The sequence below is a fragment of the Varanus komodoensis genome, unplaced genomic scaffold, assembly GCF_004798865.1.
Source record: "Varanus komodoensis strain SLA01 unplaced genomic scaffold, ASM479886v1 scaffold8, whole genome shotgun sequence".
NCBI lineage: Eukaryota > Metazoa > Chordata > Lepidosauria > Squamata > Varanidae > Varanus > Varanus komodoensis.
Genome location: NW_025336481.1, coordinates 2,804,006 through 2,874,858, shown reverse-complemented (window position 1 = coordinate 2,874,858; position 70,853 = coordinate 2,804,006). Strand labels below are relative to the sequence as shown.

Sequence of the window (70,853 nt, the reverse complement as noted above, 5' to 3'; positions counted from 1 at the left end):
CTCAGGGCTGAGCATGCCCAGTTCCCTCAGTCTCTCCTCACAGGGCAGTGTTTCCAAACCCTGGTTCATTTTTGTCGCCCTCCACTGGACCCTTTCTAACTTACCTGCATCTTTCTTAAATATTGGTGCCCAGGATTGGGCACAGCATTCCAGGTGAGGTCTGACTAGTGAGGAGTATAGAAGAATTACTACTTCTCATGATTTGAAAGTTATCCTTCTGTTGATGCATCCCAAAATAGCATTTGCTATCTTGTTGCTAGGAACAGGCTGCCTGATCCTACACAAAGTGGGCCCAAACTTGCTGAAAACAGTGGGTTTGAGAGCACTTGACTGTAAGCAGAAGTGAGCTGTAAGAGAAAACCCCTTTTATTGTACTTTAAATTTCAGAGAAGGGTTCTGACGAGTTGGGGTTGGCAGGAAAAGAGGCAGAGGGCTCTGAACTATGCTTATGTTCTCAGCAGGGGAGAAGGCAGGGTGGGGAAGCTCTCTCATTGATAAAGATAAGCAGATACTGATCCCTGGATTGGATTCAGGAGTTTTCAGATCTCTGACCTCTGACTGCTTTGTGCGTGACCCCGTTTCCGTGCAAGACTCGCTGTTCGAGCCCAAGTCGCAGTGCACGCTTTTTTCCACAAGAGGACAGCAAGGGAGCCTTCTTCCCTTTCTGAAGCTGCTTCTACCTAAAGTCTTTTCTGGGTATAGGAACTGACGGGAGCCTTCGGGCTTTTGTGGCTTGAGCGCCACCAGAACGGAAGCAGGGACTGGAACAAACGCTCTGCATAATGTTGATATCCAGGGCAATTTCAAAATGATTGTTTTTCCTCGCATCAGTCATTTATGCTCTCGACCTTTCTCACTCATATGTAATGTCAGGGCCCATTTGGACGCATCTCTTGCGTGAAAGTAATAAAAGATGACTCTCTGTGGCATTGCTGCAGGTGGGCATTCATAGCACCTTATGGGGATTGCCATGTGCTTCATTATGGTCGAGTCTCTCTGCCAGTGCTTTGTTGAACACATGGCTGGGACAGGAGGACCTTCCACATGGTCAGGCCAGTAGCAAGGGGCATCATCCACGAGGAGTAACGTACCCCTAAATCAAAGCTTAGCCGGCCACAGAATATCCTGCTATATTTCATAAGATATGCCACAAACACATCACAAAGAGTTGGTACAGTCCATCCCTCATGAGAGAAATACTGGAAAACATTGCATTCCACCCAGCTTGACGGTTGCTTTCGTTGCTGAATACTCTGACATGGGCTTTAAACCTGTCTGGAGAAAATGGCCACTGTGGATTCTGGCCCTGGCCAGCCTCTGCCTAAGACCCAGCAGAAAGGTATCCTGGTAAAGTCTATTTTAAAAAGAATTGCAGTGACTTTTACACAACCTGATCTCTTTTTACTGAAGGAGCACAAACTTACATAGGCAATCACCATCTCCATTGCATCTTATGGAACGGTAAGAGGATCAGAAGACTCAGGCATTTCTCCATTGACAATTGCTCCCACTAAATCATTCCTGCCTCACACTAAAAGAGATATAGACATGGGCTCAATTTTCACTAGGCGTTTGCTGTGAGCTCATCACTGCTGATGGAAAAAGCTGTAATGGATGTTTTAGTAGGCTTTCTTTTATTGCTGTGAACTGCCCAGAGAGCTTCAGCTACTGGGTAGTGTAGAAGTTTGATAAATGAAGTGAAATGAAGAATCCCTTCCGCATTCATCTTCTCTTATAGATTGCGGCCTGAGTGGCTGAATTGTGTAATGGAATCCTGGAATAACAGCCTGTAGTTCCAGTTTCAGCTGAAAGTTTATACTCTTGTTTTTTCAGTCTTTGGAGGGGAAAGTTAACATTAGTTCCATCACTTTTAATGTTGGAACGTTCATGTTACGAAATCGGAAGTGCTCCTCTTTGCTTTTATCTTGTGAAAAGAAACCTTAAAGCAGAATGCTATGCATTTTAGCCAGAAAGAACTCTAGCTAGCTCTACTGGAAGTTCCAGGCACGAAATTTCCCCTCATGCTCTTAATCTCTGCTTTGGTCCAGATCGTCACGATTCTTAATGACTTTGCTATCCATACAAACTTACTAATTCCATACTAGATTATGATCAGGGAACCCTGAAAACGGCACTCTTCCACATCAAACTACCTGTGCTTTGTAATCCTCTTTGGAAGTCCTTTTTACCAGCCTCCTTCCCCTCCAGAGTTGGGAGAGTCTGTTTGATAGCATTTTTGGAACTATCTCTATAAGAAGGTGTACAGAGTAGTAACCTACATCATTTAGGCACCAAGTAAACCCAATTTTTATTGTCCAGGCCTTTTAGATGTACATTCCATTCTGATTTTTATGCTGAGTTGGGTGCTCTGCTATGCAACTGTATTTTTATTGTTTTGTGATGGTTGATTATTTTAAGACCATATAAATGCTCAAACCTTTATGGGATTGGAGAACAGCATAGCAAATAAAAGATTTAAAGAAATAATAAATGCATCGGGACGTATTATCTTAAGGGTATCTGCACCAATGCAACCTCGGCCATCCTTGTGTATCAGTTTTGTAGCCATTCCCTCTTTTCCACAAATAGAGCCCAGTCTGCCCTGTGGAGACTTCTAATGCGAAGTAGCATGTTTAAACAATTTGTCAAAATGCAGGTGTCAGTGTAATGAATGGCACGGGAGGTCCTTCCTTTAAAACACATTGCTGGGGTTAATTAGTGTGCTGGATCAGACTAAGCGTCAATCACGTCTATCGGGTCCATCAAGTCTAGCTGCCTTGGGGAAACCTACAAATAGTACATGAATACATGAATGAACCATCCATATTCCTCAAAACCTGGTGCATTAGGTATACCACCTCAGTTACTGGAGGTAGTATATAACCATCACGGCTGGTAACTGATAGCCTTATTCTCCATGGAATGGTCCCAACCCCTTTTAAAGCCACCCAAACCAGTGACTACCATCGCTGCATCTCATGGATAACCATAGCTCATTGCTTAACCATAGCTATTTGAAGAAGTGTGTTTTTTTTTCCTGTCCTGAAGCTTCCATTAGTTTACCATATGGGGTGACCCCTGCTCCTGCCCTAGTGGGTTCAATTGGCACTCAGGTCCTGGGTCTTGGCGTGATTCTCTGAGAAAATTTTGATGCTGGTAAGTACTTGTTTAACTTAACAGGGTTGTCTGTATCCTGGTATAGTTCTACCGTGCACTGACCCTGTCAGTGATGGGCACCCAAAATGATGTCTTCTAGAGGACTGGCGCTTCCACTTTCCTGTTGGCAACACCCCCGGTTTACTTTGAATGGTTTACTTTGCGTTCGTGCCATTCTGGATGTCTTCTGCAGGCCCACTTGCTCCGGCTTTTTGCTCCCAAAGCACCTGGGAGATACTTTCTTTTCTCTTTCTGAGCCACCCACCCACGGTGTTTCTTTTAATTTTTAATGCATGTTAGTCAGTTTAAAAGCTCTCACTCAATGCCCTTCACCTTCAGCCCACAGCTTTGACACAATGCACTTAGGATATAACTCAATCTATCTCCAATCCGCCCCCTCGATAGCAAATGAAATGCAGCACATCTCCTGTGAGTTTTGCTGTGTGCATGTATGGATTTGGAAGCTTTGAAATGCCAGTGAGAAGCAGCTGGTTTTGGGGACCGTGTGTGGGGGAGACAGAAGATGAGATCACTCAGACGATGCTTGATGAAGGGCACTCCAACAAGCGGCATAATGTTGTAGTGAAGAGAGTGATCTGTCAGTCAGAAGGCCCTGCTCAGTTCTCACTTCTGCTGTGACTTTCCCCAGTCTGACCACAGTTCCTAGCCAGCATGGCCAGTGGGTAATTGGAACTGTAGTCCATCACAGCTGGAGAGAGCCACAATAGGGAAGATTCTCTTGGGAAGTCTTGGATAAGCTGTTCCCCATCTACACAATGAGCATTTCCTACATCGCAGGTTGTTAAACAGGTGTAAGAAATAACATTTATTTGATTTCTGCACCACCCAATAGCCAACCTCTCTGGTCAGTTCACAGCAATTGCTTTGAACAATAGAAAGGGATCTCGGGGTGGTGGTGAGCTGTTCACAGAAAATGTCAACGCACCATGTGCCTGTGGAGAAAAAGGCAAACTCTGTTAGGCGTGAACAGGAAAGGCACTGAAAACAGAACAGTCAGTGCTGTCGTGTCCTGATGCAGTGCTATGGAATGACTGCACTAACAACAGTGTGTACAGTTCTGATTGCCACACATAAAAACAGGATATTGTAGAACTGGGGAAAGTGCAGAAAAGGGCAACTAAAATAATCAAGGGGTTGGAAAGGTTAAAATAGCTAAGATGGTTTAGGTTAGGAAAAAAATGTGAATAATGGGAGACATGATCGAGGTGCACAGAATTATGTGTGGTGTGCAAAAAGTGGATAGAGGGGCATTTTTCTTACCGCCGCATCAAAATCTTAGACTTGGTACATTGAGAAACATGAAAGGAGGAGGATGTCCCTTCCTGGCATTTGCTTGCCAAGATGGATGTGAAACAGAGGAATTTGGAAGGATACTGTGAAATGGGAGTTTTGGAAGATTTTACTGGTGTCCCTTTTTGTTCGACACTATGACAGTGTATTCATTGCATGACAATGAAATTGCTGTTGGCTGTGTCCAGAGTTACAGTGTAATTGTGTGTGCTCAAAGTAACTCCAGCATAGAGGTGTGTCATGGGAATTCATGGGAGACATTGAGGTAGCTTAAGAAGCCATTTAAATCAGCAAAGAATGATCTAACCAGCATGACTGCCCATTTTGATGGAATCCAGGAGTAGTGATTTTTCTGAGATGCTGCAGATGCCAGAGACTGGGGAAAACAAGGATTGTCCTCTGCAGCTCTGCTTGTTTCTGTGTGGATGCACAGGAGATCTTCCGAGAGGATTAAAACCCACAGCTCAGAGCCATGTGACTCTTACAGGTGGCACCCAGAAGCTTCAACCCCGCCTTGGCTGTCTGAAGGACCATGCTAATGGAGCTTCATTTATCTGGTGTTTGATTTCTAAGTCTGGAGATGGCATGGATTCTGCTCTGCTGGGGAATCACATCCCACTTCCCAGAACCCTTCTCTGGATCCAAAATGTGTATGAGCTGGTTGTGTTGGCTTGCTAGTGTATCTGTTTGGTGAAGGCTCCTTTATATGCATCTGTCCATGTGCTGGGAACATCTGGAGCCCTGCTGTTGGAGTCCCTACTTCCATGAGTGCTTTCGGGGGTGGCCGAGGTGGAATGCCCTTTCTGTCGGAGTTTCCCAGTAATGTACTAGTCCCCCAAGTGGGTGGCAGCTTTACTTCTAAATGTCAGGCTATGCTTTTTAATTAACCAGCGAGTCAATTTCGTAGCAGCTTCGGAAGATTTTGTATTCCTGGACTTTTGCTGCTTTTGCTGTTTCGTCATTGCATTGTAGTGATTCATCGATTTATTGGTTTTTATTTTGTATTTTGTGATCTCTCTTTCTGCAAACCACCTTGTGAATTTAATATATATTTTGAAACATGGCATAGAAATACTCAAAACAATGAACGCTATTCCTTCCTGTACTGCAGACCTAAGGCTTCTGCTTCCTCAGCTTCATCTTGATGAGTGCTGGATATGGAAAGATTAAGCCCTGTACACACTGCAGACGGACTTCAACATGCCGCAGCGAACAGAAATGAGGACTGAGAGCAGAAGCCTGCTTCATTAGCCATTTGGGAAGAGTAAACATCTATTGGAGAAACCACAAATATTACATTTGTGCCACAGATGTTGTTGTTATCTTTAAAGCTGACAGTTTTGAAACATGGATTGGATGTTGCTGGAATGTGGGAACATTCTTCAAAAGCAACACATTCCCTTAATGTTTAGACTTTGTCAGTGAGCCTTGAACTGCATCCCAGGGCCAAAAGAGACATCAATGTGCATCTGTGCCTAGCACCACCATCTCCCTCTCCTCATTTGTTTTACCATCCAGGTGCAGGGCTAGTTTTCTGGACTGGGAACCTAGCATGTGACAGCCTAGCACTGGGAACCATCTAGTCTGGAGCCAGGGGTCAGACTAGATGGCCCGGGAGACCCCTTCTGAGTCACTCTGTTTCTATGTGGATTGGGAACCTAGCATTTCAAGATTGAGACTGGACCTCTGAGCATACTCTAGATTAAAAATAATAAAGTGACATAGCTGCTAGACACAGGTTTAAAGTAAGGTCTGTTTTGACCACCACTCCCCTCTTACTTAGGGAACTTATTTCACTAGGTTTGTTGGATGGATACTCCACTGTGGCACTTGATGAATACAAACATTCTACCAACAGTCAGTTAAGGTCCTACTGAAAAAGCTGTAAGGTGTTAAAACTCCTGGCCATTTTGCCTGCTAAACTTAGCCACTGAAAAGCCTGAGAATTCCTCAGAAACAGAGAAACTTCCGTCTTACAGCCAGTTTGTTTTGTAGTGTCATTAGCAGTGACAGCTAAAATTGGAGTTTACACCTGTTCCTGTGAGGTTTGTGCTCTAGCTGAGCTTGAGATTCTGTAGCTTCCTCACGTCACTGTTTATTTCAGGAGAACAAAGGCAAGTGACTGATGGACAGAAATGGAGAAGAGCACAATATCAATCGCCTTAGGTTCCTTGTAAGAAGGAGAAAAGGTGAGATACAAATGGAATAATAATAGTAATAATGAAGCAGCAGCAGCAGCAGCAGCAAGCAAGGAGAGGTGAGGAGGGTATTAGTGCAGAACGTGGGAGAACAGCTTGACCCTCTAAGACTTCAGGGAAAAATCGATGGGCAGAATTGAAGGTGCTGCCAGTCTTGTATGGCCAGTATTGTCCATTCCGACTGGCAGCGGCTTTCCAGAATCACATAGGTTGGGACTTTACAATCATCTGCTGGTATCTGGTGTTTCCAGCAGGAGATGCCAGAGACTGGCATTTAAATATCTGGAACTGTTCAGCTCAGCATATGGGTAGCGGGAGAAGAGGTAGGAATAGTGGAAGACATTGGCCCATCCAGACTCGTAGGCTTCACAATCGCTCACAACAAGCCAGAGGATTTTCCAGGTCTGCTTGGAGATGCCGGGACTGAACCAGGGACCTTCTTTATGCAAAGCATGTCTTCTATGGCAGGGTAAAAGTGGGCAGGGAAACATTTTTCACCCTCTCTGTAAATACTAGACCCATGAAGCTGAACATTGTAGGTGAGTTTGTGGGTGGGGCAGTTAGAAGACGCCTCTGTAGGAAATGTTCGTGGAAATCCATGCAGCGTGGTTGATTTGGTGGGTCTGGAGAGAAGGTTTAATATGATGGAGCCGATATTGTGCATGAGGCAGCAAAACGTTAATGGTCTTGCACCTGAGAGCTTTTTGGCCCACGTGAATGTACAAGGCTATGACTCTCTGGGAATTAATGCAAATATAAATTTATAAGAAGACATCCAGCTCCATACTGTCCTTTATCAGCGAGATCTCCTTGCCAGCCAGTTGCTGCTTGTTGTCTGGGGTATTAATCACTCTGACCTTTTGCAATCAGAATTAAGTGTGTGTCATCATTCCTGTCTTTGGGATCAAAATATAAAGGAGCCAATTGATTTCCCTCCTCCTCCTCCTCCTCCTTTCCTTTTGCTCTGATCTGACACTTAATAAAATGTTATATTTCCACATGCCAGGAGTAAGCAAAACGCCCGGGTGCCACCTGCCAGATGGGCCCAGACTGCTGTGATTCATCTTCATAGGAAATCAATGGCTTGGGGCTGAGGAACCAGCCAAACCCAAATTAAAAGTCTCTTGCAATCTCTGCCCCCATAGTTCATGTCAACTGAGTTATGGGTCAGCCAGGAAGGGTGCTAAATAAAATGGCGAGAGAAGAAAGAACGAGGCGGAGTTATTTTGCAAAGTGTGCTTATGCCTTCGCCATCTTTGGGGCGTGTTGTGGCTAGGGGGTCTCAGTGTCAGACCGCTGGGGAGCGGAGGCAGGACATGGTGCCTGCTCTCACATGGTGCTTGAGAGAGCGGATGGCGCATGCCTACCTAGCACTGCTTGCTGACTGAGACTCCAGGGACCGGCTTACGTAGTGAAGGGGCCGTTTGCCCAGGAAGGCGCCTCCTACGCTGTCCGTTCCATCTAGCCAGGTCTCTCGACATTGGGCAGTAGCCGTTCTCCAGAGTTTCATGGGGTGCGGGGGCTATGCTGGATCAGACCAGGGGTCCGTCCCATCCTGCATCCTGCTCGCACGTGTCTGATCAGCCGCCCACAGGAAGCCCACAAACAGTGCATGGGTGCACCAGCATCCTGCCCACCAAATTCCCCAGGAAATGAATTCCCTGGATTTGTCCAATCTCCTTTTAAAGTGGTGGCCATCAGCACATCTGCAGAAAGAGTCCTTTCTTTTATCTCTCTTGAACTCCCACCCATCCTCTTTGTGGCAGGATCCCGGTTCCAGTATTATGAGATGGAGAAAAGAAATCTCCTTTCCCACTTCCATGTGCATAATCGTACTCACAGCTATGATTTCTCCCCTAACTTGCCTTTTCCCTTCCACTAAGCTGAAACAATCCCAGACATCATAACCTTTCTTCAGAAGGGAGTTTCTCTAGCCCCTTCTTCATTATTTTTATTTTATTTTGTTTGTTTGAGTTGCCCTTTTCTGCACTTCTTCTAATCCAAGAAGTCCTTTTTAAATTCTGATGATCAAAACTGCAGGCAATATTCCAGTGTGCTTGCATCACAGGTTTGTATAAGGGGCGTATGATATTGGTAGATTTATTTTCTCTCCGATTCCTAATTGTACCCAATGTGGAGTTTTCCCTTGTCTCCCAGCCACCACGTTTTCATTAAGCTGATCGCCACAAATCAACAGTCTCTTTCTTGAGCAGTCGCTACTAGCTCAGATCCGTCAGTTTGTGTTTGATTGCTTATATCGAACCACATTTGCCATGTTGATATCCATTCTTCAGTCGGGAGAGATCCTTTTGGAATTCCTTACAACCCCTTTTGGCTTTAACCACCAATGAGCGCCAAAGAATTGAGGCCTTTGAATTGTGGTGCTGGAGGAGACTCCTGCGAGTCCCTTGGACTGCAAGGCGATCAAACTGGTCAGTCCTGGAGGAGATCAACCCTCACTGCTCTTTAGAAGGCCACATCCTGAAGATGAAACTCAAATGCTTTGGCCACCTCATGAGAAGGAAGGACTCCCTGGAGAAGAGCCTGATGCTGGGAACGATTGAGGGCAAAAGAAGGAGGGGACGGCAGAGGATGAGGGGGCTGGGTGGAGTCACTGAAGCAGTCAGCGTGAGCTTTGGTGGACTCCGGGGGATGGTGGAGGACAGGAAGGCCTGGAGGAGTGTTGTCCATGGGGTCTCGATGGGTCAGACGCGACTTTGCAACTAACAACAACTTGTCCACTTCACTGCTTATTCCTAATTCCAGATCATTTATGAATACACTGAAGAGCCAATACAGATCCTGGTGGGACCCCAGTGTTTGCATCCACCCATGGGGAGAATTTACTATTCATTCCTACTCTCTGCTCTCTGTTCTTAAACCAGTTAATGATCCATAAGAGGACCTCTCACTCAATGATTACCCTGTTTACTTAGGACTCCTTGGAGAGGAACTTTGTTAAAAACCTTTTGGAAGTTCAAGTAAACAGTGTCTACTGGATCGCTCCATCTCCACTGTCAAAGAACTCTACAGTGCCTGTGAGAGAAAGCTTCTCTTTGCAGAAGCTGTGTTGATTCTTTCTCAGAAGGGCTTGGCCTCTTACATGACTACCACTTTTATTTTCAATAATATTTTATCCAATTTACCCAGAACAGATGGAAAACTAAACAGCCTGTGATTCCCTAAATCCCCACAGAACCCTTTTAAAAAATTGGTGTTACATTGGACAGTCTCTAGCTCTCGGTTAAATGTTCTCTAGCTCTCATAGGTACATGTTTAATCTTTTTGTTAGAAGATCACCAGTTTCCTGTTCAAATGCCTTAAGAACTCTAGACTGGAGACCATTTGAGTCCAGTAGCTTATTGACTTTCAGTTTGTCAATAAGGTTGAGAGCTTAACTTCTTGTCACAACTGTTCACTTCAGTTTCTCAGACTTCTTTCCTGAGAATGTCTGTTCGGGTACTAGCATCTCTCTTGTACATTCTGCAGTGAAGACCAATGAAAATAATTAATTCAGTTTCTCTGCAATCCCCGTATCTTCCTTGAATACTTCTTCAACTTCATTGCATCCAGTCCAACTGCCTCTCTCGCTGGTTTCCTGCTTCTCATAAATTTATGAGATAAATAAATTTCTTTATTGTTGGTCTTGATGTTGTTAGCGATATATTCTTTAAAATACTGTTGTTTCTCTCTCAGTGTTGTTTATATCTCCTTTGTGCAAGCTTCTATATGTTTTCCCAACTTGGGTAAGTTCTCCATTTTCTGAAGGAAGCCTATTCTCTATTAGCTTCTTTGACCTGACTCAGTAACTATGCTGGTGAGTGCATAAAACTCTGCATGGCTTGGGATCACAATACCTGACCACAATACGCCTGTCCCAGGCACAGTCTAACTGGACACTATGAACGAGATCCGCGGCCTGCCCCTGATCACCACCGCTGAGGGACCCTTGGCTGGAGGCAACACGGAGAAGGGCCTTTTCAAGGGTGGCCCCTTAGCTCTGGAACAGGCTCCAAACTGAGGCCTGACCGACTTTTTGACACTAAGTTAAGACTGTTTTCTATCACAGGATATTTAATTATATTGGACTTACAGTAGCTGCTTAAGCAGTTCTTATTACTTCATTTGTAGTAAGTTGTTATAGCTTTTTACATTAACTTTCAGTTACATTTACTTTCTATTCCATGGGAGGAGGCTGAGGCCCCACCGGTGAGGGTGTTCAAGGATAGGCTAGGCTTGCACACAGTGGGCATGTCATGAGTGGAGCCAGCTGGAGCCTGGGGGTCAGACTAGATGGCCCAGGAGGCCCCTTCTGACTCGCTCTGTTTCTGTGTTTCTACATTTGTTTTGAATTTGGCTGTTATGATTTGCTCGTAATTTTTATGATGATTTATTTTATTGTCTGCTTTTTATGTTGTATTTTATGTGTTGTTACAAACTGCTCAGACAGCTTTGGCTAGTGATAGGTACAGAAATAACATTAATAGTAATAATATTAACAGACGGAGCCTTTGTTTTATCCAGTATGGCATGTCGTATGTTTAAGATGTCATTTGGCCTACCCAGAGGGTGGAAGGGAAGTGTATGATGCTAGGCAGCGGTTTGGAAAGCTAATACATTCTAGGCTTTGGTGGATGGTGAGTAACCAAACATGCTTCCATCTTGAAAATCTCAAAATCAGTTGAGGCAGCTTTAATGTTCCGCGGTGCCCTGCTCTGAGCCAATTCCCAGAATAGGGCTGAAGTTTTCTTGATTTACAGCACTCTCTGCAGTACTGACTTCTTGTTTTTTGCTCTCATCATCTAAGCTGAGGCTTGAATTTACAGCCTCAAATCTTTTGAACAAGCAGAATAAATCATCCCCAAAGTTCTGCTTTGGGAGAGTGTGGGAGAGGAGGGAGAGGGTGGTGGCAAGAGAGAGGCAGGCCTGGTCGTCTGGCAGGGGCAGGGGAGGCAATAGCTGGATGTGGGAAGAGCATTTCAAATAGCCCGACATGCGAAGCGATGTGCTGTAATGCTGATTTTAAAAGGATGTTTAGTATTTTTAATCCCCTGGTTTGTCTTTAATATAAAGATAAAGATAATACATGCTACACTTCAAACAACTAAAATTTGGATCTGCTTGATTTGTAACATAAAACATTTTATTTGTGTGTGTGTCCTATTCTAAAATATAAGTTCTTTTTGATTCCTAATGCCAGTTCAAATGCCCAATAAGAAGATTAAGAAGAAGAGACTTTGCCCCCCTCTCCCATAATACTTGAACCCGGGGTCATCCTGTGAAGCTGAAGGGTGGCAGGTTGAGGAGAGGCAAAAGGAAGGAGCATATTGTTAAACGGTGGGATTCACGGCCACCGCAAGTGGAGATGGCCACCAATCTGGATGGCTTTGGAAGGGGATTGGGGAGATTTATGAGGGAAGAGGCTCTCAGTGGCCACTGGCTTTGCTGGCCCTGTGCTACCTCCATCCACGGGTTGCTGAGGAGCCTGGGCAGGGGGAGGCCGTGCCCCCATCCTGCTGGAGGGATCCCGGGGGCAGCTGGCTTCCCGCTGTGTGCACGGAGTCCTGAGCCAGATGGACCCCGGCTCTGATCCAGCAGGGCTGTTCTTAAGACCTTATGCTGTGACGTTCTGATAGCAGGAACCATAATCAGATGAATGCTTGTGACTCGATGTAGGATCATCACACTGTTGCCCAGGCAGCAAGAGCTGAAGGACGTACAACGAAGCCGTCTGTCATGCTGTTCGGTACGCCAGAGCTGGAAGCAATGGCCGTGGGGCCTTCAAGCGGCCTGATGAGAGGCCTCTTGTTGGACACCTTCTTCACCTTTCTAGTGATCCGGCGTAGAAGGTGGTGTCTGGCGGAAGGGTGAGTCCTCCTCCTCTTAGGGCACGGGCCAGCTTTAAGCTCTGCCTCAGCTAGGCATGGGCAAGTCTGTCGGTTTCCGGTCTGCATCAGTTGTACACTTCTGTCCCATTTCTCAGCCTTGAAAGCTCTTCCACAGCAGAGCAGGTTCCCTCTGGACCTGCTTAGGTGGCCACGTCCGTGGCAGGCCCACTGTCCTCACAGCCTGACTCTGAGGTCCCTTCCAACTTGGTAGTTCTGTTCTGAATGATTATGCAGCTTCCAAAAGAAACCTCTGAGTAGGCATTCAAGTAGGCATTTTGGCATGGATTTAAATGCGTATTCATTCTCAAAATAGTACTGATGTATGTTTTCGCTCTCCAGAATGTGCGTAAATGAACATTTGGATATATTTGAGCTGATGGATCTGCATTGCAGTGCTCAGAAAAAATGCCAGATCTGTTAGACAGATGTGCACACAATGCCAGGTGGTACGGATCAGGCTGTCCGTGCAGGCATGCAAGTTCAGCGCCATCTCCGGATCGGGGCCTCGTTGGAGAGCCACAGTCAGCTCCACAGACCTGTGGCAGCAGGAGGCAGCTTCGTTACTTCAGCCTGACTGATCAGTTCAGACTAACGAATGTAAGATCATGCATCTGCTGGCATGATCACAAATATGCCAAAATATATTTGTTTGTGCCACAAGATGCTGTTATTTTTACCAGAGTCGATGCACCAGTGAAGGGTCTTGTGGTCTAGTGAAGCTGATAGGCCCCGTCTCTGACGAAGGCCTCCCTGGGCCCAGTCTGAGGGGGACTGAGTGATGTCTTTATTTCATGGAATCCTAGAGTAGGGCAGGAGCTTGGTGACGATTCAGTGCAGCAACTTCTGGCTTTCCGGAGACTTGGCCGGCAGTTCCCATGATCCTTCCCTGGTTGGAGCTGATGTGGACCGGAGGCCGAAAGATCTTGCCCGCCCATGATTTAGCCTGGTCCTCTGCCCAGTGCAGGAAGCAGCTGCAGCATCCCCAACAGGTGGCCACACAAGTGAAGGGGTGTCCTTAAAAGCCAAGTGAAGGACTGTCCACAGCCTCCTGGGGCAGTGACCATGCTGCTGCTGAACGGTCCTCATGGTTTGGATGCCTCTTGTAAGGCGGAGCTGAAATGTACTTCCTCGCATCTGCAATCCTTGGTTCAAACCCTGACCCAGAGCACAACTGAGAACAACTCCTCTGATGGCACTTCTGTTTCCAGCCTGGAGAGGTGGAAGACATCCAAACAGTAGCCCATGTTCTCGAAGGCAGACCTTTTCCTAGCTGTCAACAAGCAGAGTCTTGCGGCTCGGGAAGGCGGTGTGGAACTTGCTTAAAGCTTCTGCTTCTCTGTCAGGGGAATGAGGTTTTAATAGTCTTGTTGGCTGTAGGCTTCAGAATTCTCTTCACAGATGCTTAATTCTCAGCACCCAGGCAAAGCAAGGAGGCAGGTCATTAATCCTGGTTAGAGAAAAACAGCTCTGATGAGGAACAGTTTCATCAGCCCACTCCCCAGCGTGGGTCAGGATCAGCTTCGCTCTGTGTGTGGAAGGGCTGGTCCCTGGATAGCCTCATCTCCTCTCAGCCTCCTAGGAGAGACCGACCTTGCGTGCAATCCATTGCCGTGGGTTGACCTTCCATGATATCTACAGTCTGCCTTCTCTAGCAGAAATAATTAGTCCTGCCTCCTTCTCTTGATCTATATTTTATGAACAGCACAGTGGTTTTCTTCTTCTTTTTACTGTAATACAGGGATGCCAAAACCTCTTTCTTCCTGAGAATAAAATTTGTGTGCAGAGAAAGAGTCATGGGCTGTTTTCCTGCGACTGCCAGGCAATAGGGGCTGGATCAGAATTTGCAGGGTATCGTAACGGCTACCTTTCCCTTAGAATAACTCAGGCCCAGAAGAGGCACTTCATATCTCGAGAATGGGGGGAAAGCTGCATTGAAGGCTGGGAGCCAGCAAATCCTTTGTTGTTGAGGCTGGGGGGCAGGGGGCATAGCCCTGCGGGAATCTTCACCTGGGGCAGATTCGGCTCATCGGCCTTCAGTTTGGCACCTCTGCTGTAGTCCAGCCATTGCTTGCATGCACCAAATTTGTAGCCTGTCATTGAGCCGTGTGAGTCCGGCGAGGCGGGAGTTTTGCCCTGCTTTCAGTGTCGCAACGAGACATGGCTGCATATCAGCAAGTGAGCGGCACGTTCCGAGAAACAGCGAGATTGTGGATACCTTAATGCTTCTTGCCTGCGCAGTGATGGATTGTAGCCCATTCTCCTTTCGGATGCAGGAAAACAAAAGCCTGTAGCTTCTTTTTTTCCCCAGTGGGTGCCATGAATGAATGGAATTTGTAGCCAGAAAATCTTGTGCTGTTAAGAAGCCACTCCAAGCGCCATTTTCTAAAGGGCAAGACAGGGTGCCAAATGCATGCATGCTGGACAGGGTCACGAAGGAAAGAGCTATCGACAGCTGTTCACCACGGAAACTAGCTGTATAGGCAGATTTATTTATTTATTTATTTTTCAATTTATGTCCTGCCTTTTTCCTACAAAGGGCTCGAGGCAGCTTAAATCATTCTCCTCCTCCGTCTTATCCCCACAACAACCACCCTGTGAGGTAGGCTGGGCTGAGAGTCTGTGACTGGCCCAAAGTCACCCAGTGGCCTCCATGGCTGAGCGGGGACTCGAACCCGGATCCTCTGAGTCCCAGCCCCAGGCTCTTCACCACAACGCCCCACTGGCTCTCTAGAATACATCAAAATGCTCACTTTTGGGCCAAACAAGAGAAGAGGGCAGTCTATTTCCACTGCCCTGTTGGTCCATTTCTCCTCCTATCTGTCCTGAAGCACAATGCAGAACAGAGAGGCCTTGGGTTTGAGTGAGTGATTAAAGGGACTAGCCCACCCCCTCCACCTCCTGGGGGGGCCTTTCTCCGGCACAAGTATCCTGTAATTCAGGTGCCTTTGTTAACAGTTTGATGAGAGGGCTGCTTGCCAGAGGGTTTATAAAAAAGCAAGGAAAACACGTGCTAATCTTCAGTCAGCCTTCCCCAACCTCATGCCCTCGAGATGTTTCGAACCTGAACTCCCCCAGCTTTTGACGGCATGGCCGGTGTTCGGGAATCTTGGGAGTTGTAGTTCAAAACATGTGTGTCCTTTAGGCTGGGTGGAGTTTGTACTGCACTGTTCACAGCAAACTAGAGTCATGTGTAGCAAGCTCTCTTCCCTGGAAGCTCCATTTAAAGAGTTTTGGAAGACAAAATAAAATAAATTCTTACGTGTGTCTTTTGTAGCGTATTCCTTGGATGAGAGAGAGGAAGAAACCATCTTTGGCCTTACCTGGACAGACAGAGCCTCGCCACAATCACCCACACTTTGCAGCCTCTCGACTGGACTATTGCGATGTGCTTTCTGTGGGGCTGCCCTTGAAGAAAGTCCAGAAACCTCAACTAGTGCAACAGAGGGTTGCACAACAGCTGGTGTGAGCAAATCCATGTGCCCACATCACACCAACAAACTGCATTCGTTGCCAGTTGAGCTCTGGGCCCAATTTAGGGTGCTTGTTTTAACATATAAAGTATTAAATGGCTTGGGAGTGGGATACTTGAAGGACCACCTGCTCCCATATATACCTGCCTGACCCCTAAGATCGGGTTTGGAGGCCCTTCTGAAGCAGCCATCCTCCAGGGAGGGAAGGAGGATGGCAAACAGCAGCAGGGCCTTCTCAGTGGCTGCACCCCATTTAGGGAACAGCCTCCCAATAGCAGCTTGCCTGGCACCTTCTTTACAATCTTTTCCAGATATTTTAATAATTGATTTTATTTTTGTATACATTATAAATCTTAAGTGGAATTACATTTTAGAAACTGTTTGTTTCTAATTTGTATTAAAATTAAACTCTCAGCTGTAGATTCTCAGCTTACCATTTAAACTCTCAGCTGTAGATTCTCAGGTTACCTTTAAACTCTCAGCTGTAGATTCTAATGTATATTATATTGTTATGGTTTGTGTTTATGTAATGTTTGTTCATTATTGGTTGGCTGTTATGTATATTATTGTCTTATTGTCACTGTTTTGATTTTGTGTGTCTGTAATCCTCTTAGAAAGTCCTGCTGGGCTATTGATTAGTGGAATATAAATTTAATAATAAACAAATAAAGGTGACGGAGAACTGCCTTATTTTCTAGTGGTAAATCTCTCCCCCTTTTGGCCTCTGTTTCTTTAAACACATTTTACTAGCAAGAAAATATTGTCAGCTCTGGGGCTTGTTTAATTCCCCTCTTTCTTGGGGCATGTTGGGGGAACAGGAAACCTTTGGGTCCTATGGGGCCAAATCTTGTGCTGAGCCCTTCTGCCCACCCCGCTGTGCCAAACACCCCCTTTTGCCCTCCGTGATGGAATCTGGATGCTGGAGGAGCACAAACTGACGCCTTTCTCACAGTCCCAACGAAATGCTTTATGGCAGCCTTTCCCAATCTGGTGAGTACCAATTCCCAAATTCCTGACCATTGGCTGAGGCTGATGAGAGCACTTTTCCAAAGCATCTGGAGGGCACTGGGTTGGGCAAGGCTGGGGGACATGGGAGGCCCCCTCCAGAGGACCCCTGCCAGGGGCAGGCGTTTGCGGGAGGCTAGATTAGAACGCTATCCTGTTCCTCCTTGGATGATGATTATGGGTGTGGGGAGGTTGCTTGCCAATAGATGGGCTTCGGCTGGTTTCCCCTTTGTCGGGTTCACTAGAAGGCATTGGAGTGGGAACCAGCGAGCAATGCAGGAAGCGGAGCCGGCCAAGAATTCTGCCTGCAGCCTGGGAAAGCCACAAAAAGGAGACGGGCTAAGCGCCCCTCAGCTGAGGCGCGCTGGCATCCTCCAGAGGGATGATGCGATCTTTTGGTTGACCCCCAGGCCCTGGGGTGCTTGGCACAAGGGTCCTGCATGCAGGTCAGCGAGCCTGGCTTCAGTTCCTGGGATTGGCACTTAGGTAGGACTCCGGTAGGGCTGGGGAGGGCGCCTCATTCAGGGCTCTAACCCCTTGAGGCGGCAGGCCAGAGTGGGCAGCCGGTCTCCTTCCAGATGTGGCCTGCTGCTCCCATCAACCCGAGCCTGCATAGTCGGGTGGGCAAGAGGAGAGCTGCCGGGTCTACAGCCTGGAGGGCCGCCGACTCTCCATGCCTCCAGTTGACCGTAAGAGAAAGATGCCTTTGCCCCAGGCTTCAGATCAGGCGTTCCCAATGCAACAGCCCACAGCCTGGCCAGTTGCCCAACGCCTTCAGGGAAGGTCACTTCGAGTGCCGCTGTTGCGGCGGCTGCTGTCGAAATCCGTGGAAGAGGAGTGGGAACTGCGGAAAGAGAGCCGCTACACGGCCGCGCTCCTATTTCAGGTTGCAGTTACGCAAACAGCCACAAGGGGGAAGCACGCGCATGGGTTAAACCTCTGAATCGGCACTAGAATGGCAGGCTTGATTGGAGGCAGGGTTGGTGATGGGGAATGAGCGTTTCCCCCGACAAACAGGCGTTCAGGGGCTTGTCCTCCGGCGGGGAGCTGGATAAGTGTGTCCGCCACATCCTATGAGTGGTCAAAGCCATCTGCGAGCAAAGGGCATGCGGTGGCAAGAGCCAAAAGACTGGATCATGGAACCATGGAAGAGTAGCGTTGGAAGACGCCAAGAACGCCATCCAGCCAGGTCGCCAGTGCACCCCACCCCACTGGTCTGTCTGTCTGTCTGTCTCTCCCCCTCTTAGTGCCTATTGGGTCCTTCCTGAAAGGGGGCTCCTAGCACTAGCACCAGGGCTCGCACAACAATTCCATCTTCCCCCGCCCACTGAGCAATGGTTCTGCAGCAAGCAAAAAAGAGTGTGGGCTATGAGAAAGTGATGGGTGGAAGAGGCCACCATCAAATTCCACACGGGGCATGGGGCAGCGGCATGGCAAAATTCCTGTTTAGAAATATCTCTGCTTTATTTCCAAGTTTCCCTTTTCGGTTTGGCTCCTTTCCTTGTAATTGGTTTTTCTTTGTTCGTTTTAGCCATTGAAATCAGCTTTGCAAGAGATGAGCTGCAACATTCTATCCAATGCTCCTTGTGCTGCTTTTCTAGACTGCAGTGAGAAACTGCTCCCAGTAAAATTGGTGGCTGTGTTAAAACCCGCAGGGGAGCATCTTCTGGTAGATCAGGTGCAAATAAGGAGCAGACCTCTCAAAGCAGCACAGCAAACGATTCCGGCTTGAAGCGCCAGATGATCTTTCCATTAGCATTTATTTAGCTCAGAAAGACTAGGAGTTCCTTAGGGCTTCTGTACCTTTAAGAGCTGTGCAGCAGGCAGGAATTCAACAGAAGAGTTTGTCCTGGTTTTTTCACGATCTCTGTGTTTACACATAAGGGCTCTGTGCCTGCGTGGCACCTGTCTTTAGGAAGTTTCTTTAGCTGAGAGAGTTTTGGTAGGAAACTCTCTCCCATCTTCAGCACTGATATATTAGAAGAATTCCTACCCATTCCCTCAGTTCTTCCTCAACTGCCACCATGCTAGCCTTGGGAAGTTTGCCTGATTTGTGACTGTTAGCTGGTTAGACTTCATCTTTTCTCCTTTTTGTCAAGTTTTCTCCCAATTCACCCTCTTGCTTTGCTTTGCTTCCCCTCTTCCCAAAACACAAGCGCTTCCCTTCATCATTTTCCAGATTCCTCCTCCATTTTTCTCTTTCTGCTCTCCTTCTTTCCGATATTTTTGGTTCCCTCTTGGGCTGTATTGCCCTGAAGGCCCTAAAGGACGGGGCTTTGGGAGTCAACTTCTGCCCACCAACGGGCACTCCCTCTGCGTTGTTGTTTGGGGGAAGGTCCCATTACGGACTCCGGCCCTCCCCGCCAGGCTCTGGATGGAGTGGACGCTGCCAAGGCAGTGGAGCAGGGGAGCCGATCCACCTTGGAGGGTCCTGCTTCTCCTCCAGCTGCACCTCCCTTGGTGCCTCCTTTGCCCGGATGATCCCCGAAGGTGCTCCTGGCTCAGAAGTTGGCAAAAGGGCCAAGGTGGCAAAGCTGGCTGATGCCTCTAAGACCAGAGGCGCCACTCTGTACCGGTGCAGTTGGCAGTGGGTGCTTGGGAGACCAACCCTGTGCTACCAGCGCTGAAACTGATTTTGGCAGTGCCCATCTCTGAGGGGAAACCTGTGAATCGACACCTCAAGAGCCAGGGCGCAGCCTCTGTCCACAACTCCAGCATCACACCGGTCGGGGGTGTTCTCCCAGATGCTGATGGAACTGGCTCACCTGGGAACTGAGCAGCTGGGACGGGTTCAACATGGTCCGCCCCACTGTTGCATCGGGGTTGCTGAGACCCATGGGGCATCCTTGGGACCAAGACTCCTTTTGCGGCCAGCCCTCCATCCCGAGCCCACTTAGGGGCACGGGAATGTTTCGTGGAGAGCCATCATTCTGTGGGCCTCCACCTCCGCCACCCCGGGCTCCAGTGCCAACTTCTCGCCCCGTGGCCCCTCGGGGTCCGTGCGACTGCCGCCATCGTGCCACTGCGCCGGTCGCCATGGCCCGCCTCCTCTGTGCAGCTCGGACTGCGACCAGCCCTCCTCCTCCTGGCAGTGAAGGCTCCTCATCAGCTACAGCCTCCTGTTCGTCAGTGGCGCCATTGCCCTCATCTCCAGAAGTGGCTGTGGGGATGCAGCACCCTTCCCCTCCATCCGAAGACCTGGGCCGCTTCCTCTGGTTGCCAGGTGGCCCAGCTCCTGGGCCTGGAGAACCGGGAGCCAATGAAGACGGTGAAGCACCCAGTCTTTGGCGTGGTCTGCATGTACCACTCCTGCCTATTCCCTTGCACATGGGACAGCGACTGAGCAGAGTGGCATGTAGGGACACCTACACTCAAGCCCCCAGAAGCCATGTGCAGAGCGCAGGATAAAGGCTCGCCCTTCCTTTTCCAACACCCTGGCCAAACTCCCTTGCTGTAGAGTTCGGCAGGTTGAGTTGCACATGCTCTGCTCCCGTAGATGTGGAGCGCCCCCACCTGGGTCTGATGGGAAGGTGCATATGTTCCCCTTCGGCTCTTGACCACAGGCGATGGACCCTCAGGCTTTCAACTTGCTCAACCTTTCCTCTGGGACAAGACGGGCTCCCGTGGCGCCTGCCTGCTGCAGAGCTTTTAAAGACAGCAACGAAAGACGGCACAGGTGAGGAAGTGCTGCCAGGTCTTTGGAGTTTTTAAAATTATGGCAGGAGAATTGATCTGCTGGTGTGGTGCAGAAGCAAAGTTGACTCACGGTTTTCAGGAGCTTTCCCACAAGGCCGGAGCTGGTGGGTTGCCGTCAAGCTAGCTTCTGTTGCCAGAGCAACGCGGCTTGTCCCCAGCCAGCCAAGCAGGTAGAGTGTGTGTGTGTGTGTCCATGTGTACAGGTGCGTTTCTGTCAGTCTTACCTTGAGTGTTAAACAATAAAAATGTGGAGAGAAGCAGAAAAGGGCAGGGGGTGCCGAGGGACCAGCGGAAGATGTAACCTGGTTGCTGGCATCTCTGCAGCAGCAGGTGGCATGTATTTATTGTACGCAGACATGGAGGGAAAACAGACAGATGGTCGGAATGGATACTGCCGCGCTGTTGCATCTGGACTGATGCAGCAGGTGGAATCTCATCTCAGCCCTGGCCTTCCAGTGGGAGGAGGGAAGGAATGGGAAGGGACCCTTGGCAAGATGCAGGAAAACTCTCTGGAATATCAGTGCAAGCACCTGCCTTGTCGCAAGGTATTTTTAAAAAATAACATCAAGCTTCTGGTACTGCTTTGCCCTTGTGGACCTCTGAGCTTGGAAGTGGTCATGAAAACCACAAAGGTGCTTCTGTGTGGGGAATGCCTATCACTAATAAATTTACTTAGGACCTGAGGGAAGATTACTGCAGCAGCCTCTAATCCATGTTTACCTTCCTATTATCCATGTTTTCTCTCCCCTTTATGCCAGTGGTTCATGCTGCCAGCGTGCCTGGGAGCCACCTTCTCCACCAGCGATTGTAGCTATGGCTACAGTGCTGTGGTCAACAGCAGTGGGCAGATGGTAACTTTTATCTCGATGTCTTGAAGAACCTCACCTGCTGGTTTATTATAGCTCAAACTGTTGTTCCAGGCCCAGCCTGTTTGGAAGGAGCCTGTTTAAAACATGGAACCACGTGAGCCACCAGAACACAAGCATGTTTCTCGGTTGCAAATCGTGAGCCACCAACGGAGGATGAAGGGCTGTGGAACGCCTTCTTGTTACCTAACAAGTTATCTAACAGGGTGAGCAGCTGCGTCACGGGCAAGAGGCAACCGGTGCCACGGGGGGCTGGCTGCTGGGCTGGAAAGGTGGTGTCCTTGCTCTCTGCCTGTAGCAAAGCCCTTAAAGACGTGGGACTTCTGTCCCTCAGAGGACAGGGCACGGAGGTTAGGAAGTTCTTGACGTCCAAGTTAACGCTGGGTGGCCACAGGGTGGAAAAGCTACTTGAGGCAACACGTTCCACTGCTCTGCATTGCTGTATAAAGAAAGGACAGGGCAGGTTTTCCAGAAGGAAAGGCACCCCCTGTTTCATGAGCACCAGTGCAGTTAATATACTCGCCAGCCCGGCAAGTAGCGAGTGGCTGGGTTCAGTGAACACAAGAAGCCACAGTGAGTTTCTTTTTTACCATGGTTGGTCTGTTGTGTTGTCTGAACCCAGCTGTGGTATTTGAAAATGGTACATTTAGTCTTTAGAAGCCATGGTAAGAAACAATGGTTTCACCATGCTACCCTGGCTTGTCAAGTTGTCTGAATCCAAGATCGTGGTTTCCACAGCCCTGGTATGCAACTACCACAGAGTTTTCTGGAAAGAGTGGCAACTGCGGGAGCCACTCTGGCACCCAGCCTCTGTATGTGGGCCCTTGTGGAAGAGGCAAGCAACACAGGCAGGGAGCGATGCACCTTGGGGTTGAATGTCAGGCACAGTGGCTGATGGGATACATGCCAACACTGGGAGGACTGAGCAGGAAGGATGGGAACCAGCACGATGCGGAGACAACTTGGCGCAAGATCATAGCAAGGGACGGTAGTAACCAGGGTTGTTTGTCATGTTGTGTGAACACAGCCCGTGTGTGTGCCGGGGCTTAGGAGTGCCCCTCGAATACAAGTGTGCCCCCACACTATGCACAAATACATGCAATGAAAGGACATACACTCCACTCACGTATTTTCACGCCTGTCCTTAGGCCAGGCAGGTCAGGGGTCCTCAAACTTTTCCAAAGGGGGCCGGTTGAAAGGTGCCCGCGGTGGGTGCAGGCTGCCAAGGGGGTGCTGGCGGGAGGGCGCGGTCCGGGGCGCGTGCACACGGCAAGGCAGGGACGGGGGTGGGGGGCGAGGCAGCCGCTTGCATGTGAGAAGGTTGTTTCTCGGAGCGAATCCAAACCGATCTCCGTGTGAGCAAGCCGCTGCTGGGCGCTCGAGCGTGCAGCGAGTGCAAAACCTCTGGGGCAGCCCGGTGAAATGGGCATGGTGGGCCGGATCTGGCTCGCGGCCGTAGTTTGAGGACCCCTGCTATAGATCTTCCTGATAACATGCATTCGATGCACACGGGAAAGGGAATGCAACGCCGCGGCTGCTGGGTTCCAGGCTGCAAGCCGGGTTGGCGAGCACCTGAGGCCCAGGGCAAACCTCGACGCATCCCATCCATAGGGCGGGAGCTGGAAGCGGTGGCAGGAGCAAGTCTGACGTGTGCTGGTGCTGGAGCCTGGAAGAGAAACGGCCGAGGCCGAGACTGCAGCTCCGCAGGGCTTGCCTGTGCCAGTACGGAGGAGCCTGGTCTCACGGCAGCAGCAGGTGGAGGAAATCACGGGACGAATCTGGCCAAACACGCTTCCGTGCTCGTTATCGGGCCCATGCTGTGGCGGTGAGGGCGGCGAAGAAGAAATGCTTCTCCCCTTCCATTGCCTCCTCACAGTGCCGTCCAGCAGAGCTTTTTCGGGTGGTACATGGGCTGATACATCCTGGACCCAAAAAAGATCCTGTGCCACCTTCGATGGCCCACTGTGATGACTTTGCCCAGCACTTCAGGGAGAAAGTTGCTCAGATTCGTCACGAGCTGGACTCCACAATTGATGCAGATCCCTTAGGGGAGACACCAATGACCCCGTCTGGTCAGGTGTTATTGGATGAATTTCAGTTAATGAGGCCCGATGATGTGGACAAGGTACTTGGACAAGTACGTCCTACCACCTGCTTCCTTGACCCCTGCCCTTCATGGCTGCTTAGCAAAGCCAAATACGGGATTGGTTCCTGGATCCTAGAGGTTTGTTTATTTGTTTGTTTGTTTGTTTGTTTGTTTATTTAGGGGACTTCTATGCCGCCCCATTCGCCGAAGCCTCGGGGAGCCTCACAAACACACAGCTCACAGCTCACAAACACACACGGCTCACAGGTTATTAACACCTCACTGAGGGAGGGCCGGGTGAAGTAATCAAGCCTGTCCTAAAGAAGGCATCTCTGGATCCAGAGATGGCCACCAATTATAGACCGGTGGCCAACATCCCGTTTCTGGGCAAGGTGTTAGAGCGGGTGGTGGCGGGACAACTCCAAGCACTCTTGGATGAAACTGACTATCTGGACCCATTTCAGTCCGGCTTCTGACCCGGGTATGGTACTGAATCTGCCTTGGTTGCCCTGCACGATGACCTGTGCAGGGAGAAGGACAGGGGGAGTCCCTGTTGGTTCTCCTGGACCTCTCAGCGGCTTTCAATACCATCGACCATGGTATCCTTCTGGATAGGCTAAGGGGGTTGGGAGTAGGAGGCACTGCTTTGCAGTGGTTCCGCTCCTACCTCAATAACCGATTCCAGAAGGTGGTGCTGGGGGACTAAGGCTCTGCGCCATGGCAGCTATGCCATGGAGTACCACAGGGGTCCATTCTGTCCCCCTTGCTATTTAACATCTACATGAAACTGCTGGGAGAGGTCAGCTGGAGGTGTGGGCTGCGGAATCATCAATACGCTGATGATACCCAGCTCTACCTCTTGTTCTCCACCAATCCAGGTGAGGCAGTGGCTGTCCTGAACCGGTGCCTGGCCGAGGTAATGGGCTGGATGAGGGCCAATAAACTGAAGCTCAATCCAGATAAGACAGAAGTTCTGTTGGAGGGTGATTCGAGCTCCTGGGTAGGTGATGGGCCCTGCCCTGGACAGGGTTGCACTCCCTCTAAAGGACAGGGTCCGCAGCTTGGGAGTGCTCCTCGACCCGGAGCTGTCCTTGGAAGCCCAAGTGACAGCGGTGGCGAGGAGCACCTTCCTCCAGTTTTGGCTAATCTATCAGCTGCGTCCCTACCTGGAGGAAGACTGCCTAGCAACAGTGACACACGCATTGGTTACTTCCTGGTTGGATTTCTGCAACGCACTCTATGTGGGACTGCCCTTGAAGACAGTGCAAAACAGAGCAGCCAGGTTGCTGACGAGGAGTGGGCGTTATTCTCATATAACCCCAGTCCTCTGTCAGCTCCATTGGCTTCCCATCGAAGTCCAGGCTCAATTCAAGATGCTGGTTATTACCTATAAAGCCCTAAATGGCTTGGGATCAGGATACCTACAGGAACGCCTTTTTCCCTATTTCCCTCCTGCCCCCTGAGATCAGTGGCAGAGGCCCTTCTCTGGGAACCCTCCGTGAAAGATATTAGGAGGGTGAGTACCCGGAGGAGGGCCTTCTCTGCGGTGGGGCCCCACCTATGGAATGTGCTCCCCAGAGAGGTCCACCTGGCGCCGTCGTTATTTGTTTTTCAGCGCCAGGTCAAGACCTTTTTATTTGATCAATATTTTAATATGTATTAATTGGATTTTATTGTTTGTATTTTATTGGATTTTCAGCCAGCATGGAATAGTTAATTTATTTTATTCTGATTAATGTTGTAAGCTGTCCAGAGATGGAAGTAATGGACGGCATACAAATTTTATAAAGAAAGAAAGAGAGCGAGAGAGAGAGCGAGCGAGCAGGACGCTGTTGAATGAACCTGAGGCACTCCAAAGAGCTCTTCACAACTTTCTCTTTGCGCTTGCTTTGGCAGAGGGAAAACCTAATCCGCCCAGTTCTCAGCCAGAGGGCCTTGGAAGCTCTGCTTTCGAAGTCTTTGTGCCTAATGATCTCTCAGGCGCTCCAGGGGAACGAGCTTCCCTCTCACGCAGGCACCTGAGAAAAGCCATTAGGGGGAGGGTGTTAATGGCACTCTCCGCTGCTGCCTTCCAGCACCTGGAGGAAGCGGTGCAGAGCGGAGCTGCACGAGGCGTCTCCTGAGAGGCAGCCGAGACACGCCACCCGCTTGTTCTCCGGAAGGGCAGCCATCAGCAGAGGCTGGAGGAGGGACTGGAAGACGGCACCGTGCCTTCCCCCAGCAGCTGACGTGGGTCCAGTCGTGAGCGCTCCCTACTGGGCCTCCCCCCTGCCCTTCCCTCAGGACTTCTAGGACCAGCTCTTCCACTGTCTGCACTGGCCCCGCGGCCCCTGGGCACCCGGAGGACCTTAGGAGCTCTGTTGAGACCAGCACGCTGAAGTTCAGAGGTCTTCATGCCTGGAGTGGCAAAGCACCCTCAGAAGGCGGCCCTTAAACCTTGCACCAGTTAAAGCTCCTAAACTGAAAGAGGTGGCGCTGGATCGGAAAGTGTGCTGAGATTTGGCCTGTAGGATCACTTACAGTTGGACACGACCGGACAGCCCAAGAATCCCCCGTCCTCACAGAGCACACCAGGCGGTGGAGAAAAGGCCGTGGAAAGCACGCCTGTCTGATGAGTGTTCCAGGGCTGGGCCCAAGAACAACCAACACTGCGCAGTTTAGTTGCTGTGGCACATGGTACAATTGCGAAACGGAGCCTTGGGTGCCATGTTGTCTTTCTGATGAGGCACAGTGGGTAGGGCTTAGTGGTATACTGGCTAACTCTCGTTGTCTAAATTAGTTTAATAACCTCTCCTCTCCTCTCCTCTCCTCTCCTCTCCTCTCCTCTCAGCAGAATAGAGAACAAGAAGAAAGAAAGAAAGAAAGAAAGAAAGAAAGAAAGAAAGAAAGAAAGAAAGAAACCTGAGCAGGCAGGTGTTATCTTGAGATGAATAAATTGCGAGGTAAGTAGGAGAAGAGCTTCCTGATGCTCATGATGGCGGTCGAAGAAGAATGGAGGTCTCGCGGGAGCCCCAGCCTCACGCTAGTCGCGTCTGGGGCCTGGCTTCCACAGAATACTAATTAATCAGCTTCGGAACCTTCCAAACCGCTCCACGCCTGTGCCAAGAGCCCGTCTGTGTGATGCACAGAGACCACGAAGAAGAACCACTGACATCACGCAGCTTGGTCAAGGCACGGCCTGCTGTGACGCGCAGAGGTGGCCGTGGAATGGCTTCCGCAGCCTCCGCTGACCCAGTGAGGGAAGCTGCAATCCCAGGCACCCAGAGGAAGGGCTGAGTCAAGGCGAAGCGCATCCTTGTGCGCACTGATTCCGCCTGGCCCCAGCGGGACTTGGTGCAAACGGGCAGCTTTGCACATGGCCTCCCGCTGTGCTTTCCCAGAGAGACGCGAGGGCCCCATCTTGCTCAACGGGGAGCTGGGATTGACAAGCTGCATTCATGCCAAGCCGGGCTGAATGAATCCATTTCAGGTCGTTGTCAGAAGCCATTAATGGGCACAATGCTGACGAGGTCGGTTCGTGGGAGCCGGAGGCTACTGCGGATTTCTGTTTGGGTTATTCTGACTCTCTGCTGGGGGGTGTGTGTGTGTGAGAGAGAGAGGCAGAAGGAGCCGTTGGCAAAAGCACAGTCAAAACAAAGCGGCCATATTCCTCAGATGCGGCTTTGGCCGATTACATAAGATGACAGGGCCGCCGGGCGCGTCGTCCATTATGCAACCGCTGGGTTGCTGCGTCACAGCAGCTCCCGAGCCGCGGCCGATCTCGACCCAGGATGTCCTCAGGCTGCGCAGCCCTGCTGCTCCGCTTCAGGGACCCGGTGGCAGTTCACTTCCCACTCTGCACGGCCAAAGTGCTCCATGATTTTTGGCGCGTTACACACGTGGGCGAGATGTGGGCGGGGGTGTCACGCACAGGACTCTTGGAGGCTGCAGAGGACGGAGACGTGTGGAGCGGCTTGTAGCCTCCCTTCCGAGCAGGCGGTTCTGGGTTCATTTCTCATGAAGACCTCCGAGCCCACGATTGCTGGACAGCACCTTTTCGGGGACTGGTCCCTACCAGATCATTTGAGAGCTGTTGCCCTGACTATTTTTTAATAGGACAAAGGCAATTCAGTTGCATTCCTGTAGTAGATCTGAGACACTGAACCAGTCTTGTGAATGCCAACCATGTACTTCTGCTGTAAAGGGTTGGATCCTGTTCCAACTCGCCTTTGGAAGGTTCACACTGTTTAGTGTCAGATCTACCGATCTGTCCATGTGGGAGATTTGCAGCAACTCACTCACGCCTTCCAGGTCTGTCTGAAATGCTGATGTGAAGGGATGACCTGCATAGGATGCTTCTGCGGCTCAGCGCCGCTTCCCCATGAAATTTCGCTAGGCATTATCTCCGTGAAGGTTGCCTTCAGCCCTAATCAAGACTGCCTTCAGCCCCAAGGTTTAGAATCTCGCCTTTTTAATAAGGTTCTCAGAAAGACAATTTATGTGCTAGTACCATTTTATACCAACAAATCATTATGACAGGCGATATAACCGTGCTTTGCTATTGCAGTAGGAATTGCTTCTGAGCAGTCTCTCCCCTCTTCTGAATCTGTTCTGGGGAATCTTTTCTGTAGTCTTTCCTTTCCCTTTGTTCCTGGTTGCCTCATCTGGGTGCTCGTTATGCAGAAAAGCAGTTGCTGCTGAGCACCGTTCTCCCAGCCCTGTCCGAAAACAGTGCCAGATAGCAACCTTGAGTCTAACAAGCTGGAGGCAATTTAGCTCCCGGAGCTCTGGGTGCTGGCAGGGCATGACTTCCTAGAGGCACAGGACTGAGGTGACCTGGCTGCACCACCACCACCAAGATTAAGGAAACCTGGGCTGCTTGCCCACCCAGTGCTCTGCCCTGTGGGTTGGGATGGTCCCAATCCGCAGGCTGGCTTTGTGAATAGCGGCACCAGCTGCAGCTGGTCTACCATGGGGGACGGGCACTTTTGGTGCTTGGGGTGGGGTCAGAAGTAGGGGCAAGTGCTTCTCCTGGATTTGGCTCCTTCCAACTTCCTGGCTTTTCTCTCCCACTTTCTGCAACGGAGGTTGATGAAATTCAGTTCCTGCCCCAGTGCAACTTCCACAGTCTTTCCATTCTCCTCCTGGCTTACTTAAAAGTAGTTCTCAGCCAAGTAATCAGACTGCAGGTAGAGAAGGCCATGCAATTAGGCACTGCAGTTTGTTTTTTGTTTTTTGTTTTTTTTAAACCCTTCCAGGAAACCAGGAAGAAGGCCAGGCTGTGGCCCCTGGCATGCAAGTCTTGCCCCCAGAGCAGTTGGAAGGCCACCAGCCAGACTAAAGCGACCACATCAGGAACGGAAACAGAGCTCCCACTTCTCCAAAGAAGAAAGGCTGAGCAGGAAAGAACTGCAGACTCCACTTTTTCTTCTTCTTGAAGCTAATTTCTCTCTGATGTGATAGAGAAAAGCGAACAGCCACTCCCTAAACCCTGGAGTCCTTCCTTTATAGGCTATTATTGCAGTAGATGGAAACCCAAGAGCTTGCAGACATAATGGCTGGAGCTGATGGGAGCAGAAGGACCCGCATCTGGAGGGTGCCATGCTGGGGAAGGTGGGCCTAGGACAAGGAACCTGCCTATCAACTGCCAGTTCATCCCAGTTGGGCATGGGTATCCCATCCATCCCAATTTCATCAAGGAGACCTAAATTCTTGGCATGCCCAGATGGTCAGATTCGGCACACCCCAATAAAAGTAGGTTTCTAGCCCTCAAACATGTGTGTGTCTAAGGAACTTTGGTTCCTGGCCATGGTATCCAATCATACTTCTCTCATCCTCTGTCTTCTTGTCCAGCATTCCCACATTCTGCTGAAGAGCTGAAAAGTACCCAAGTGGGAGATGCTTGATAGGTGTAACATGATCAATAGGACTATTGTGTCATGCAAACCAGGTCACTGGCGTGAAATTTCTGAGTCACTGCAACTCCAGTTGCCTGCCTGGAACACTCTTAGCTTGGTTTCTGCTTTTCACCATGTTTTTCTTACCATCGACTCAACAGCAGCCTAAGTCCCAGCTCTGGACAGAGCACACCTGACCCTCCACAAGCTGCCTGGGGATTACAGCCATTTCTATTCCAGGATCACCAATTGAGCATTTATACAAGAATTGGTTTCTTTGTCTTCTAGATCCTACAGTGCAGTGATCAGGGAGTGGATCGTTTTATTTCAGAGGGTAGGGATCTGTCCCTGGGCAGCCAAGGTTGGTTTTCGACAAGCCATGATCAAGACCAAATTTCCGGGTTGCAGTGCAGGAGGACTGAATTAATATTCCTTCCCAGATCAGTGGGGGGAAGTGGAACTGATGCACCTGGAAGAGCTGATGGACTCTGAGCATTGGCTCAGCACCTGAAGGCAACTTTATCCCTTTGAAACTGCTGCTTGATTGGAGAAACAACAGGCTCTGGCTCTGGACTTCTGGTTACATATATTTTTCATGTTGCTTCATTCAAGGGCAGTTGATTTGCCAACTAGAACATGAGCAACTAAAATCCGCATCCAAAATATACAAGGAGAGAGAAATGAAGTGGTTAGATGCCAGTAGTTTATACTAGCGGTTTATACTAAGCTCCATCAGCTCGGGACAGGGTGGAGTGCTGGAATCCCAGAGGCTAGGAGAGCAACTGTCTGGCCAAACGAGTCATGTCTGTTCTCTGGCAGAATGAGAGAATTATCTCTTTCTGTTGTGGGTTTGATTAGACCCAAGGCAGTTGATAAGCCCCGTGAAGCCTTGTTGCACAATTTTAATCCATGGTCCTCTCTTTGCACACAGCCACCTTGAAGCCAAGCGCATGGGAGGCAACACTCCAGGCCAGGCAGTACTGGTCTGGATAGCAACTCCACCCCAAGTTTAATTTCGCCAGATTGGTTTTCAGAAGGCAAACAAATTACTTGGAAGCACGTGTTTGTTGGAAGAGATGAATGGCAGCACCAGGAAGAGAATCCAACTCTCACCAGCTGTTCGTATAGTCAAAATAATGTATCAATGAAACGGTTTACATGGCTTGTTTTTACCAACTCAAAGCACCGTGTGGAAAACAGATTCCTTGTCAGTTAAGCCTTGCTTAAATTGCTCACTCAGTTCCTCCATACTCAGCACGAATACCTGCATTTTAAAAAGCAGGTTTTTAGTCCTTCCTGTTGCAATAAGAATTGAGCAATGAGCTCAGGGCTCTGTCTGGATAAGGGGCCTTTGTTTGCTTCCGTTTCAGAGTCAGTAACCAGGCTATCACTAATGCCAAGAGATGCTTCCGCAATAGATAGAAAGCAAAATTTGGCAAAAGTAAATATGCTTTGCATTGCAAAAAGAGCCTAGATCGGTCATCTTTATGCTCTGCAACACTCCAGACTCCTAGAGGAATCTGTTTAGTCACAAAGTCACATCCAACCCATGAAGACCCCACGGTCCTCCAGGCTCTCCTGTCCTCCACCATCCCTCGGAGTCCACCCAAGCCCACACCCACCACCCCACTGACCCCATCTAGCCACCTCAATCTCTGCTGTCCCCTTCTCCTTTTGCCATGAATCTCCTGTGAGTTGTTCCTTCTCATTAGGTGGCCGAAGTATTTGAGTTTCATCTTCAGCAAATCAAGGCACGGGTACAAGGGGGTTGGAAACAGCATTACAGGGGTTCCCTGGAGGCAAACTCAAGGGATGGACTCAGTGTTCGGCTTTTTGAACAATGGCAGCCAGAAATATCTCTGAAAAGAAGTTAAACCACACTTCATCTAAACTTGGAAAGGGCTGGGAAGCCAACAGCAATCCAGAAAGGCACTGGCACTTATAAATGCAACATGTACAAGTATGTACTACCCCAGAATAATTTAGCGGGAGAGTCTGGCTTGGCACCTCCTGCTTGATGTGTGTGCCCTCTCTGGATCAGATGCTACTTACAGTCTATTCGACCCTTGGCCTAATTTGTTATTTCCACAAAGGAATCACAGATAATCCGTAAGCTCACTGTGCCCAGCATCTCAGCTATTTTAGACTCCCAAGTTAAAATAACAGAGGCCAAGAGCAGCCCTCCCAGATTAGGCATGAGAAAACTCCAGCATCTGGTTTCCGACAGAGGCTGGCAGGAAGGGTGGCAGGCAGCAGCCCTGCTTAACCATTTTGTTTGGTTGGATTCCTAGAAGGCATGGTACTGTCTCCACTGCTGACCAAGGGGGTCTCAGCAGACTTTTATTAGATCATCAGTCCAGAAAGGGAGTGTTTATCCCATCTCTTCTGGCGACCAGTTGCCCACAGCTCTCCATAATTCCCAACACCTTCCTGGTGTACTTTGCCTCTCCTGCCGATCAAAGCGCAGTCCAACTCTTTGAACATTTGATTTTGGAAGCAAATCTATGCCAAGTGACCTCACTTTTGGCGTACTGTGGGAGTCCCTGGACTGCTATTGCTTACTCCTGTATGGCAAATTCACCCTCCCCCCTGATAAAAGCATACTCCCCTCCCGCATGTAATCTACAGGTGAAAAGCTGAATCCTGCTAGCTCTTTTAAAGCAAGGAATAATTTCTGCCCAGCTTGCATGGTTTCCCTCATTATGCCAAATGTATTCTGCAGTTTTTATTCTGCATCATCGATTTAGCCTAATTTCTTGTCCAAGAGAGAGGGAAGGGGCCACTCTCAGTCCTTACTCGGCCACCTCTCTGGCCCACGCTTGCTGCAGGGCCAGCCCCTCCTAAACTGAGAGCCAAGCAAACCAGTTGCGTGTTTGTTGTTCAGTCGCAAAATCGTGCCCGACCCATCGCGACCCCATGGACAACACTCCTCCAGGCCTTCCTGTCCTCCACCATCCCCCAGAGTCCACCCAAGCCCACACCCACTGCCCCGGTGACTCCATCCAGCCACCTCATCCTCTGTCGCCCCCTTCTCCTTCTGCTGTCAATCATTCCCAGCATCAGGGTCTTCTCCAGTAAGTAAACAGGTGCATATCATGCAGCAAATCCAGATTATTCACGGGGAGTATGCTGTTGGTAGCTCTGAGTCCAGATGGGTTATGTACTACCACCTTGCTGGTATTCTACACGTGTCTGAATCCTGGCTGTGGGACACCAGGGAGGGAGGGGGATACCACCACCACGCCCTGCTTGTGGGCCTCCAAAAGGCACTTGGTTCGGAGCCAGGACGCCACACCAGCCAGGCTCTGGATCAGCTCTAACAGAAGCTTTCCACGGGCTGAAGCAAGCCTGCCGCATCTCCGCCAGGCTTCGTTCTCTGTGGCTAATCTCCTTCGAGCAAAGTTGAGCACACATCTCATATAGAAACGTGGCTGCAGGCGGGAAGACAGAGTTGCTGGCAATCTTCTGCCAGTACGCTCAGTTTTATTTGGGCACCCTATAGTTCCCTTTCTTTTCTCTGTCTGGTAATTGGGAGACCCCAGTTAAGATCTAGAGAAAGGAAAGGGAACTGCAGGGTCTTCAGATACTCAAGAAAAGCTGGCCTCTGCTACTGGCTCCTGCCACTCCAGGCTAGACACCTATGGCAGAATTAAGGGTCCTGAGGCATCGTGGCTTCAAGATCCCTGCCTTCTGACTGGAAGTTCCTCACCAAGAGGAACTGACCCAAACCCCCTTCCGAGCCCCCAGGCTGCTCCCCGGGATCCCCTTTGCCGGATGCCACAATAAAGGAACTCATGAACACAAAGGCAAAGACACTTCATTTCAAAACTGGGTATGGCTTTTCAACCCCATCCACTAGATTTATTCACACAAATGTTACCTTTAATTTACAAAGCTGCTGCATTCATACACAATCAGGATTTCCACAGTGTTCAAAGAACTTAAATACAAGGTCGCACATCAACCCAAGTAAACCAAAGAGTTAAAAAAAAACCCAAACATAACATTGTTCACAAACAGGTCCTAGATTACCAGCTTCTGTGCAAAGAAAAAAAGAGCTACTTTTAAAAGACTAACATTGGAAACGTAATTTTCCTGGGTTTAAGCCTTTTCATGTTACGCTCAGCTTTGAAAGTTTATGAATTCTATGTCCAACCAAGCATGAGACAAGCTCAAATTGCAACTGAAGGTGGAGGAAAGGAGAGACGGGTTTTGGGGGGGGGGGCAAAGCTGGACTGTGACCCAGTTTTCTCTGAGGTGGTCTCCCTAAGTTTTTTGTCGTTCCATTTTCCCAAAAGCGGGTGGGGAGTGCGTAAGTGTTCCTGTGTACAAAGACATCTCCCTCTAGACAGAAAATGAGCACACCAGGCAGAAAGTGAATGTCTCCCCCCACCAACTTGTGAAGGGACTGATTTGGAATGGAAAATGCGATCCTGTGTACCCACCTGCAGTTCAAAGTAATACAGCCCCAACACAGGCTGACCATGTGGGTAAGCACGTGTTTCTTGATGCCAATGCCTCCTGTTCCGCTTCCACTTATTTTGCAACTCTGAAAGCACATCAGTGGAAAGATGACATCGACACATGGGGTACCCAAAGTACAAGGAGGGGAAAGTTAGCTTTTCCCTCTTGCTGGTCAAATACTGGCATTTCCTGATTTGATGTCTCGGAGAAAAGTGACTAAGACAGCTACTTTGGGGAACTTTTTGCAAGTCATTTAATTCCAGACAGTTAAATCTGCTGCTGTGTTAGGATGCTCAGATCAAGACTAAGAGCCAAGCACTGCTCCATGCTGCAGCAAAATGGTGCCACACAGCCAGCAAGCCAGTTCTAAGATGGCCATCACTTAGCTTCATCAGACTCACGTTAGTAAAACTGGTGATGCAGACACACGGTGACAGGTCCTCCGAGGCCAGCAGTGGCTGAGAAATCTTGTTGCCAGGGGACGGGGAAGTAGACCCAAACCTGCAGATGGCCACCTATCAGCCCCAGTGGTAGTGGTGCAACAGCTTGTCCGGAGACAAAACCTATTTTGTCCCTTAGATCCATTTGCCCAAAAGATGCATTTCTGTTGAAAGAATCCCGGAGTGGCCTGATCTTTACCCACCACCTTGGCTCAACCTATGTCACAGTGCAACCCAGCCGGCTTAAACCCAGACTAGACAATGGCACAAGACTAGATATATGCAGGGACGAAACGAATTACAAGGAATTTGGAGACTGCAATCTCTCTCGCTTGGAAAACAAAAATTATTGCTCTACAGAAAGACTCTGGCAGTGTTTGGAGATACCTGGGAGGCACAGAGCAGGATCCTGAGGGAACAGAAGTGTAAGGGGGAGAGGAAGACAACTGCCACTCATTGGCAGCACCTCATCCCTTAGAACACAAAAGCAGCAGTAGCAGGAAGAAGAGGAGAGATGAGAGCTCAAGTCTTCAGTTCATCTCTGCCTCTTCCACTGAAGAGCAACACAAGTTTCGGGGGAGCTGAAAATGCAGCCGTGAGATGGGAGCTGTGAGAACAGACACGGGCTAGAAACAGATTGCCTTCCCAGCAGCTTCAGCTTCAAGATGGGCTGGCACGGCTTGGCAGCCTCTCTCTGCAGTCTCCTCTACTCGGGGGCAGTGGTCTTGCAGCCCAAATAGAGGTGGAAGTCAAGGCTCACCCAGAGCATGCCTTGGTCTCTAAAGGGCCCCAAACAAACAGCAGGTGCCTGCCAGGTCAGGCACTTCCGTCCTTCCTTGGAAGCCTCAGGTCAGGCTTGACTCAGTGCAACGATGATCAGAGGCCGGTCTTCCCAAGCACAGGTGCAGGGCAACGGAGAGTCGCCCCTCAGAAGCACCTGTACCCCAGGAAAGCCGATCGCAGTCACCTTATTCCAGCCAGCTGCTGCAGCGCTTGGTAAAAAGCCCCGCTCTTCAGCCGGCAAGCGTGGTACGGACAGTGCCGGAGCAGACCTGGTTCAGACAGTGCCACTGGGACCAGGATTCTCACGTCCCAATTCGCCTGGCAGTATCAACCTGCTCTGGAAGCGCACACAGTACAAGCCAGGAAGTTAAGTGTTTCAAGACTCGTGACAACTGTGCTGAACAGGAAGCTGCCAGCAGGCGAGCAGGAGAATCACTAGCCTGTGGAGAGAGAGCCACCTCCTCGTCATCTGGTGTGCCGCCAGGATGCGCCGAGGGCTCTTCTCCCTTCTGGCCTCCGAGCCTGCAGCCAAACCAAGAAGGCAGCCTGAGCCTTCAACTGTTTTCAAGACGCCAGGGAGGGCCGGCTCCCGCTCTGGCTGATCCGAGGGGCAGAACCAGCCTCGCTGGAACGCGCGGCACACCGGGAGATGCCCCCGCTGCCCTTTTGTTGCTGGGTTCTCCAATCCCTGCAATGTAAACGAAGAACCCAAGGGAAGGGAGGTGGCAGAGGCGTTGGCGGAGGGTGTTGGAATGTGCTGAAGCCAGGTGCAAATTTCATCTAACAGTCCACCTACGAGCGACTGCACCAGGAAGAGAAGGTGTCTGGCAAGTTCCAACCCACACCACCAACTGTAAACAGCGCTGTTCGATGTAAACAGTGTGATATAAAAAACATCCCCACAACCAAGGAAAGTCACGTCAGTCAGCCCCCTCCCCCCGACCCCCCAAAACAAAAAGCAACCAACCAACACACCTGTGCACCAAAGGTCAGCAATATTTCATTCTTTTCGCAGTAATGAACTACCAATTTTCATTCAAAATTCATTCACGATAACTGGAATAGGAATGGTGGTGGGGGTGGGGAAGACTCTTTTGAGTGTAACTGGGGGTGCTATTAACGCAGGCTGTAGTACTGGGACTCTTGGGACCCCAGAAGACTCAAGTGAAACCTTTTCCGACTGCTTGCAACACACCACCACATTCACATGCACAACCCAAAGATGAGGCAGCCAGATGCTGGAGCAGCGGGTGGGGCAGCTGGTCTCTTCCTTAGGAACCTGCGGGAAGGTTCCTTCAAACAAATCAGTGCTTTCATGTTGTCATCCTGAATGAAATGTGCTATGGGATGGTCAGAACTAAGATAAGGAGAGGCTATTTCTGAAGAGCTCAGTGGGTCGCTGTGGGAGGAGAGAGACCACCACAGTTGGAGCAGCCCCGAAAAGCAGAAAAAGGCCTTTCTTGATCTAACCCTGCCCTGCGAAGGACCCTTTGAGCCCCCCCGTAAGGCACTATGGTCTACCTACCACTGCAAAACAACAGTCTTAACGGCAACAAGGACAAAACAGTAGAGGAGGTGTTTGAAGTCGCATCAGTACCAAAGTGGCGGCGTTACAGAAGCCGTGAATTCAAGCCAGGGCGTGTGTTTGCCTGAAAAGCCTTCTGCAGGGAGGGGGTCGTGCACCCATCTTCACGGCTTCCTCTACACGCTACCCCAAAGTGCAGCAGTGAAAAGCAAGGGCTACCCGCTCTAAGTCTCCCCTCATGCTCTGGGATCCCAAGGGAAGAATGCAGAGCCTCATCTGGTGGCTGCTGGTCGAAAATATGGACTGGTTAAGGTGGATGATGCCACAGGGGAAACTCTGCAGCCTGGCACGTCGCCGAGGAGTCCAAGGGTTGCATGTGCACCTGTGGTTCCCAAGGCCACACGAGTCACGTCAAGCGCCTCGGTTCCTCCGATTCAAGGCGACCCACCTCCAAGCTTCACTCTTCTCCTGCACTGTCATGACAGATGGAACAGAAGCCCCAAAGGGGTCGCTAGGATGAAGTCACTTGGTTGCGTGATGGTTTTGTGTTGCCAGTCCAAAAAGCGGCAAACACAATGCAACTGTTATGAACTCCCTGAAAGAGGAACACCTCTTGCCATTTGGAAGATGGCTGTTCCAGGAATGCCCGTGTTTGGGTGGAGTAGGAAAAAGTAGAAGAGAACAGAGTCGTGAGAGTTTGGACATGTAATGCATGTCACATCTCCCGAGAGCTGCAACATCTGTTGCCCCCCCCCCCGGCTTCTGGTCACTTGAGGCAAATACTTTACTGTTTAAAGGAATTGATGAAAGGCTGTTCAAGAGACAGAGAGCTTATGGTCTTGAAAAAGAACAAGGCAGCTTTGCTCCTAAATTCTTACAGTCCTTAATTTTGGATGTACTAAGAAATAAGGGCTCTTTACTCCTTTCTCTCTGGACTTTTCAGGTTTGCAACAACTCTTCCAATTTCTCCCTAGACCTGCAGCAAATAAATTCTAATTGCTAGGTTTTGGGGAGCAGCATGGAAAAAAAAATAAGCAAAACTTGTAGTTAGAAAATCCAGGCAAGGCCAAGAGGAATTGCAAATGGCCAGCCAGGATAGCCACAAAACAAAACAAAACAAAACAAAACAAAACAAAACAAAACAAAACCAAAACTTTCTTAGCCACAAAACTTTCTTAAACAGGGAAGCAGCTGGCTTCATCATGCTCCGACTGTGGCTTCTCCACAAGCTGGAAAGGCATGGAAGAGTGGGAGAAAGCGAATGCAAACAAGCAGTCTATTAGACAAAAGAGGGTCCTGATAAGGCCAATGACTGGGGGAGAAATACCTCCCAAGAGCTGCAAAGGAAACATCACTGCATCTCCTCCAGAGCCTTGCAAACGCTAATGAGAGCTCACCCTATAGGTGAGGCGGATCGCTCCACACTTGACCCAGCTGCACTGCCTTGCAGGCTCCCTCATTGTTCTAAGTCTGTAGAGCACAAGGAGTAAGCACTGCTTACTTCAACAGCACCGTCAGCGCAAATGAAGACCAGCCGCAGGGAAGCAGAGGGGCAAAAGCTTTCCCAGCAGCTGTTGACAAGGTCAGGGTAAAGACCTACTCACTGTGAGCAAGAGTCAGGTCTACCTGGTCAATGGAATGGCTGTTGAGAAATGATTCTTAGAACTACAAGCGAGCTTTTCAAATGGAACGAACATGGAACAGGCCGCACTACGCGCGTATGGATGCCAGCATGCGCACAGCCCTGGGGACTGTGTCTTGCACCATCCTGTACAGAGAGACAGGTCCAGGTAAGATCTACCGAGAGAACCCTCAAGAAGACTAGAATAATCGAACAGGTAAAAGCAGCCCATGCTGAGAAAGAGGCTAACTTGATGTTTCTGGTACTGACCACTCAAGCGACCAAGCAGGCCACCTACCGGTGTGGACTTCTGGTAGGGACAGAAGCCACCTTCGTGAAGAGCACAACGTGTGGTCACCCTCTCCAGGCACCACCACGCTCTTGACCTATGAGAACCTCTTTCACAGCTGTCAAACCGTTTCTAAGTTTAGAGTCATTTTTAAAGTAGCTTCCCGCTTCAACAATCATGTTCAGATTTTGTGCTGCCAAGTTCCACAGGTGAACAGCTCTTTTAGGAAGGGAACGGAGGAGGGGAAGGTATCCCATCCTGCTTTTTGTTCCCATCTGCAGAGGCTAAACAGAGGCAAAAGTTGGTTTCAACATCATGTTTAGCTGTAGGCCTCACAATCCCAGAGCAATTCTCCCTGCTAGACAAATCTTATGCTCATCTTGTCCCAAAGTTCTGGTACTTAGCAGCAGCAGCAGAACAGAATGTGTGGTAGATTTGTTTCAGTATTTAGATTTGGTGGAAGAGGAACTCCAGAAGTACCTGCACAGATTGAGTTGATCAGCAAAGCTAAGTTGGCAGGAGGGGGTGGAAGGGGAAAATGTAAATTAAAAACAAAAAAACTTTTAATAGTCTCATAATGGTGGGTTACAATAACTCCTGCTCTTCTTATGCCTCACTGGACTTCAAGAAGAATCTCAAAGCTTCATGTTGCCAGAAATCCTGGTGTTCAACCTGGACCATCTTCACCTTTCCTCTATGCATGGAGATCATGGAGATTGTAGGTCCCTGGAAAGAAATCCTGTAAGAAAAACAAAAGCAGGCATGAAATATTTTCTATTCATTTATTTTGAATAACTAGCCTTCAGAGAAAACATTCTAAATGTGTAAGTTCTGTCCATTTTTTTCTCCAAGGCCTGCCAACTGGATGCAACCAGTAAATGCACTTGGTAAGGAGCAAGCAGTGCGGTAGCCCTGCATGAACGATTGTACAAGTCTATGAACCGGGAATGTCTGCCTCTTTTGTCCTTGGTCTTTGCTGAAAGATAATCACTGTCCCTTTAGGATGAGATCTCCAATGCAGCTGCTGCTTGCACCACTCCACAGGTTCCCTGAACCCACGATGGAGCTAGTTATGCTTGTCACGGCAGACAAGAGCAGGTGGGCAAAGATACCAGTGGAATGGAAAACAGATCTTCTTGGGCAGAGGAATTTAACCCTGAAATTGCGCACTTTGGGCTAAATGTATGACATCTGGCCCTTACACTGACCCACACTAAACATTCATAGCAAGCCAGCCAGGAGGCTGATAAAATGTATGCCTTTTAATACATGATCTGGGGCAAAAAAAAATCTCACCGTATGTGATGATTATCTGGGTATGAATTTACACCAAGACAAGGAAATTACATGGCATATCGGTAGCCATCACACTGTTGTGTGTATAACTGTTAGATACTTCATGTTTTGTGTTTTTTTATAATGTAATTCTATTAGGATCTTACAATCTCCACTGGCAAGCTTATGATGACGTAGAAAATATTTGTTTAGAGGCAAACAATGAAAAATTAAAGCTCATTTCAAAACTGGGGTAGATGCCGGGGGAGGGGGAGGGCTTTTCAGGAAATGTTTGGACAGCATTGCTTGTAAGTGAGCAGCTTTTAACCCAAAGGTCCAATTCTATTCAAGTCCAGGCAGAAAAAAGGACAACTCCCCGCGTGCCCCAGCCAGCAGGACTGCACCATGCACGGACTCTTGCGACAATTCTCCTAGTGAGTCCACACTTTATTTGCCAGACCAGCTCTGGCTGTGTTTTTGTCTTTTGCTTGGCTGTTTGTCTTGCAACTTCTCCGCTGTGGCACTTGGATGGCTGAATCTCCTAATTACAGTGATTTCGCAGAGCTGCAGTGGGCAGCCCTCGAGGGACAGACCTGCCTCCCTGCAGACTGCCAAAAGCAAGCATTTCATTATCTCCCTGCCCAAACCGCAGCCCAGCTGTCCTCAAGCTGGTACCCTCCAGGTGTTCTGGGTAACACCCTGCATTCTTGACCACCAGCCATGCTGGCTGGGGCTACTGGGAGGGGAAATCCGTGACCTCTGCGGGGCAGGAGGCTGGGGGAGCTTGAACTTGCTTCTCAGCACTGCAGGGCACGTTCAGAAGAAACTGGTTAACTGGAGCCATGTGCTGGAATGGAGATCCAGAGGACAATCAGTAGGTCTGCAATAGCTGTGTGCCGCATTCTGCACGCAGCAAACGATCCGTGCGGTGCCAATTCACCTCCCTGGATTTGATCCCTTCGCTTCCAATGCCCCAGTACAACACACCAGCTGCTGTGGACACTGGTGCTTTCCCATGGTTATGTAATGCCTTCCACACTTAGTTGAGGAATTACCGTAATCCCACTTGCTGCTGATGCTGGCCTCTCTCGAGGCATTCTGTGTGTCAGTTCTTGCTCCATCCATTCAAGCGGCTGCTGGCACTGGTTTTAGACAGCTGTACTAGCTGCGTTTTGATAGTCCTTTCCAAGTGAATTATATACGTATATTTTAGTTTAGCTCACGCGGTATCATTTGGCGGGACTTCATTATCTCAGAGTTACTTCTAATTGCAAATACTGAAAAGAGGCTACGCAAGTGATGAAAGGAGTAAAGGAGAGGAGATGTATGGTTGAGAGAGACAAAGCAGCACCCGCAAAAGCAGTAATTATGCAGATGGCTTGTTGACAGGAAGTAGCAGGTGAGGGCCCCTGACGTGAGGCGGCAACAGTTGCAAGCCCCAGACTGCCTCCCCATGCTGGGACCCTACTCAATTTGACTCTGAAAATGCTGAATGTGTGCACCCTAGTGGTTGCACACATACAGAAGCACCCTAGTGGCTTCCAGAGTTCTGAAACTACAACTTGTATAATGCACAAATGTTTAAAATAAAGTAAGTCTCGCATGACATGGCCAATGACCAGGAATTACCCGAGTTCTAGTCCAAAAATTCTGGAGGGCGCCAACTTGGCAACCCGCATTGCAGGCTCCCAAAGCGTCCTGTCCTGGTGTGAAACTGATCACTATGGGATACCCCCTGCGAAAGCTAATGCAATGTGACAGCTCAGGAGAGCTCGGAAATCCTCAATTCAAATCCACCCCAGGTCACCAGACTGTCTTATGTAGCTTACGGTGTTCTCAGTCTCGGCCCCAACCTTCATCTGAGCTCCAATAAGGAGACAAGCAACACGGGCGGCCTTTTCAGGGCTACTACAAGGATTCCTGAGAATGCATTTTAAGCCTTTTGATCATTATAGCACATCGAAGAAATGCAATGCATTCCATGAATGCCATTACACATAGGCAGAAGAGCCTCTGGTTCCAGCGCACTCCTAAAATACTTTAAGAAGTAACACCATTCACCCAAGATACAACCGGGAATCACCCCCTTCTCTGCTGAACCGGCAGAAGTAGTCAAGCCTCAGCACCACTGCAGAGACTTCATTTCCCAGGCAGCCTGGCTGGGCACACAAACAGGCATTAAGCCAATTACTGGGCTCATACCATGCCGCTCTTCTGGGACATGATGAACCTGGTGCTCAAGGGGAGTGATGTTTGGGAGCGCTCTTGCTTCAGCGTCCCAACACAGTAACCAAGTTTCTTGAGATAAGCTCCCACCCCTCCTGGCAAGCCCAATTAGTGGAAGGAAGTCTTGAGCAGAAAACAATGGCTAAAATAGGCAATAATTAGCAATGGGTATTCTCAGGCTCTAATTGTCTCATTGCGTTTGGGCAGGGGTGCATCTGAAACAATCCCAATTGGCCCTTTAAGAGAGGAGGGTTCAGCTGAAGCTGCTGTAATTAGGCAATGTGAAGCAGAGAAGGGTCATCTGGAAACAGGTACGTTTCTGTGTGGAAGCTGGTGGAGTGAGGAAGATATGCTGGAAAGTATCATTCTGAAGGCTCTGATTTGGTAACATTCTCTGTGCAGTATTGTGTGTACTCCGTACTTTGTAAACATTGCTCAATGCTTTGTAAACATACACCCTCAGTTTCATACAGGACATCATTTCCGGAAAGCTTCCAAGAACTAGACAGCAGGCTGGCACTTCCCAAGCAACTCTTCCTCTTCTGCACCACCTCAGTTCTTGCCAAGGTGTTCCAGATTTTCTAGAGCACCAAATACTGAAGTAAGCATTATGCAAAATAGGTACATATAGTGCACTTTGTATACAGTCTCGCTGTGCTTAAAAATCAGGAGGGAAGGGGGAAAACTCCTAAAAATTAGGAGAGGGAAAGCAGGGAGACAGGCACTTGACAGACAATATGTACACCAAAGCAATGCAACGCAAAACGTTTAAAGTGTTATCAGTGAAGGTAATCCTGGCAAGTCACTTTCAGGGCTCTTAAAGCTGCAGAATTTTCCTTACACCAGAGAGCGGAATATAGGCAACAAGAGAGGATCTGACTTCAGAGGAGAGTTCTTCCAACAGCTCACTCAAATCCTTGCAATTCATGGAAATCAGCCCAAGCAGGACCAAGTTCAATCATGGGGACAGGGATCAGACAAACCTTTATGAGACTACTGAGGCTGATCATGCCAGTGGAAGCAAAGGACTCATCACTCGCCCTGCACGGGCAAGGCAGAAGGCCTGCAGGCCCAGCAAACCAATCCTGCCCTGCACACCGCTGGCGCAGGTGACCGATGCCGATGCCTCAGGTATGCTCAGCAGAGCAAAGCAGGTGACAGATGTACTCATAACCCAGGTATGAGGGCCCACAAGTCATCCACCCACCACTCGCTGGGCCGCAACTGCCAAGATTCGCAGCCAGGCGGGGGAAGACCGTGCTAGCAGGAGGAAGGGGCTTATAGAAGAGCAGCCCTGAGTCTTGCAGCGCACTGAAATTCCTCCCCTTTCCCACTGCAGCTTGAGTGGCAAAAGAGGCATGCTAGCAGTGAGATGTTCTGGCCAAGCCACAGCTTCTGAGACCGCCTCAAAACAAGGGCACCCCTCTCCAGCCTACACTGCAAAGCAATTCTAGGCGGTGTTTCCGCTACACCACCGTGCTGCCCGTCTCGGGTCACCGGCAGTGCAGAGACCTCTGGGGAGCAGTGCCTGGGAAAATAGCAGGCTGGCTGTTGACATGATTTGCTTATGGAGACAAGGCAAGAGTCCCCAGCCGTGCCAAAGGCTGACGACTTTCAGCTCACATCCACCCCGAACACAAACAAATCGCGCCTGGGTGGGTGGCGGGGGAAGGCAGCTTACTCCTCTGCACATGCCTCCGCTGCAGGAGCTCTCGAGTCCCACTGCCAGGCCTCCTGTTGAAAAGGTTTCACTGAGCAGGGCCAAGGGCAGGGGACTGACCTGGGCAAATGGGCCGAACAGCCCTGGCAGCGTTTGCTTTTTGTCCGGGCCAAGGGCGCCATCCCACGCACGTTTAAGGAAAGGACTTGCGGCTCCCAGCGGGCCCCGGCCAGTCATGCTGATCGAGGCACACCGGGAGTTGCCGTCTACTTGCACGGGACCGGGCCTTAAAGGATTGCCGCGAGCAGAGGTCCGGCCCTCTTTCGCCAAGGCAAGGCGTCTCCGCTGCTGCCAAGAGCCGGAGCAAAAGCCCTTCCTCAGCAGCGGAGCATCCATCTGGGCGAGAGGCCTGGTGCTTCGCGCAGAACAAGCCAGGGGATGGTCAGTGCGGCACGTCCCTTCCCGTTACATAAGGGGGCAGCCCCTTCCACCGCAGCTGTGCTTTCGATGGAGCCTTGTCACCAGCTCCAGCCCTGGCGAGGGGGTGGGGTGGAGGAGGCAGCTGGGCCTCAAAATCAACAGCTAGAGGGCAGGCCTGTCCCTCGTCGGGTCTATTATGCTTGCATGTACCATGTACCATTCCGCAGAGATGATGCGCAGCCAGGCTTTTCCCCGGAGGGCACGGCCTGGTTATGCAACTCAGCAGCAGCGAGTTAGCAGAGCATGAGAGATCATCACAGATGGGAAGCACAGGCTGCGCTGGGGGTGGGGGCGGGCAGGGGGAGAAAATAAGAGGGCGGTGGGCGACTGTGCTATCACCCCCGTGCACCCGAGAGGAGGAACAGTCACTCACCCTGGCATTCCCCCCTCTGCCGCAATTGCTGTATTCCAATTAAATAGTCTGAGACAGAGTTGCCATTAAATCAAATCCTGGTTCATGAATTAAAACCTGAGACAACTTCTATTCTTATCTGGGAGGCTGGAGAAGTAACTTTTAACTTTACTTTCTTATTAAAAAGCTTGCAAAAAGGCAGGCAGGCAGGCAGGCCGGCCGGCCGGCCGGCCTGCCCTCTCTGGACCTGTCAAAGTACGTCTGCACATCAGACGTGACAAAGTGGTGCCGAACACTTAATATACTTTACAGTAGTACAAATGTGTGCAGTTTTTTCAAAGCTGAGGCAACATCAGTGTGGACACACTGGAGGCGTTTGGTAGGGCAAGGTGAGAGAAGGGCTACCTGCCTCGCACACATGTGGAGAGAAATTGGTGTAACCCTCTCTTGGTCAAGAAAGACCAACTGAAAGATATCATCAGGATGGGGAAATTCAGTATTATTCCAAAGACCTTTAGCATTTTCAAAAACACGCCCTGTATTGTACCATCTTCCCCTTTCTATATGAACTCTGTGGGGAGGGACCAGTCCCACTTCAGCTTTGTGAGCAGAGTAGCTCTACATATAAAGCTTTGTTCTCTGTCACGTTAAACAAAAACTTTGGGGGAAATTAGAGGCAAAACAGTCCTCCTTGCATTTCAAGACTTGGCCATCCAGGAAGGGCTGCAGCTTCAGAAATTAATGCCATGGATCCAAGATTGGTCTTACTAAATTCATGCTAACAAGGAAGCCTGCTGGGCTTGATATTGGGTTTGCTGATATTAATATGCTCTTATGTCCATAATAACTCAACATGGACATAAGAATATATTAACGTAAGAAGAGCTGTGCTAGACCAGACCGGGGGCTCAGTTAGCCCAGTATTCTGTTCACAGAGTGGCCAATTAGCTGCCCATGGGATCCCACAAGTAAGACCTGAGTACAACAGCATCTTCCGACCCATGTTCCCCAGCAACTGGCATAAGCAGGTAGATTGCTTCTGCTACTGCAGGCAGCATAAAGCCATAAGGATTAGTAGCTCCTGATGGCCACCTCCTTGACAAATGTTTCCAAGCATCACACTGGTTTTAAAGCTATCCAACTGGTGGCCATCAGTACAATTCACTGAAATTAATTCCATACTTTATGTGCTAGCTGAAATATTTCTTCTTAGTTGTCCTGAAACTCTCACCAATCAGCTTCATGGGATGATGCTGTGTTTTAGTATTATGCAGAGTTAGAGAAATCTTTGTAAGCCGTCCTGAGGCTTCTTGCCTAGGACGGCATAGAAATCTGTAAATTACATTACATTAAATTAAATGTCTCCCTGTCCACTTTCTACTGGGCTACACGGGCCACTTGTCTTGGCTAACTCCATCTAAGCTTTTCCTTTGCCACAGCAACTGTTCTGAGAAGCTCTCATGCACCACTAGGCAACAACCCACATTAACATTCTTATCTAAGCACATTCTGAACTACTGTGCAGAAAGAACAGCGCATCGTTTATGTAACTTCTGGAATGCACGCTGGAGGGCAAGACAGTCACAACGGCTGCAGGAAATTGGACGTCAGGGCTGCCAGAACACCTTTTGCAGAATGTCCTTGGGAGGACGAACGGACAGTGGCTTCTAGCACAGGGAGATCAACACTCTCTGATACAAGACCCGCTCTTAGAAAGTTGATTTAACTATCAGTCCTCAAGGGAGGCCTGCACAATTTCTGACCCACCATGTCAAATGCAGCTGACCAGCCCACCAACCTCTTCTTTTTGCAGTCCCAGCCAAGTAAAGAGGCTGATCAAGGCCTTAGGTGTAGAGTGAAGTCCCGTGCAAAGATGACAGTAAACGCCACTCCCACCCAAACATTCCGTCTTTCAGGCATCTTGATTCACATTTTTGCCACTTCATAAATAGCAGTCATCTCCTATGCTGAGCATTATGTAAAAGTCACACCAACTTGCATTCCCCAGTACTGACTTGTGCCACTTTATTCTAGGAGAATGGCTCACTTTGCCTGACCAAGCATTCGTTCATTAGAGTAGCATTCTGGAATGCCTTGTCAAGTAACTACCACTTTCCATTAATTCCAGCCAAGTTCTTCGGCTCTGTGCATCCAGGGTAAGACAGTCTATATGGCTCTGCAAATGCTCCATGTCTGAAATGAGTAGGTACTTTACAGGCAGTGCCTGGAAAGGAAACAAGGTTCCAGTTGCCTCCGTATTTTGATTCAGGAGCGGACTGAGAAAGTCCAGCTTCCTCACGAGGCCCTAGTGACGAGTGGAGCAACAGTCATTCTGTGCATGTTGCTCCTTCCATGCAGGAGGTTCAGTCTGGCCCAGGTAGCCATGAGGGCACGGCTGACACTGCACAGAAAAAGCAGGATGGCCCTTCTTCACTGCTAGGAACGGGAAGTGGAACAAGACCAGCCACGTTCCTCATTAATGAAACCACCAAGAGTCACCAAAGTCCTTACAAGGCACTCCACAAGGGGGACACTCCTGTGGCTACTGAGCCAACAACCTGCTCATGGGCAGTTTGGACTATGGGAGGAATGGGAATGGTGGTGCAACAGCTGTTCAAATTATGATAAAGGAGAAAGATGACTTGACAGCTTCCTCCACTCCATTCTGCATTTAAAATGTTCGACTCAGCAGTGTGCTTGGAACTTAGTTTGATTTTAACGTGCTCGGGTTATTGTTCTTTCAGTAATTACTTCCCCTTTTCTGGAACGGAATGAGGAAGGTGCGCCTGAACACTGAATACCCTGTGTAATGCGCAGGATTAACAATGGCTATAAGACTCATTTCTCCTGGGAGTGGCTGCATGACATTGGAGTCCTACCAATCAGACCAAACATATTTCAAGTCCAGGATCTCGCATCCTAGACTCACTAACAAGATGCTTCTGGGAAGCCCCAAGGGAGTATGGCCCGAAGGTCGTGTAACCTTCCCAGGCTGTTCCTGTAGGAACCATTATTCAGCAGTGTGCTGTCTTTGAACACGGAAACCCTGCTCTGCCATCATGCTTAAGTGGGGATAACAGGACGCAAAGGTGTCACGTGGGATGCCAAAATAGTGCAGCTGACCAGCCAGGCCGCTACTTAAGGCCCCAGAGCATCCTGGGGCTCTCCAAACGCCACGTCCAAGGATACGACAAATACCTGTGCTTTGCTGTTGACACCTTGCTGTTGACAAAAGCACCTCTTCAGTGGCAACTGTAGTGCCGGGGAGCATCGCCACACTCACGCTAAGCCTGCAGAAGTATGGAGGCTCTTCCTGACTTGGGAGAAGTCTGAAAACACTGGGACTCCCTCGCGGCTTTTCCTGCGTTCTCATGACTGTGAAACAGGGATAGGCAAGCCCCTCCTGTCCTTCACCGTCCCGGTTCAAAGCTTCCTTGAGCACAGGGTGATGCCCAACAGTAACCTGCCCTTCCCTCCGCCTGCCACGCCAAGCGCAAATCTTGTTGGCCAGCCAAAATAAGTGGAGCTGTGCACACAAGGTCGTTCCAGAATACCAAGTGTGGTTGCTCGACATCAGCGATGTCTGCAAGAGAGGGAGTTTGGGAGTGAGGCCCTCGCTCAGACAGAGGACCCTCTGAAGTTCTTCATCCAGTTGCTGCCACACTGGGGCACTGGACCCACAACTGTAAGAGGAATGGTATTTGGAGAGAGTGAGTCTGTCTCTCAATCATTACAGACAGTTCAGGTAGATTCTGCTGATTTTAGGGAGCTGGAGGTGCGGGGGGTGGGGGCAAGGACTTTCCCATTTTATGGTTACCTAGTGAATTTCTCAGGTACAGTGTGCAACCAGGTGACTCCGAAAGGGGCAGAAGGGTTTTCAGAATGGGAGAGGGAACATCTGCAAGACCCAGTCCTCAAACCAGTAAAGAGGCTTCATGGAAAATGAGCTGTCCAGCTGGAGGGTCCTCTCAAGCAGCAAGAGCCACCCTGACGGTGGAGTCAGAAGCTTTCGGGAGAGGGAGGGACAGAGGGGAAGTTTCCTGCTTGGATTCAGCTCTTTACATGGGCAGATGCTTCTCCCTCAACTTTGGCAGCAGGCTAGGTAGAGTTCATACTGTCCTGGTATCTGTCAAGTTTCCACGAAATATTGTGCTGCAAAGGATTGTCTTGGGTGTGATAACCAGAAAAGAGGGAAGGGACCAGCTCACAACAGTATTCAGAATGCGCCGCAGCATAATCTGGTTGACAAGTGACAGCTCACTGCCCTCATGGAAGCGAGCAAGTATACTTTGCCTTTAGGGCTACAAAGTTTAATCGATTAGATAACCTGATTCAAAAAATCAACTAAAGGTGTCCCCAAGTAACTGGGTGAAAGTTTTGTTTAAAAAAAAATCAATAGGTCATGTTTAATTGACTCCTTCTAACAGCAGCATGAGGCAAGCACCATCTCAGAAGTGGCTTCTCCCTTATTGCACACACCAGAGGAATCCTCCTTCTCGGATGGCATGCATGCGTCATGTACAGGATGCAGGCTTCCTGTGTCAAATGCATGGGTCCTATAGCAAAAGACCTGCTTTTTAGTGGTTCAACACCTTGGCCCTTCATCTCATTCAGTACACGCTGTTAAGCTCATTCAGCTGGAAAGGCAGGGGGCTGCTGGGAAAAAGCTCTCATGCCATTTGACCAGCATCCATTCTTTTCTGAAGGGCTTTTACCTAAACGAAGAACTAGGCAAGGCTTGTGGAATTCTCAGCGAGGGAAACAATTCTCAGAAGTGTGAGCACATCCATGCACTCGGCAAGCTGCTTAACACAAAAAGGGCTTCTGCCACCCCACAAACTTGTGCAAACCAGTCAAGAAAAACCGTGAATACCTACCCCAGTTTTCAAAGCACTCCAACGCTCTGACCTGAGTTTAAGCAGCACAAGTAACCTGGTCCATCCTGGATTCAAGCTCAAAGGCATCGGGTCGGTCCTGTGGGTTAGCAGCCAACATGTCTTTCAAGAGCTGCTTGATCCCCTCGGACATGGAAGTCCTTCGTTTCTGGGGGATGTGCAACTCCATCTTTGGGTTTTCTAGCAGCGCCTCCCCGACAGGCACAATCTCCGTCCCCTGCTTGATGTAGGTCCCCAGAAGTTCCTTCTTGGTCTCGGCATCGATGAACGTTATCCTCTCAATCATGGCCCAGATAATGATGCCCAGGGCAAAGATGTCTGCCTTGGCAGTGTAGTGTCCCTCCCAGACCTCGGGAGCCATGTAGAAGTCGGAGCCGCAAGCTGAAGACAGCCAGTACTTGTTCACATTCACATTTTTGTTATCGTTCCCCCCGTCCTTGCCTCGAGCAGTCAAGCCGGCACACACCTTGCTGAGGCCGAAGTCGGCCACCTTAAGAATGGGAGCACCTGATTTCTCTGTGATCAGGATATTGTCTGGCTTCAGGTCCCTGTGCACGATGTGGTTCTTGTGAAGAAAGGCGATCGCGCTTGTCAGCTGGAGCATGAAACTCTTGTTGGTGGCTGGGTCCGGTCTGCGAGAAAGGATATACTGGTTCAGGTCTCCTCCTTCACAGTACTCCATGACAAACCAAAGATAACAAGGTTCTTCAGCATAGCCCAGGATCCTCTCACCTTGCCAGAGACAGGGAGAAAGACAAGGAAGACAATTACTGCTTGAACAAGATCTGGTGATATCCAAGACTGATCAGAACTTGCAGAAGCACACAACTTACGTGCATCTTTCTAGTGTCCCTCCCCAAGGTCAGCTGAGAACTCTTACAAACCTCCTGTACTGACCATACTGCTCAAACTGCATGGGGGGGTAGACAGGAGAGCTGGTGGATGCCCATTAGAGGCTCCCAGGAACAATGGCTGGAGGTCATGTAGGCAGGGCAGGCTGGATCCTGGCTCTTTTGAACCCAGGAAGCCTTCACGGACACAGCTCCAATGGATGATTGGACCTTCTCCAATCATGACAGCTGCTACAGAAACACACAGAACTGGGGTTCTGTGGAAGACTTCAGATCCCACAGGAATGGCCTCTTACCCAAGCAGACATTCCAATGCAAGCTTTCTCTCGCACTGACTAGCAGTGATCTTTCAGGCGCCAGCTTCCAATCCAAGGCCCCTCTGTCCACAGATAAATCACACCAATGTCAGTGAAAATATGGTGTGTGTGAAAAACTCCTACCGCTATGTTGGAACAGTGGGGTAACTAATGTGGCAGCCATGAATTTGAAATCACAGCCTCCATTAGCAAGGCCTTACAGATGGAGCTGAATAAACCAAGATGACACCGATGCTAAACAATTATTGCTCATCAGCTGCTTTGTTCTACTACAGAAACGGAAAGGCATCCAGCCATATTCTACAGAATGGCAGACTTAGAAAAAGAGCCAACTGTCAATAAGGGAAGAACCTTCCACACTCTGAATGAGCAGCTACCCCCAATGTACCATGGTAACTTTCTCAAGAAAATCTCAGGTGGCATTAGTCAGAAAAATCAAAAGCCCAGAACTTTCAAGAAAAAAAGTTGTAAGGCTCAGTGGAGCCATTTTCACAAGAGCAGAAATTTTTGACCATGATTTCATTTTTATGAGTCATTTTTATAAGTACAGGTTTAGCCTGTTTATGAGGATCGATTTTAACTACCTATTAAAAATAATATAGTAAATTTCTCTCTTAACAACCATTTAAAATTTTTAAAATCTGATTACAATTAAAACTTGGATGTTTATCTATCCTACTTTCTGGGTCTGAGACAGTCATGTCTCTGAATATTAGTCACTGGGCAACTGTGGTACAGAGATATTGACCACTGATCAAGTGTAGCTGTAATTTACTTCAGGGTGGGCAGAGGGCAGATTTGAATCTACTGGTAGATCTTTAGACAGTTTCAATTTCTGCTAATTGTTCAACAAAATAACAGCAGCAAAACAATACCTGACTAAAGTAGGCTTCCAAAATGCAGAATGCTTAGGTAATCAAAAGCTGATAATTTTATGTAGAAGGGCTGCAAGCTCCATTCAGTTTGGGCACTCGAGTCAAGTTTGTGCTCAAAATTCTTCAACCATAAATGTTATTTCTTTTGCATGTATAGTATGTCTATCTGAGATCACATCCTACTATATTGTGTTGTGGGCTATTAGGGATGGAGGGACCCTGATCACTCAGACCCCCTGTGCTGATAGTCATCTAGCCCAGGAGCAGGCAACCCGGCACCCTCCTGATGTTTTGGGGTACCAGCCAGGTAAGCTCCAGCCAGCTTGGACAATGCTGAAAGAACAAGGGAGTGGTGGCTGAACATACCTGGGAGGCATCTAGCCGCCCACCCTCCCTGCCCCTGCCGTAGCCCATTCACGTTGTTCTCTGGCCTTGCACAAAGCATCCGCCGCAGCCACCCTGTACAACATGGCCATTCTTCAGCTGAGAGACCAGCCCACATGTTTACTTGAAGCACTGCCACTGCTGACCGCAGAGTCCATCTGCTGGATGCCTTCAGGAGCCATCTGTGCCCCCTAGGAAAACCCAGCTAGAAATCTCCAGTAGCAGGGCTGGGAAAGAACTTCTCTCTGAAACCCTGGAAAGCTGCATCCATCAGGGTAAACAGTGCTGGGTGAGACAAACTATCATTATGGCTTTCGGTAGAACAGCTCTAATATCTTTTATTAAGGACTCCCCATGAACTCACTAGAAAAGCTGTTCAGACAAGGATATTAAGAACCTGCTCTCTAGTCTTATTTATTAGCTAAAATTGTACCCAGCCTTCCCTCCAGTGGCACTCAAGCAACTACAGTAAAATACAAAACAAACAGAAAAACAGTTTGAAAGATGTGGAAAGCCCAGGCGAGTGTCATTTTTGGCAGAGAGGTAAGAACACAGGGGCTTTCTGTGCTCATGCTTCCACGAGCCTGGAAACCACGCAGAGCGTGCACTGAGAGAAAGGACTGAGCTGGAGATATGGATAGCTCCATCTGCTTTCATCCAGCAGCCACACATGTCACAGTCTCTTGGTGAGACAGAGAGGGGATTGCTCGGCCCCGCTGGGTTCTCTGGGATGTGCTGGCGCAGTGCTGTCAGTCACGCAGCACAGCGACCGTAAAGCAACGGACAGCTTGATAGTGACGCAGTAGGAGATCAGTGAACACAACTGAGGCGGAGGCAGCGCGCACAGTTACTGTGTAAGTAACCTTAATTTTCGGCTTTGAAGCAAGCTAACTTTGCCGGGAAGGAAAGAAACACAGGGGGCTGCTTTCAAGTGCAGTTGGCCAGATTTAAACGTTTGCCGCTAGTCTTGAACCCTATTTTCTAGCACTTCATCGCTGCAATATGAACATTTATTTGCTCTGTAAAAGTACAGTGAGTGTTTTTTACCACAATGCTACAAAAACTGTCCAGTGACTCAGTTCCCAAGCCCAAGAACAGCCCATATGGACACGGAAGCAAGTCAGCTCCAGAGTTGAGTGGGCCTTACGCTGCAGTAAGTTCACTTAGGATCGCTCACCCCACTACAAATAAAGAACTATGAATGATCTCTGCTCTTCTTGCAGAGTTGTGTTTTGGATTCTTGTGCATCACAATCATATCGCCATTGCCACCTTATGGCAAGTTAAGGAGTTTGGAGGGGAAACCTGGGAAGTTCACAAAGAGCGAAATAGGCCTTCCAAAGAAATGAAGTCAAGTATGACCCAACGCAGCTAGGCGTGAAGGGCTACCAGGTCTGACAACAGCTTCTTTAATCATGACTAGTGGATAAAGAGTGAAGAGGGCTGCTTATTTGCATAAACAATGCTGTCACCATGACTATTACTATGGCAATGCAAGGTTGTATTATGGTTTGGCCACCCTTCCTTCTCAATCCCGAGTGAGGAAAACCTGTTAAGAGAAGCAGCAGAAGAAAACACTCGTCAAAGGGGGTGTGGGCTGCAGATCTCCAGGGCCAGCAAGAAATCTGACTGCCAACAGGAAAGCAGGGTGGAGCGGGGCGAAGCTCCTTTTCTGTGAAACAAGCTGCTGGGTGATACTTCAGGATTTTGTTCTTAATCTCCGGGCAAGAACAAGAGGCGAAGAGGAAAGGCGGTGACAAAATGGAAACTGAAGAGCTTGCTTCTGCCCTTGAAAGCAAGTCCTATGGGGTCAGTTAATGAAGCTGCAAGCCACGCAGGCTCTTGGCGAGCTTCATTAAACCCTCACCACCACCCCATTAAGAAACAAGGTTATTTTTAATAGCACAGGCTCTGCTCTTTCAGTCACTTGTCATAAGCCTCTGCCCGATAGCAATGAATAATGCCTTGCTAAGTGCCTGATCCCTGGCACACTGAGGCCACCCTGTCTTATGTTTATTACAGGAATACCATGAAAATGTTCCCAAGGCAATAGATACTAGCACAGAAGAGCATGCTTCCAGAAGAGATCAAGGAAGCCAGCCACTGTGGGCCAGCTACACCAGGGACTTGCGGCCACTTACTCCGTGTCGTGGCCATTCATTTGGGATCGGGGCCGAGGCATTTCACTGCCCTTAATGAGCTCCTTTTTCTTGACCACGTGTCTCCCCTTCCTCTTTGGCCAAACAGGTTTCCTAGGTTTCTAATGCACTGCAAAATAAATAAATAAACCCTACAAAACGCTTAGTAGAGGCACAAGTGGGTGAGTGTACAAAGTACAGATGAAGATACTCTCTAGTGCCACTTTAAAAACTATCATCTCTTTGCCGCCAAGACACGCCAGCCCCCCATTTTTTTATTTGCTGCTTTGAAATCACAAATGGGTTCTGTTTCAGTTTTAGCGAAGTTTCAGGAACTGTTCTATTGACATATTTTCTATCAAGCTGTTGACGGCTCACCACCTTCCAACAACTTTGAAAATGCAAAGCTTAAGACTTCTGGCAAGATTTACCGGTGTTTCTGCCATGGTGCCTACTGTGTTTGAAGAGCTAGTAGAAAAAAGGTAGCTTCGGTAGAAGGAAAGCAATGTCTGACACCTTGTCTGGCACTTGCTAAACAGTTCATTAGATTATTTCCAAAGTGTTTAAAATATATCCTTTCCATAAACATTTTCCTGGGTAAGATTCATGATTAAATTTAGGACTTGACAGATCTAGTTTTGGTTACAGTTAGCTGACTTTCAAGACACTAAAATCAGTTTAAAATGCAACCCTATTGTTTGAAATTTTGCAACATATTTTAGACTGGATATTGTAATGTTCCAGTTCCACCTCGAGCATAACTAGGTTTAAGCAGAATCACAGCCTGTAATGGGTGGGGCACAGTTTATGGAGTGCCAGATTACAGTATCCATCCAATATAAACATGACACCACACAAAGACTTGTACCCCAAGGTTCCATTTAGATGCCAGGAAGCACTTCCTGACAGTCAGGACCCCGAGGGTGTGGAATGGGCTTCCCCGGGAGGTCGCTGAGGCCCCATCGGTGAGGGTGTTCAAGGATAGGCTGGACGTGCACATGGTGGGCATGTCGTGAGCGGAGCCGGCTGGATCCAGGGGTCAGACTAGATGGCCCGGGAGGCCCCTTCGGACTTGCTCTGTTTCCATGTTGAGAGAAAGTTCACCTGAACAAAAAGGACATTCCTTCCAAGGAATGTCATCGGATCGCACTGTGCTAAATTTGCACAGGATCTTGCCTTTAGAATGCACTGACAAAACCAGCTTAGCGATCGATTTATACCTTTCCCACATTCATTAACTGCACTGAAAAATCAGGTTTGTAAGTATTCCCTGCACACTGGGCCACCCCTGTGCCTTCCACATCGGAGCAGCAAGGCTTGAGCGCTAGTGCGGAGCGGCTGGCTGTGGGGCTGATGCGCGAGAGTCAGAAGCTCAGAGGCTGCTGGTGCGTGGCGGATGAGCCCTGCGTACTTCTGCAGTGCCCATCTGGGCAGTCCATGTGCTCCCACGAGGACGGCCTGTGCAGCGTGCTGGCTGGCACGTGGAAGGGCTTGGCTTATCTGTAATGAGCCTGCTCTGCAGAGGCTTCTGGGCGAGCAGGCAGCCCAGCGCAGGCTCAGGCTGGGGCTAGAGTTCTGCACGTTGCTGCGGCACACGCTCTCGCTTCCGACTCCACACACGGCAGGTTCGCTCGGCCTGCGGAATGCCCTTTCTCAAAGAGGGCAGGTGTTAAATGCAAAGGAATAAAAACACGGGCAACGTTTCGCCCAAGAATCGCTCCGCGGAAGGCCCACTCGCTCCTTGCTCTCCCCCATGATTTGGCATTTGCTCCCCTGCCCAAAGAGAACCAACCCCACCGCGTGGGTTGTAGACATAATTGCTGTGTGCCTGCTATACGGAGGGGCATGCGTTCGCAGATTCAGGATAGGACAGGGGCTGACTGACAGAGAGGACAGGGCAAGGACAGACACAGTAGGAAGAAGCGACAGGGAAAGGGGGGCTCCTTTAGGAGGTCTTTGCTAGTCCAAGCTGGCTAGTGCTAGGAGCGTGCGAGGGAGAGCGCTATGTGGTACTCAGATCTTGACATGCACAGGGATCCTCCAGGCTTAACTCCAGCGTGGTCACCCAAGACAGCCATTATTCAACCAGGGCAGCCAAAGATACACACTGAGGGATATGTGGAAGTCTGTAAGCTAAGCCTACATACTGAGGTAACCGGAGGTCCAGGAGAACGTGATGAATTTGGAGCAGTCAGAGGAAGAGGCACTTGTCCTTTCTGGCACGTAAGCACTGCCTTCAGGTGCCCGCAAATGAAATATTTACGGTAATCGACTGTTTTCTTTTAGGCCTCTGATGAGCCTAACCACACACAGACAATGCTTGAGTATGTTCACGATTCAAGTGCAAGGACCTTAATGTCAGGGTCAATTCTCTAAAGGCCCCATTAGCGTTAAGTAAGGTCCCTGCAGGGCTCCTATGCAACACTGGGGCTGCTTCTCCACTGTGGCTGTCAAGAGCTCTCGACACGCAGCGGATTACAGGCACACAGTCGAGCGCAGGGGGAATACGGAGGCAAGGGTGGCCTCCGCACGTCTCTGGAAAAACAGACATCGACCACGCCGGCCCACGAGGAGGGCTAGGGTTCCGCCGGGGTTCCTCACACCAGGTGGAGGCTCACCCCCACCGCCGCCAAGCACTGGCTCCAAAGTTGCGCTTGTGCCTTCGGAGCAGCACTGTCATCGAAAGAGCCACACTGAGGGTAGAGCTGGGTCTCCGACCTGTCCCATGGCTGCCCAAAGAGCATCTGGCAGCCCCAGTATTGTGCTCCAAGACAGAGATGCATGAAGTATGACCCACTGCTTTGATTAGAATCACATTCCTAGTTCAAATTTTAATTACTGAGGTGATGCTTTGATGTTTAAAGGTCAGCAAGAAAGGGTAACTTGCGCCAGAACATGGGTACTGTCTCTACTCAGGGAACGGCTGCAATCCCCAATGCGCTTACGACTTCACTGTTGCAAATGTAAGGCCTTCTTGAATGCCAGTGTTTTCACCGCAGCCCTCAAGGCTGAGCAAGACTTTATTGAGGAGATATTTATACTGCCCAAAGATCTCAGGGAAGTTTATAGTAAAACAGGAAGATAAATAGCTAAGAAAGCGATTCTCTGGTCTGGAGAACTCTGGAATCTGACCTCTTCTGTCCCTCACAGCCACCGTGGAAAGAACCAAGGTGTGTGCATTATGAGGTCACAAAACCGGCCTCAGAGAGGCCTGAAAAGAGATGCTGCAGTGAGTGGAGAAGGGAGGAGACAAGTCAGGACAAGAGAACTCTGGTGGTGACCCAGACCCAGCCTTGCTGGATGGACTCAGCGGGCCTTCTAGAGGGGAATAAGTAAAGAGCTGCCCACCCCGCCATGAGATTCTGTTGGCATTCCCATAAATGTCCCCCCAGGGACCTGCATGTTCCACGCCCTGTTCAGGGTCACTCTTAACAAGGTATGTGACTCAGGCACCTCAGGTCTGTTTGGAAAAAGGCCACACAGGGAGAGTATGAAAAGTTCCTATATTTTGGGAAGGACTATAACTTGGTGGTACACGTAAAGCACATGCCCTGCATGCAAGCTGTCTCAGGCTAAATTCTCTCGATTTGGCTGGGAAGGGCTCTTGTGTGAAACCCTGGAGTCCTAAATCAAGCTGAGAAGGACCTCTGACCTGTTTGGGCCTATAAATCCCATCAGCTCCAGCCAACACAGCCAATGGCCAAGGATGATGAGAACTGTTGTCCAAAACCTCTGCAGGGACTCAGGTTGGGAATGGATGGCGTGGACAATTGTCAGCCAGTGGCATCCTGTGTTCTAATCTGTAAGGACCATTAAGGTCTCCCCCCAACATGGAAGCAGAGGGCAACTTCAGATACCCTTTCCTCTGAGGCCCTTGCAAGATGTTCCTTGGCAGGCAGACCAGGAAGTTTTGTCGACGTATGTACAAACCTGGCATAAGATCTAAATATTTTTTCATAGGGTTTTGTTTATCTCCAACCTGGAAGCAAGTGCCTGCCTTCCCCATTCAGCCTCGAGTAATAGCTCCATCAGCTTGGGGGCTCATTATCTCGGATTATGCGTACATGAAATGCTTTCCCTCTCCCTTAAGTGTATGTTATGTACAGCAGCTTAGAAACCCCTATTCACAGGATCAGGCAAATGAAATGGTTCTGCTTCTATGAACAGTTCTGCTTCATACATAGATATCTTCCTTCCCCCCACTGCCGGCCATATTTATCTCTGCATACACCTCCGCAAGGGCCTCCCTACACATTTTGATGTGTAGCACAGGGCCTGTCTGCAGATCCCCTTCTCCCTCCAATACCTTGAAGGTGCAGCTTTCCCAGGATGTTCCTTTAAATTTTAAGGTGCCCTTTAAAGATTTCCTCTGTTATATACCAGCACACCTCAGTTCCCTCCCAAGTTTACTAAGGGACAGTTGAACAGGCCAAGCTTGGGAGATGGCCATTATTCTCTTTGATGACTATAGAGCTGTTCTCCCTTCCTACATTTCTCACAGCCTCATCCTGCTTTACCTCACTATATACTAGAGAAAGTTGACTGAAATTCTAAGTACAGTATGCATCTATTGGAAGTCCCATGAAGGGAGGATGCTATTCACCTTCTCTTCTGGGAATGAGGTCAGAAGTCTCAATGGAAGGGCTCATGGGGTCAAACAACCCATAACCCAGGAGCTGTTTGGTAGTATCTGCAAGTAAGCTGACTCTTCCCCGCATCTAATTCCAGAAACAACCCAGAGTACAGTATAATGATCAAAACTCAGAAATGAGGCCACTCATTTCCCAAAACTGACAGAAATTGTAAGTGGTGAAAGGGTAGGAAATAGTGTGGTCTCTTGCTTTTGTATGGTCATGCCAATTCCTGAATTGTTTAACCCAGGAACTGGCATTATATGCAGACCATGGGCATATACACAGAACACTAATCTATCAAGTTACATTAGCTGTGGTTTGTTCCTTTTGCCATGGATTGTCTTGCAGAAGAGCAAACAAGCCACGGTTTGCTTTCCCTACTTCTAGTTTGTTTCAAGATGGGCAGTAGTGGAAACAAGCCTGGGATAAACCAGGGTTCTGGTTATCCAAGGCACCATAACAAGCCATGATTTAAAGAAGCAAGCCTTTGCAGCCTAGCAATAACAAGCCCCTGCTTACATCTGTAGCTGGCTGGCTACCATTGTTTTTGCAGGGGTCAGTTCAGATACCATAAGAAGGACTTCAACAAGCTACATCATGGCTAAGTGTTATGCACAAATCAGGCCAGTATGACCCCCTACATGCTGGGAAACAAGGATACCCAGGCACAGAGAGCCTCCCCCCCAGGTCAGAGGGATGGCCACGCCCCCTCCCAACAACTACCAGAGTCCCCTTCCTCCACCCCTTTACTTCTGTCTTCACATAGGGAAGCACAATGGGCAGGGAGGGGGGAGAGTCCTGCTTGTCTGTGCAGACCCTTCCCATGACGCTCCTCTTTGTTCAGTGCGTGGGCTAAAGAGGGGGACGCGTTTTGTGGCAGGAGGGACTCCTGCGGGCCCCCAGTTCTTCTTCAGACACGGGGGGGGGGGGAGCTGAATAGATCGGCTGCCTCCGCTTCGAGAAGCAGCCAAGTCTGACATAGCGCCCCATTTCTTCCCCAGAAGAGGAGCGGGGAGGGTCCCCCACTTTCTCCCCACCGGGAACGCGCAGCGGGGGGCCGCGCGCCCTTACCTTTGAGGGAGGTCTCGACCAGGCGGAGGTAGAGCGCGCTCTGCTTGTTGCCGTGGCTCATGCGCTGCCCGAGGCCGTCGCGCTGCAGGACGCACTCCTCGAAGCGCACCACGTTGGGGTGGCGGCGGCGCAGGCTGGTCAGGGCCCAGAACTCGGCCAGCGCCAGCTCCACGTTCTCGGGCGCGTCGCAGCGGATGCGCTTGACGGCCAGGCGCGCGCCGCTGCGCCCGGACACGGCCTCGTAGACCACGCCGTAGGCGCCGCGCCCGATCTCCGCCACTAGGCGGTAGCGCGGCGGGGAGGCCGCCGCCGACGCCTGGCTCGGCCCGCCTCTGCCCCCGCCGCCCCCGGCCTCCATGGCGGCGGCGGCGCCCCTCAGCAGCGGCGGGGCCCGCTGGCGCTCCGCGCGCCTCAAGCGCCGTTCCGGCCCCGCGTGTGTCCCTCGGCGGCCGCCGTCGTCCTCGCCCGTTTCCATGGCAGCGCCGCGGCGGGGCCTAGCCGCCGCCGCCGTTGTTGTCGCCGCCGCCGTCGTGGTGGCCGCGGCCGGGGAGCCCCCCTCTTCATCCCGCCCGCCCCGCCGGTCCGGGGCTCGACGGTTCCTCGCGCTCGCCGCCCTGTCGGTCCCCCGTGTCTCCCGGGCCGCCGAGGAAACTGCGGAAGAACGGAAAGCTCACAGGACGGCCGCTGGGAGAGGAAACGCGCAGTCGGAGGGTAGAAAAAGCGCGCCTTGCCTGCCCCTTTAAAAAGCACCCAGCCAATCGTCGCTCCGACAGCCGGATGAAAGCGGACAGGGAGTGAGCGTACCATTCTCGGGAAGGAAAGGGGAGGAGGCAGAAAGAGGGGAGGGTATCTCATTTTCAAAATCCGAACGGGACTTGCCGTTTCCGAAGCGCCATGAGTGCTCCTGGGTATTTTGAAAACGAAACTGACTGTGAGCCGCGGCCCGCGACCAGCCCCGAGCTTCCGTGGCCTCTCTCCCCCCCGCTTTCCGAATAGTTCGACCTCTTCCTTGGACCGTAAACATTTCATTCATAGCTTCGCGGAGGCGGCAGCGACCATTTTGCTGCGGGGGAACGGGGGGAAAGGAGAAAAGCCGTGGCCCTTCGGGAGCGCCATTGACTTCTCCTTTCTTTCCTCGCGCCCTTGCCTTCCCTGCTTGAAAGTCGGAGCCCCACGACGGGGAGTCCAGGCTCCCTCCACTTACCTGGGCGCCGCGAAGTCGCCCCTCCGCCTCTGCGTTCCCCCCCGCTTTCTGCGCGGCGGAGATGCGGGGTGCCAGGCTGGGGCGCGCGCGAGCGGTGCGCGGGCTCTCTGAATGGAGACTGCGACGGCGCCCGCTGGGCGAGGGCAGCGGAGGTGGACCGCGAGGGCCATTACATAAGCCCCTTATGTAATAGCAGGGCCGTCTCCGGGCAGGGCTGGGGAGGGAGGAAAGGACGGGGTCAGGCAGCCAGCCAGCAGCTCCTCCGGCTGGGCGGACAATGTGGCGAGGGCTGGGGAGGACCAGCACGGGCTTAGCCGGCTGAACTCCGGGCAGGGGGCGCCCCAAAAGTAGGGGGCAGCTCACCTGGGGTGCAGATCCTCCAAAAGCTAAATTGCAAAACTGCCTTTTGATGATGCTAGTTAAGGGGGGAGGGGTTCGGACAGAGAAAATGTGGGAGGGCACCCCCCCGGCGCTCCCCCTTGTTGGGTGTCTGTTTCTGTTTCTTGTTGGGTGTCTGTTCTGCCCGTGTTGGGTGGGTTATAGGGAGAGGAAACCGTCGTTTATAAACCACATTCTCCAGAGAGGTGCATAAAAGGATAAAGGAAGCAGGTATCCCCCACCCCTGCTTCGCATGTTTGAAATGTACTATAATTTTATTATTAAAAAACCCAAACCCTAGCTTCTCATTGCAGAGTCGGTGTGGACAGAGTTCTTGGATTGGGTCTTGGGAGATCTGAGTGATTTGGCACTGGTTATTGGGGTTCAGTATAACCTACCCTGTAAGGTGGTTGAGATAAAAATGGAGAGGAGACAGACCAAGTAAGCTGCCTTGGGTTCCTTGGAAGAAGATGGGATGGAAAATAAATAAGAAACTAAGCCTTCAATTATTTAGTCCATTCCATGCAGCTTCTGCCTTTCTATGAGGGATCCCAAGGCAGGTTGCATGAATTTCTGCAACTTTGTTTTCACAACAACCATGTGAACCAGGTTTTGTCGGAAAAAGTATGCCGAAGCAGGAGGTGAGCCAAGATTAGCTTTGCGACTGAAACTCCTGGGCGTACTTCTGATGTGCGTTGTGCATTCTGCACTGAGAATATTTGTGGATTGCTCGTCTCCTTCATGCATGCTCGAGACACTGAGTCCAACCTCCCTGCAAAGGGGTTTCCACAACTAGGGGTGCTGCTACCCAAAAGGCCCTGTTACAACTATCCCCCACCTGTACCTCTCTAGGAGGAGGGGCTGCAACAGGACATCAGAGCAAGGATGCACAGAGGAGGGAAGCTGCAAAACGCATCACGCTCCTTTTCTGGAAGAGGCACGGGGTGAATCGTCTCGGGGCCTGGGGTGACAACATGGCCTCAGGCGAGCAGAGGGGAGCCTCAGCTTGACATGGCAGGGTGGGTTCCATTGGTGGGTCCCAAACAAAGGAAAGAGAGCTGCTTTTGTCCATTTCCTCAGAGTAAAGTTCAGGATCAGTGGACGGAAACCCCAGGTGAACCCTGAGCTTGACAGTCTCTGAATGATCACATCAAGGTGTGGAAGATGAGAACAATGAGTGTTTGTGTCATGGAAGATGACACTTACAAGTCAGGATGGCTATAATTTTCCAGTACCCAAGGCAGTATGCTGGGGAAGATGGGCAGGAGGGTGCTTTTGCACCCATGTCCTCCTTGTGGGCTTCCCACGGACATCTGCTTGGCCACTGAGTGACCAGAAGTGTGGACTAGAAAGGCCTTTGACATATGTCAGCGTGGCTCCTTATGTTCTGATGCAGTGCACTGCCAGATAGAGACATCCGTCGTGGTCACGCTGCTGCCAGAAGGCGGAACAGGGAGGGAGGCTCTCCTTCGATTTCTCTGCCTCGTCCCCCGCTGTCTGCTCTAGGAAGGTGAGTTGATCCGGGGGGCTGAGGAGAAAGCTTCCCCCCTCTGCAGTGCCTGCCGGGGTGCAGCTTCTGGCAGCAGAACAACCACCACAACGGAGCACATCCAGGGAGCAGCTTTACTCATTTTCTTCCAGGCCCAGTTGGAGGTGCTGAGACTTGCACTTAAAGCACTACATAGTATTTCTGGGTTTTGTCCACGAATGTGGACAAGTGGTCAGGTCAGCTGCTCCCACACTGGGCAACAGTAAAATCCAGAGGTTTGGAAAAGAAAGACAAGGCAGGAAATCATATCGATAGGGGATATCTGACGGGTTTCCCTTAAATCAGTGCTGAAATGTGTATGTCTCGTAGTTCTCCACAGGTGTGGATTGGTCACGTGTGGGCCACGTGTGTAGATGGGCAGGTCAGGCCATTGCCCTTGGTGTGTTGGCCTCTCTGTAGCGATGGACTCAACTCCCGACATGCCCCCAAACCTGTGGCACTTGCCAGATGGCCTTCGCCGTGTATCCAGTGGCTGGAGGATCAATCTCCCAGCCGTGATTCTCGGTGATATTTCATTGCGTGGTTAAATGAGGTTCTTGACAAGGAACTCAATAATTTTGTCACTGCTGGGCCTTCCAACATTATAATTGGATTTTTGGAGGCGCCATCCATTTTCACGTCAGGGAAATGAGTCTGAAGAAACTCAACAAATATTTCTTTACCTGTAGGGTTATGTTTGAGAGCTTGCCAGTTTAACGTGGTGTTAAGAGTTGGTGGTGACATTAATTTTCCGAGCCAGTGTTATTTGTACAGTGCCATCAAAGTGCGTCTTAAGTTTGCAGGATAATACAAACAAGACCCAAAGGACCTTATGATCTAAAATTTGACAGAATGGGGGAGGCAACGCATAGAATGGAGAGAAGGGTAAGGCGTTCTTCCTTGTAAGACCCCCAGAAACGTTTTTTAATTAATGGATGGCATAGAAAAAATTTAAATAAATAAGGGAGGTGAAGGAACTGAGGAGAGAATTTCTGTTCAGCTCAGTCCCGTGCATGTAGCCCAATCTCTTTCAGCAGTAAGAACGTGGAATGCGCTCCCCAGAGAGGTCTGCCTGGCGCCGTCGTGACTTGTTTTTCGGCGCCAGGCCAAGACCTTTTTATTTAAACAATATTTTAGTAACTGTTAATATTATGTATTGGTTTTAATTCTACAGCCAGGGTGAATCCAGATTTTATATGTACTATTTATATGCTTGTTTATTTATTGTATTGGAAACCGTCCCGAGGCTCATGCGAATGGGAAGGCATACAAAAACTCCAAACAAACAAACATAAGGAAAGCCATGCTGGATCAGGTCAAGAGCCTTCCGGACTAGCCTTCTGTTCTCACAGTGGCTGGGCAGCTCCTTACAGTAAATCCAAATTCGGGATGTGGGTGTGACTGTGCTACCAGCCACGTTCCCCAGCAACTGGTGTCCATAGGCAGATGGACTCTGATCTGGAGGTAGCACGTGGCCATCGGGACCAGCAGCCATGGGTTGCCTTCTCCACGATTGCTCCACGATATGGTGACCCTCATATCCTCTCCCGGCAGTGAATTTCATGGCAACCCCTCACTGTGCGAGGCATCGTTATTTATTTATTTATTTATTTATTTATTAATTAAAACATTTCTATGCCGCCCCATTCGCCAAAGCCTCGGGGCGGCTCACAACATAAAATTAAAATAAATTAACAATGTAAAATAAGTCGCCCTGGCCAGATAAAATAAGCAAATAATATTAACAATTAAAATGACGTTTAAATAAAAAGGTCTTCGCCTGGCACTGAAAAACAAATAACGACGGCGCCAGGTGGACCTCTCTGGGGAGCGCATTCCATAGGTGGGGCGCCACCGCAGAGAAAGCCCTCCTCCGAGTAACCACCCTCCTAATTTCCTTCACGGAGGGTTCCCGGAGAAGGGCCTCTCCCGCAGATCTCAAGGGGCAGGCGGGCATATATGGATGTAAGCGCTCCTTCAGGTAACCAGGACCCAAGCCGTTTAGGGCTTTATAGGTCATCACCAACACCTTGAATTGGGCCCGGAACACCTTGAATTTCCAGCTAAGAGAGCACTGAGTTTTCAGATGTGTGCGGCAGACTTCGATTTAGGACTTTTCAAAAGCTTGCGTATCCCTTGTGTCTCCTGGTGCTCTCTAAATGGATTGGACTACAACCCACATCATCCCCAGCCAGCATGGACACAGGCTGGAAAAGGCTGTCTCTGTGAGGATTCCCTATCCCAATGATGTGAGTTGACTCAGCAGTTCTGGACAGTTATGTCCTGCTTGAATGTAATTGCTACTGATTGAACTAGTTAGCTCAGAAAAACATTTTTAAAGTGCTGCAAATCTTCATAGTTTTTCCTAGTTTGTATTTTCCCTTCATCAAGCATAATTTTTCAATAACTTTTCTGTGCTGTACGGGGACAAACTGTACTTGAGAAGTTTTAGAAAGCTGAGGGCTAGAACCTTGATTCCTTTTTTTTTTAAGTTCCTGTTGGAGTGATGCAACAATGGAGCCAGTGACCTAGGGAGGTGGTGGGCTCTCCTATACAGAAGGCGTTAAAGGTGCAGCTGGACAGCCACATGTCAGGAATACCTTAATCTGGAGTCCTGCATCAAGCAGGGGGGTCATTATCATTACATTACAGGTATTTCCCACCTTTTTACCTTTTGTGAGGAATCCAAGGCAGCTTACAAGGGTCTCTTCTTTTTTCCTCACCACAGTCCTGTGAGATGGTGCAATTGCCCAAAGTCACCCAGTGGCTGAGTGGGCACTGGAAGCCAGATCTGGGCCCAGCTCAGCGCTCTAACCACTAGGCCACACGGGCTGGTGTTTGTGGGCCCTGCTGGCGCTGCTCTCCCATGATGGCAAGTTCCTTCTGAAACCCAACCATATTCAGCGGTGGTGGGGAGCCTCCCTCTTTTTTCTGCCAGGGGTCACGGTCCCTCAAAAGGGATCTGTTGGAGGCAGAATGCCAGGGAGGGCAGGACGGTTTCTCTCCCCTCTTTCTGCCTCTGCCAAAGTCCCCCCTCCCGGCCTGCGAAGGGACAGATGGTTTTATCACAGGCCTGACCTGTTTGCTCCCTGTATGAAGTTAAGCCCAGGGGCACAGGCTGCCCCGAGTGGCAAGCCGCCCATCCCTGCTCAAAGCGGAGAATCAGTGCCGGGCACAGCCGGACTTGAGCCTCTGCCACAGTGGGAGAGACCTTTCCCCCTGGAAGACCCAAGTTGCTGGCCAGCTGGGGCCGAAGCCGGCCCGCTCTGATGCAAGGCAGGGGCAGGGAGGGAGGGATGCAGACGGGGGCCGGCAGGAAGCGCCAGGGCAAAGCGAGCGAAAGCGCTGCCATGCTGTGGCTGCTGAGAGCCGGACACGGACACGGCGAGGACAGCTTCGGCCTGGAGGTGGAGTCCTGGTCCGATCGGGAATCCCTGCTGCAAGTTTTGCTTCCTGCGCATGGACTAATTATTCATTATTAAGCCTGCTGCAAGTTTTGCTTCCCGCTCATCAGAGAGGCTACTGGGCCTGTCCAGAAAGGCCCGTCCTTTGGATGCACGCCCTTAGAAATGCTAATTGCTAACCTGCCCTGCAGGGTCTGAAGGAAGGATGTAGCCAGGGTGGAATTGGGGCAGCGAAGGGCCACAAGGAGGGTGGCCGGATGGCAGGGAAAGCCACATGGGGCGAGACTGAGGGAGCTGGGTCTCTTCAGCCTGGAGAAGAGGAGACCCTGAGGGGATCTGTTGGCGACATGCAGGTACGTGAGGGGGTGTCACACGGAGGTGGGGAGAGACCTGTTCTCCCCTGCAGAGGAAGGCAGGACGCGCCCCAACAGAGCAAAGCTCAGGGAGCCAAGGTTCAATTGGGATGCCAGGAAGCACTTCTGACAGTCAGGGCCCCGAGGGTGTGGAATGGGCTTCCCCGGGAGGTCGTTGAGGCCCCATCGGTGCGGGTGTTCAAGGATAACCTGGACACGCACATGGTGGGCATGTCGTGAGTAGAGCCGGCTGGAGCCAGGGGTCAGACTAGATGGCCCGGGAGGCCCCTTCTGACTCGCTTTGTTTCTATGTCTTTGTGTTGCCTTAAATCCCTATTGTTTCATCTGAATGTGCCTCTAACATATTGCCTATGTCACCCCCCACCCAATCCCACCCCCCCTCCTCCAAACTGTGTAACTGATGAGCTATAGACTCATCTCGTACAGTAGCCCACCCCGCTAGTCCCTTCAGCGGCTGTCCACATGCCGCATGTATTTCCCGTACGTCTGACTAAACTGTAACTGTTCCTCTGAGTGTGCACCCCCAGCAGACGCTCGAAGGGAGCCGTGGTCACTTTCGACAGCAGCAAGCCCGTCAGGCCAGGGCTAAATCGTCTCGCTGCCTACAAAGAAGCCGCGAGAGAAGGCTTTTGCTTATAGCTAGGCTGGGACAGAAAGGACCAGTGGGGAGTGCGTGGGAGAGCCATGAGAGCTGACCCCCCCCCCCGTGCCCCCAAGCAAGAAGACAGGAGGGTCTGCACTCGAGTCCCGGTCTGTCCTGAGCCAGAGAGCAGTACGTAGGGTCTCCCTGGGGATTAGGGCATCCCCCTTCCTGTTTGCCCACCTTATTGTCCCCTGCAGCAACCTAGTGCCCTGCAGTTGCCAAGTTTGGAACACAACTCCCAGCATCCCTGCACTAACTATCCAGGCTGGGGTTGATGAGAACTGAAGTCCAAAATACCTGGTGGGCAGCAGATTAGAAGAGGCTAGGACGTCACCCTGCCAACAAAAGCACGTATAGTCAAAGCGATGGTTTTCCCAGTTGCAATGTATGGCTGTGAGAGCCGGACCATAAGGAAGGCTGAGCGCCAAAGAATTGTGGTGCTGGAGGAGACTCCTGCGAGTCCCTGGACCGCAAGGCGATCAAACCAGTCAGTGCTAGAGGAGAGCAACCCTGACTGCTCTTTAGAAGGCCAGAAACTGAAGGTGAAACTCAAATACTTTGGCCACCTCATGAGAAGGAGGGACTCCCTGGAGAAGAGCCTAATGCTGGGAACAATTGATGGCCAAAGAAGGAGGGGGTGGCAGAGGATGAGGGGGCTGGATGGAGTCACTGAGGCAGTGGGTGTGAGCTTGGGTGGGCTCTGGGGGATGGTGGAGGACAGGAAGGCCTGGAGGAATGTTGTCCATGGGGTCGCAATGGGTCGGACACGACTTCGCGACTAACAACAACAAGGATTGCTCTTCTGTCTGCCTCTGGTTCTTTTCCGCTCCTGTAGGCAGGGAGCAGAATTGCTACTTATCCTCTGATCTGCAGTCCAACTTCATGCACGCATCACAGCCGGCTTGCCAAGTCCCCCAGGAGCATCTTAGGGGTCAGGCTAGCAAAGCTGTGTTGCCTTCACATCTGTTTGCAGTTGGCTTGTTCCTTGTCCTTCTGGGTTGGGGATAAAGAAGAGAAATGCTTGCTACCTGTTTTTGTGGCAATGAAGTAATCGGCTCCGTGGAAGAGACACCCTGGTTCAATCAACAGCCATCTTTCTTCATTGTGCTCCATGCCACAGGGTGTTGGGGACTCTGCTCCACCAGTGGAATTTTGTACACTAAGATTAAGCAGCAGGACACAAGAGCTAAATGAGTTGGCATGTTTCCACAGCAATGTTAAGCAAGGAAGTAAATCTACTCCACAGTACACCTGGGAGCAACTCTTGGGGAGAAGAAAGGGCAGCTAGTTGGGTTCTGTACCGAAAAAGAAGGAAGAACAAATAAACCCAAGGTGCAGAAAACTCTGAGACACGACAGTGACTCCCATTTGAAGCTGCTTTTGGTGTCTGACCTGGAAAACACTGCAGAATAGAAAGGGACTGGGGACTCCGTCTTCTCCATGGCTTGTTCCAGTAAGCAGGTGTTACTGAGTGACCGTGGTATAAGTTTAGGGAAAAAAATCTCATAGCATGTGATTTAAATTGCTGCCAGGGTAGCGTATCACAGCAACAGGATTTCAAGCAACAGGTCTGGTAAGCTAGATTGTAAAGACACGATTTCATTCCCAAATTAAAGCACCACTTCGTGTAGATACAAATCCATGGCCTGTATTATCTGCTATTTTGCAAATCTGGGCTTACATTCTTAAATCTTTTTTTTTTTTTAAAGTTAGACCTATGGTTAAGGAATACAAGGTGCAACACACCTTTTAGGCTAGATCATAATTCTGAATTACATCTTTGAGAAAACAACTTCTTATTCAACATTAATTGAATCTACTTGGATACTTTTCCTTACATATCTGTATATCAAGCCTTTTCATGTTGAAAAGGGGGGGGGGTTGGCTTGTTAACTGATAAGCGAAAAATGAAAGTACATGGTTGACCTTGAATCTTTTATAAATAGCTTTTGAATTCAAGATATTGGACTTTAACTCTCTTTACATCCCAAACAAGTCACCTGGTTAATTATTTTTTGTACTAGTGACCCCGAATATATTATGATTCTGCTTGTGTCTTGGCATGTCTTCCCTTTATATAATCCCTATTTTTACATACACCTTCAAATTCCTAATTATTCATTATTAAGCATGTTCAGTTGCCCTCTGCACACATGGTAGGTAATGTCAGAAACAGTCTGGGAGCACCTCTGAGAGAAACTCTTCTACCAAATTTTGTATCCTCCCTTTCCAGGGGAGAAGCACTCACTTCGGTATGATAATACTCTAGGATAGATTACTGCAACACGTGCTACATGGGGCTGCCCCTGAAGACTTGAAACTAGCAGCTTTTGTAAGGTGCAGTGGGCTGGCTAGTAACAGGGATCAGACGATCTGATCACAGAACCCCAGTTCTGGCCTGCTTGCACTGGCTGCCTGTATCCTTCTGAGCTCAATTCAAGGTGCTGGTTTCAGCCTACAAGGCCCTCCACGGCTTGGCACTGCCATGCCTGGCAGAATGCCTCCACCGCCCTCCATCTACCTGTGTGCTACAGTCAAGATCTGGGGCCTGCCTCTGGCTGCCATCTTCAAAGGAGGCTTGGATGGCGATAACTAGGACCTTCTCAGTGGTGGCCCCCGGTTGTGGAATGCGCTCCCCACAGAGGCCTGCCTGGCACCAACTTTACTAACTTTTTGGTGCCAGGTGAAGACCATCCTTCACTGCAGGGCCTTCAAGTCATTTACTGGGGCTTGCAAGCTGTTAAACAGGTCTTCTTATCCCCCACCCTTCAAGTTATTATATATTATCTGGTTTAAATCTGGTTTTAAAGTTTGTATTGTAAAATTGTTATTTTTAATGCGTTGTGAACCACCCAGAGGCTTTTGGCTCTTGTGTGGTATAGAAATTAAATACATACGTAGATACATACATATAAGTGCCCAACCAGGCTGCAGCTTTTCCAGAAGGGTAAATAAAACATACGCCCAGATCTCAAGGGTCCCGATTCATCGTGTGCGGCCGGTGTAAGCCGCGAAGAGACTCAGAGTGCAAGTTCTTTAAATCCCCATGTGGTTTGCCGGCCAAATTTAGCAAGGTTCATTCTTCACTTATTTGTGCATTTGCAACTTTTTTTTGGTGTGCTGTATCTTTTCAAACATATTTCTTGCTATATTCTACAGCTCTCTCAGGAAGACCCTATTGCACTGCAGCAGCCTTTCCAATGTTGGTACCTTCCAGATGCTCTGAGGCTGCAATTTCCCATAATTCCCAGAAAGCATGTCAGTGCTGGTTGGGAATGATGGGATATGCAGTACAAAGCATCTGAAAGCAGCACTATAGAGAAACTTTTCATGGCAGGAAGGAATAAAGCTAATTTAGAATATCATTACCCAGCCAGACCATTTTTACTGAACAGTTGCAGAAGAAAGTTCACCAATGCAAGAAACAAAAAAGAATGGAGAGAAATTCCTTACTACAAATAAATACGGTTCCATTCTCTGACTGAAAAGTG

The 70,853-nt window shown here is 49.8% G+C and overlaps 1 protein-coding gene across 1 annotated transcript; it reads right to left on the bottom strand.

Annotated features, from left to right (window-relative positions):
* Positions 1-33,372: 33,372 nt before the first annotated feature.
* STK35 (serine/threonine kinase 35) lies at positions 33,373-60,306 on the bottom strand. Its single transcript, XM_044455368.1, has 3 exons — positions 59,832-60,306; positions 49,545-50,294; positions 33,373-39,413 (listed from the first exon to the last, which is right to left on the bottom strand). Exons 1-2 carry the CDS (start codon positions 60,304-60,306, stop codon positions 49,582-49,584), a joined length of 1,188 nt encoding a protein of 395 aa, XP_044311303.1. The 3' UTR covers positions 33,373-39,413; positions 49,545-49,581.
* Between the last annotated feature and the right edge of the window lie 10,547 nt (positions 60,307-70,853).

Coding starts and splice junctions, on each gene's coding strand:
- STK35 (XM_044455368.1), bottom strand. CDS start 60,306: ATGGAAACGGGCGAGGACGACGGCGGCCGCCGAGGGACACACGCGGGG. Junction 50,295..59,831: donor GGTCGAGACCTCCCTCAAAG/GTAAGGGCGCGC, acceptor GTCTCTGGCAAG/GTGAGAGGATCCTGGGCTAT.